At 39.8% G+C, this 69367-nt stretch overlaps 1 protein-coding gene across 1 annotated transcript; it reads right to left on the bottom strand.

Annotated features, from left to right (window-relative positions):
* Positions 1–8689: 8689 nt before the first annotated feature.
* Positions 8690–35688, bottom strand: slc9a1a (solute carrier family 9 member A1a). Its single transcript, XM_053327813.1, has 12 exons — positions 35397–35688; positions 24062–24534; positions 22423–22673; positions 20405–20622; positions 19305–19513; positions 16301–16390; positions 14108–14178; positions 13684–13860; positions 12280–12406; positions 11910–12011; positions 9877–9958; positions 8690–8979 (listed from the first exon to the last, which is right to left on the bottom strand). The coding sequence occupies exons 1-12, from the start codon at positions 35686–35688 to the stop codon at positions 8690–8692; spliced, it is 2382 nt and encodes a 793-aa protein (XP_053183788.1).
* Between the last annotated feature and the right edge of the window lie 33679 nt (positions 35689–69367).

The raw sequence follows: 69367 nt of genomic DNA, 5'->3' as shown, positions 1-69367 counted from the left end.
TATTCTCCAATCTGCAGTTTGAAAATACAACACATGAAAACACAAGTGATTTGAAGACTTATTAGGCAAGGCAAGGCAGTTTTATTTATATAGCGCATTTCATACACAATGGCAACTCAATGTGCTTTACATAAAACAGAAAAACATGTAATTTGAGAAACATTAAAACATACAATTACCCCCCCCCCCCCCCCATAATAAAAACAAAGTACAGAAAAATAGAAAAACATAAATAAAATGTTAGAATAGAGCATCAAATATAAGATTGCAGCATTAAAATAATAAATTAGCTTTAAAATCATTAAAAGGACATAGAGTGCAAATGAAAGATTAAAATGTAAAGTGCTTTAAAAGAGCTCAGTCATAAGCTCAGGAGAAGAGAAATGTTTTTAACCTGGATTTAAAAATGATTTCAGTTCTGCTGGTAGTTTGTTCCAGTTGTGTAAAAGCTGCTTTATCATGTTTAGTTTGAACTCTGGGCTCAACTATCTGACCTGAGTCAGTAGATCTCAGAGCTCTACTGGGTTTATATTCTACTAACATGTCATTCATGTATTCTGGACCTAAACCATTCAGTGATTTGTAGACCAGTAGCAGAACTTTAAAATCTATTCTATAGCTGACTGGGAGCCAGTGTAAAGACTTGAGAACTGGAGTAGTGTGTGTTATTAGGCACTTTCCATTTGATATATGCAGATGAGTCCTATAACACAGTACAGTGCAATAAGTTATGAACCAGAAAATCTACTCTGAAGTCAGTCTGACACACATCATTATGATTATTTCACTCTTTCTTCTTCATCTTTAACACATGAGACTAACTCTTCTCTGACAAACACAACTTGTTTGCTTGTAGTGTTGGTGATCCAGGAATTTAAGCTCATTTCACTGTTTACTTACTGTTAATTTCTCTGGATGTGTATCAGCTTAATGCTTAAAAATGCAAATATAAAGCCAACAGCAATTCTAGTAATTGGAGTTTCAAATTAGACTCTCTTTAGATGTAAAATTAATTTGGCCACCCAGAGGGTCTGCTAGAAAATGATAGAATACAAACAACTGCCAACAATTAAAATGAGTGATTATAAATGGAGCATATCCATTCCAAAAATATTACAGTGAATGTGGTTGTCAAGCCAAGCTGGTTAAGGAGCACACAAGTCATTGTGATTTTCCGTTTCACTGAAATAGAACAAACTATCTCCGCCAGAGCAGCCGCAGCTTTCTCTGTGGATATCTCACTTCCTCCATGCCAAGCTGAGTAATGCCATTACATTCTAACAAGGCAGACAGTTCATTCCCAGTTTGTTCGACTCGACAAAGTATCCAATTAGAAAATGTGTCACAGACATATAAATCCACCGTTCCCTAACATTTTGCTTTTGGGACTCATTCTGTAGCGTCTGTTTTCAGAATGCTGAATGGGAGCTCATTTGATTTTTATTGTACTGTGGAGGACTCTCCCTTCTGGACTCAACTTTCTTGATTATGCAGAGAAGTTCTGCTTGTGTTTGAGCTCAGAAGGATTCAGGACACTTCAGCGAGGGAGGATACCTGCTGGTGTGTAGTGGTGCAAAGTAACTAAGTATATTTACTCAAGTACAATTCTAAGGTAAAGTATGTGTTCTCTACTTCAGTATTTCTATTTAATGCTCCTTTTGTATTTTCAATTCACATTTCAGAGAGAAAAATTGTGCTTAGATAAAGATCCCCAAGATCCCCAAGAACACGGCTATGATCACTATGGAAACTGGACTATATTTATCTTCACTTTTCAGCCTCATTATATTTGTTTGGGAGCTATTTTACATACAAAATATGTGGTGAACAATAAAATACTATGCATTGTAAGAGACCCAGCAGGATGTCAAGTCACTAAATTTAGCTCTACAGTATCTCAAGCAGCTACTCTGAAATCCAACTTACACATCAATGCATCAACAATGAATCCAATATGTAAAACTTAAATTGTGTATTATTATTACTAAAGGATTTAACCTCTTAACGCACGCTGTTCCGTCTACGGGACGGGACGGATGTTAGGAGGTAGCCACACGTTCTTCTGAATGTTTTAAACACCAACCCTTAAACATATATATTCATGCCGTACATCGTTGGAAAGCTTAGATTGCCCTGATTCATTCAAGACCACTCACGACTTATATGGTTGCTCACAGCCGTAATAGTATTAGCGGTTAGCTCGGCTAGCCACTTAGCTAAAGTAAGAAAAGCTATAATGCTACATACCTTCAAAGTCTTCCCTTTATCCACAACGATCATCTTATGACTCAGGACTTTCTGTACAGCTCGCCAAGTATCCATTCTTGTGAAATATGAAATCCGTTTCCATAAAACCGGAATACTTTCCTCAATATGTCAACATGTATTTAGTCCAACACGTAACGTAATAACACAAATAACAAACCATATACGGTCCGTTTACGTCATTTCCTGACCTGCACGTCCATCTCAGAGTACACGTGACTAGACGTTTACGACCGCGAGCCTCTCCTGCTTCGACACCACACACAAGCCAATCGGTGCTTAGGATTAGGCAGCACGTGTCTCCAAAACCAATGAGGACATGTGACCAACAACAATGACGGCATGGCTTTGATTGACAGCTGTTCCAGCCTATAGAAATATTCGGTGAAATGAAGTTGATAACCTTTTAGCCAATAGTCAGAGGTTTCCAACGGTGTATGACACTAAGCTATTACGTTTGACTGTCCATAAACAAACTCCAAGCGTAACCGGCGTGCGCCCTGTGCGTAAAAGAGTTGAACCATATATCATTACGCACTCAGCATTTTGGTACACGGTTGGTTCTTCTTCGACTTGACATATGACTTATAACAAAATAAACAGATAGATAGATAGATAGATATGGCCAAACAAAAAAATATGGTTATATGTAATAATAATAATAATAATAATAATAATAATGACAATAATAATATGGTGTCAGCTTTCAGTAGAGACCAAGATTTTGATTGTAGGCAAAGGGGTTGTAAAGTTATAGGTGTTTGATTGCGGTTATACAGCTTTGGTAACCAAGTGTCCATTTGGAGTCTCCAAAAAGGACCTAAGGAAAACGCATGGACATACCTGTTGAAAAATAACTCTGAAAAATTCATCTTTTGGTCTTTTGACTGCATGAAGCCAAGACCTGTGGCTGTGGCCTCATTGTGTCTATATCCTGCTGAGAGGTCCCTGAATGTCTGTACACATGTCATTGTAAAGGCAAACCTATGGGCGAGTGAACAAACCCATCATTGTAACCTCTGCCACTCTTTGTCAGTAAGTCACAGAATCACACAGACACTTTTACAAGAATCCTGAGAGTGTTTCCTTTCCAATGATACCAGACACATCTCTGAGTCTCAAACTATGTGGGATCTGTGCTGCTCTCAACTTGGGCATGTCGTTTAGGCTAACAGCATAAAAAACAGGGGCGTGTGTTAAGTGGTTAAATATATCTTCCACCACTGACATATAAACTTGAATATAATCCTCAGAATTTAAAAATGTGTGACGCGTGTAAAGTCTCTTGTATTCATAGTAAGTTGTTTTTTTCCTGTAAAACAAAACATAAATAACTCCAAAATCACAAGACACAGACACAGCATTGCTATAAAGTAAATCTTTAATTTTGGTATATAGTTTCTGACGTAGTTTTCATTTCTGATTGTTAGTTTGACTGATCAATACAGGAATGAAATGCTGAAAGCTAAAAGATTAATCAACAAGAAAGTGCACACCTGTTATCTCTCAGATTCTGATTTGTACATTATTATCCTACATTTCTAATACATCTTTTTCTAAACAGTTTCTTCAATATATCTCCATTTATACAAAATAAAAAAACACCTCAATTATTGCAAAATTTAAATTTGCAAACTGCAAATAATTGACGACACATAAATCCAACAAGTACATAATGATAAACAAAAAAAATATATGATTACAAGGGAAACAATTCACTCTATGGTCAGGTCACAGCATGGCCTTCACTGGGATATAAAAGCCCAGTTTGTCTGCTTTACGACACATACTACAAACACTAAACTCTGTTTTTAAGGCCCATCATAAAGTACATTCCTTTTCCCGATGGCGTGTCACCTGATAGCCATGCACAACGGTGTACACTTCATTAAAGCAACTTATTGCTCTCTTTAACACAGGTGTTTTGAGATAAAGGTACTGCTTTTGTTAAAGTGCTTGGTGTGGTGTAAAATGGTGAGAGTACAGGAGGAGCCGGATTAGAAAAATTGGTCCATGATGAGGTAAACGAAGGAGAAAAACAGTCTTTGGGTGGCGGAGTGATGACATTACAGGGTCATTATGTTGATGACGACGTATATGTGTGCATCATAACGGTGACTATCGCCTTTATAATTGATAGTACATGTCAAAGGTTAATCTATAACGTTATACTTGCGCTGCCAGGCTGGTCAAATGTTACAGTACTTGAAAACCTCAGTGTTTTTGCATGTTTTACCTCGTAGTCAGTTTAGTGCTCGCAGCTTTCAAAGCATACTGAAGGAGTTTTTTTTTTTTTTGATGTCTTTCCCATCTTTCTATTATTGCATGGTATACAGCAGTTGATGGGAAAAATCTGCAATGCAATTACCATACAACAAAAACATAGCAGGCATAAAAGCTGAGCCGATGCTTACAGTGATGGATTACTTATCTGAAGCGAGTTCAAAGTCTTTACGAGATTTTATTACGCTGTAAAGAATGAAAGTAAAGGAATCATTCCCTGGATACACAGGGACAACACCTAAAACATGCAAAAACCCCAGAATAGCTTTAAGGTAAAGTCACTTGTCAGCATGCATAGCTGATTGTGCCTGATGCATTCACCTTAGCTGCAAGGTGGACCAATCTTTACTTTAGGAGCACTGAATTTGAGCACAAAACTGTACTGCTTATATATAGTTCAAAAATATTTCCTATAGTTGTAAATCCAGCCTGTTTCTGCTATGAGGAGTAAGAGCCTGAACTCCACTATTTAAAGTTTGAATGACAAATGCCTTTGGAGTGCTGTTACAGGTAAACATGAGATGGAAAAAAAAAAAACCCACAGTGAAGAAATTCTGTAAAGCACACAAAGTGATACAAAGCACATGAATCCAGATAAAGTATTTCACAATAAAAGCAAAGGGGGACTTAAAGTAGATATCCCTGTGAAGTCTTTGTACAATAAATCAGTCAAATAAGTAAAGCACATGAAGTGTTTTTAAAGCCAAGAACAAAAACCACAAAGCTCAAGTGGATGCTGGTGAGGCAACAGTTGACATTGTAGTTCAGCACATTCAATAAAAGATTAACACAATTCACCGCTGTAGAAAAAACATCCAACAAGCGTTCATGTGAAGGTTGTAAAACGAGCAAAAAAAAAAAAAAAGAAAAAAAAAGTCACAAGCAGATTGTAAAAGTAAAAGGCCAGTGTGCGTTAAGTCAAAACAAAAGGCAAGAAATGATGTAATGTATGACATTATAATATGTGAATACAATAAAACAGGTTCTTCTATAGGCTGTATGGCTTCAGATAAACATTGCCTGCACCAAACATTTCCCTCCGAGGAGTGTGAGAATGTTTGTCTCCTCAAAAAAAGATGCATTTGGTATGAAAATAGTGTTTTTCTTTTTTCTTTTTGAGAAATAAATAGTCTTTGGAATAATGTGGATGTGAAAGTATGCAGGGATGTGATGTCTGCTGTTTTTAAAGTTGTTGTTTTGAATCTAAATAGTACATCTTGATTATACCCCTGTGTAAAGTTAACTCATTTATCCATCTGATATGAAAATACAATGTCCGTGCTGAGTATGCATATTCTCCACTCTGCAGTCACACAGTCACAAGTGGGAGACTGTTTAAAAATGCATTACTTCCTCTGGCCTCCCTGACTCGTACTTTAAATGTACCCACAGTGCAGTCGAGGGTTAAGAGAACTACCTTTAAATTGGAGCCAAATCATAGAGCATTTTGGTGGGTGGAGATGTAGCAAAAGCCCCGACAGCATTCACCGTTATCATGTCCCCCCCTCTCGCTGCAGTTTATCCACCATTTTTTTAGAACCTCATAAAGGTAATGCTCCACATAAATATCACTGTCCTTGAAGAGACGATAAAAGCACGATTTGAAGATGGGGTGGGGGGGGGGGAGGTATCGAGTGTCATCTGGCCTATCAATCAGGGTTTTTAAAACAACCCTCCTCTCTTTGACCCCATCCTTGTTGACATTTTCAGCACAGTCGCTCCTTCCGACTCTGTCACATGCGCTGACATTTAGAAGAGTAAATTCAATTTGGTGGAGACAGGGAAATGAGATACTTCAAGGATTGACCCTCCCCCGTCTCCCCCCCCCCCTCCCCGCAACAATTATCCCTTTAGAAATTGGGAAGCAGGAAAAATACACGAGTACATGCACACACAGAGACATAATAATATCCTATTGCCCTCGCTGTATTAACCATAGCGAGCAGTTTACAGATGTTTACGAGTAGAAAGAAAACAACAAACAAGCAATTCAGGTTCTTCTGCTGTTCCCCCCCCACCCACCCCTCAGCTGTAATGTGAGCTTTGTGCATGAAAGGCAATAGGAAGGTTTCAGTGATCCCTAACATTTAGAGAACAACCACAAATCTGGAACAGTGACTCACTCAGCCTACTTAATACAAGAGAAGGACTCAAAACCAAATATTTCATTTCATAGCAGGTCCTTGCGATGACCTGTAAGGAGAAACTTCTCTTTTTACAGTGAGGTCAGGTGAAAGGAAATACTCATGTGTTACTAATTGTATGTGGCACTTGTTTTGAATGTGGGAGAGACTACATCACAACGGCATGGCGCATGTTTCTATGACTCTCGGGATTAAAGTGGATGTGAATCAGTCCATCGTCAACTTGTACATGATTTGTCAAATATCCAATTCACTGAGCAGTTGTGTAAAAAAAAGACATGCAAAGTATTTTACCGTGCCTATCATACATACTGTGCAACCATATTATACAGTACAGCAGAGAATGACTTATAGTATCAATGAAACACTAGACTACATTTTGCGTGCCTGCTGATACGTTTCACTCTCTGTCAATCTCTGTCGGTAGTTTATTTTAATGCCCGCGTTTCATGTTAGCTTAAACGTCAGCAGTGTTTTGCATGTTTATAAGATTATAAGATTTCAGTTTTTAAAGGGTATTAATAAATACAGGATATTATAATTCATTTACATATTTTACACCATACTGCATAGAATTACTTTTTTTTTTTCTTTTTTTTTGCCATGACATGCCTACACTTGGTTTAAGAAGTGTGGATGAACTCTCGTATAAAGTGTCCCTTAATATGCTGAGTAATAGTGATGCAGGGCACAAATCTGTCTCATAAAGGCCTGTCTAAAAAAATAAAAAAAATAAAAAAACAACAACCTATAGAATGAAAAAAGTTATGTGTGAGATTATTGGATGTGATATAGTAAATTCAGCTCATGTGGGTCAATACGTTTAAAAGAAAATGTCAAATGGGCACCTGTTCATCACACCATTATTAAGACAGAAATCTACATAACAACTTAAGATTTAAAGGGTGTTCTAATTTGAGGTAAAACAAATAAACATCTAAACAGAAACGCAACTTGACAACACGTGATATAACTTTAGAAGACTTGGATGGGGAATCAAACTCGATCACTGACATCAAAAAACATCTGTGCTGCATCATCAGCTCGTCTCTCAGTTCTCCCAGCTGCTCAACTTCGCTCCACATTTGTGCGTCTGTGACTGTGGAAACTTCGTACGATAGTGAGGAATTCCACATAATGCCTCCCGCAACCCATAGGACGAGTTCACAGGTCTGAAAGTGTGAAATTAAATAACTGTGGTAACTTTTTACACAGTGACTAAATGCATCCAGCTTCAACCTACATCCCACAAACACTGGAACGAACCAACCGACATCTGATGACAAACAGATGTTAGTACCCCTGAAATGAAAATGTGGCGGAGATAAAAATTCACAGAGTGAAGAGATCTGACATAAAATAAGGCAAAAATATTTCCAACGAGCTACGCTACTCTATATCCAGCAACTTCAAGTCACAGAATGAAAATGTGTACGTTCTTAATATGAGCTACTGGCTTAAAACGAACTAACAATCAAAGTGCTACGTCTGAAAGTGAAAACTGGATTGAAGTAGTTGATTTCATTTAGGACTACAGACCCAGCATACCTCAGAGTAGCTGTGAGGACAGAAAAAAGTTGTAAAAACATGAACAAACAAAGTCAACAACTATGCAACAACAACTAATCATTAAAAAAAGAAAAAAAAACAGTCTGACACTCAAGTAAGAATGACACTGTCTGACAGTCCGAACTTTTGGTAATGCATAGTTCTCTCATAAAAGTCTCAAACTATTAAACATAAGCTCCACTCCCTCCGATAGCAGTCCTCTCTAAAAAAATAAAGAGCAATGACAATAATAAACTAAAGGCTCTTTCTTTTTCTTCTCAGGCAATTTCCTTAAGCTTTTTGTTTCTGGTTCCGACAACATCAGCAGTTTTTGGCTTGTTTGGTTTCTTCGACCAAATGGATAATTGGGAGCAGAGCAGTGAAGCAGCCCTCTCCTTCGAACCAGTGAAGGTGGGTGTGCAGCCTGACCCCTCCACATCCATGCTATATTACGGCAGGAAGGGTTCATCCTCATCCTCGTCCGCACTGGGACCAGGGTCACTCAGGCACCTCATCAGCTTCTGCTTCTCTTTGTCTCCGTTTGTTTCCCCTGGTTTATTAGACCCACTTTGCCCGGGAGGTTTCATCATCAGACCACCGTCTTCCTCACGCTGCTGCTGGCCGGCTCGTCTGAATTCATCCATCATGTTGACAGAATCTGGAGACTGAGGAGAGGCCAGGTCTACCTGTATGGTTGGCACGCTGTCTGATGATGGCTTCATGCTGTAGGCTTGAGGATCTACAAGCGGAACAGAATCAGTGTGAAATCAGGGAATACACTTTCATTTTTAGAGAGGGATGTCATGTCCTATTTAAAAGGAGAGTAGTCATTCCATCAGTGCACAAACATATAATGAACAAGGAGAGGTTAACAAATACAATCACTGCGCAAACTCAACAACAGCAGGTTTCAAGACCTTTTAAAACATTTTAAACAACAATAGAAAAAATGAAATAAAAGTCACAATGATCGTAATGCTGCAACACATGCTGGGATAATCCATCTTTTAGGCCAGAATGAACTGAAAATCTGAAGCTGAAACTCCCACATATAACATGCTGCTCTGTAATCTTCAACAACAAAAAGACAGCAGGACTTCTGTTCTTTGGCTACGATAAATCCTCTGACTCAGGCCTCGTCAATCATGTCGTGAGTCGCCCTCATTAGTAATGAATAATTAATGAATGTAAACAAGCAATGTAACTGAAGCATGCATGTTAGGATCGTTGTGGAGGTCACTTGGGTTATTACAACTCAAAAGGAAATCTTCTCTACACTCACTACATACCTGGACAGATTTTATCCCCTTTCTGCTGTTGAGCAGGTTTGAAATCAGTATCTTTGCCTAAAATGAAACCACACACTGGTTTACATGCTGCCTGGCTGGCACGTGCAAACATATTTCCAAGAATGAGGAAATATCTGACTGGAACATTGCTGCAGCTGAGAACAGTAGCAGTGTTTATTGTTTTGTGAATGCTGCCTTGAACCTAACAAAATACAATGGGTGATGGCTGTGAGTCCATCAGTGGCATTGTATATTTCTCCTATTGTTTCAACGTGGTGTCTTACAGTAAAATGGTGGCAGCTATCGAGTGTTTCGTATTTGGCTGTGGTTCAGATGGATGAGTTTACCTGAGGCCAGTCTGGCTCTACACATGGTTGGGGAGTCAGGAGAAGAAGCAGGCACCGTCAGGTAGTTATTCATTTCTTTTATCTGGAGAAAACACACACAGGGATATTGTATGTTAATAATATGATTTAGCCTTCTGCATGTAATCAAAATGTGTCTGGAAACATTCCTAATCATTAATGTACAAAGGGTAGAAGAAAAGTCACAAGAAATACATTCTCTGTCACATTTAACGGGTTGGGAAGTGCGGCAGCCGAAGTAAAATAGTTCGGTGACTCACTATTAATCAATATCTTAGAGAAACTTCATTAAAATTATGTGTTGGTTTCTAAGAAATCCTCTTGAGTCCACAGTAGCTTCTAGCACATTCGATTTACCCAAATCAAGAGTCTATTTTCATTATGTAATTACAGGCTGATGAAATGGAAGTTGGTGGTAGAGGCACTCAACTGTGCAAATAAATCAGGCCCCATTTGCGTTGAGAAATTTAATTTAAGAGACTGAAGGTGGACTCTAATTAAAACACAAATCATAGTTTTGGCTGAATCATTTAACTGTTGGTGGCCCAGTATGAAATAAAGGCTGCTCTGTGTATATCTGTGTTTTTTCCTACAGTAAAGGCCCGTCCACACTGAGAATGATAACTGTAACTGTTGTGAGCGTCCACTCTGAGAACGATAACGTCCTGTAAACAGCAGCGTCCAGTATGCACTGCACGCTCCAGCTTTGTCTGCAGCTAATTATTGATGAACCGTTACTGCTGTAGTATGTTGTACAGGGAAATACAAAGAGTTTAGGGTGGGTGCTGATTCAGAGTATTGTTCAGACACTAGTTGCTGTGATGTTTCAGTATTTACAGACTAAACTGACCCACAGAAGATGTTGAAGCTTGATGTGTAAAAGTGCACCACTGCAGCCGTGACACACAGTTTGAGCACAGATCCACTTAAAAAGATACGTTAACTTTTTTGTTTTTTTACATTATAATTGCAGCATTTTTGTCCTATCTAGACCTATCTAAATAAATCACCTCTATCATCCTGCTCCAATTTACAGTGCATCAGTCTGTGGTGAGACTACAGAGAGGACCAAAGCCGCATTAAAATACATAAATAAGGAATTTGATTGACAGTCAGCGTTTTTATCGTTCATCAAATCGCTCTGAAAGTGATTCCAACGATATCGTTCTCCTCTATCATTATAGTTGTGGTGTGGACTCCACCACACACTCAAATTAGAACGGCATTTAAAACTATACATTTATAGTTATCGTTACAGATGGCCATTAACACTGACTAGTTGCTGTAATATAGCCTCTGTAGCAGAATGCACTACGCTATGCCACATGAAGTGTGTTACAGAGTATTACTAACTTAGCGTTGAATAACTCATACTGTTGATATATTTTTTTGAGAACTTCGCCTGGTTCAGTGTCTCTCCTCTGCTGTGCTGTGTGCACACGGAGGGCTCAGCCCCAGTCTCACAGAAAGCAGAGGAGAGAAGCCCGACCAGGAATGACAGCAGGACACAGTAAGAACTATGTGTGTTTATGTTATTTATCTAAATTATGTGCTATTTCAGCTAGTGTGAGAGTCTCTACTGTGTGTTTTGCTGGCATTAATAGTTGCACTACTCTCCTCTGCCCTCTGTGGTCCAGCGAGGGCAGCACTGAAAAGACACAGAACCAGGGGAAGTGACTCAAGTTCTCAACAACAACACTCGTTATGTTACTGCAAGTACAATAAAAGCTTTGAGAGTAAAAAGCCATCAAGAGTAATTTATTAAGGCCATACCCGCAAAGGATGGACAAAGACAAAGGAGGAGCTACTTCTGTCGTATGGACGTGGTTTGGGTATGACGAGTCTGACCAGAAATTATTTATTCATTGAATTTACAGAAAATTTGCTGTATTATGATATGCATCATTATCTGGATATGACATGACCTATAAGGGGATATGAAACAGCCTTTTTGTGAGCAGGTGTCATTGACATTCAACAAAGCAGCTGGCTCAGACTGAGACTGATAAGCCTACCTTCTTCTCCAATTCAATCATCTTTTGCTTCTTGATAAGGAAGTCACCAAATCCATCCTCGTATGGATCAGCCACCAGAGTGTGTCTGTTGTAGGAGCGCAGCTGAGAAAGGAGAGAAAGTTTAAGAAGTCAATTTAGTAGTTAATAAATTAAAGTTTAGGTGTAAAAATCTTTTGATACAGATTGGTTTGGTTGTAGAGATGCATTTAGACTATGACAACCTCACTGTACATGGCTCAGTTAATGAAGTTAATGAATGAGTGGATGTATTAGTGCTACTTGTGAGCTAGTGCCAATCAATCTGATCTCATGAATGAACAGTGATATGCTTTAAATGTGATACATTAACATGTTAATAAAGCAGTGTTACCCTCTGTCGTGTCCTCTGAAGGTTACTCCGCAGGATCTTCCTGATCTCTTCTTCTCTGCCTTTAGGCAGCTGGGGTAGAACCCTTTCTGCAACCTTGGCCACAGGGGGCTTCTTGGGCTGGATGTTTCTGGAAAACACACAGGAACAAATAATCAGAGTTTGTGTACTGCAGATGAGTGGAAACATCCGAGATACGGTATGCATAGTGTAAATATCAGAAGTCTGTCATGGGCTTTTATGAAAACATGGTTAATATATTATGATTAAAGCGATACTGGATTTTTGGGGCCAAGGCAGATACCGATATGGAGGGGGGAAATGGGGAATCCCGATATACACAATCACACATTTTTTGCAATGATCCCTCAAATGTGGTTACATGTGTGACAGAGATCTGTAATGGAGGCATTTAACAGTAAACTTTATTGGATAAATTGACATGCACTGAAACTACTTAAATAAGTGATATACTAATAACAAACTAATTTTTAAAACTGGAAAAAAATCAATGTACGAATATATTAAACTTTATTAAACTAAAAATATACATAAAATATTACCTCTAGAACTTTTTTTTTTATATATATATATATCTGTGATAGGCCAATATTGGCTGATAATATCCACTAACCAATATATTGGTTGGGCTCTAATTATCATGACAATCAAACTGAATTCTGTTCATATTTCCTCTTGGTATCCAGCGATCAGGTGACTGAAAGAAAGTGTGTAATAGCACGGGGCTCCAAGAGACATTATTTTATTATTATTATTCAACAGCCAACTGATTTAGTACAGAGACCAGCTTGCTAACTGTAAAATGGTGCTACTATCTTCTTCTCTCTGGCACTGCTACATGAATTTGTTTGACAGGTCTGGCCTTGGATTGAGAGAGGTAGAGTGAAAAGATAAGATGTCATTTCTATTGTAAGCAAAGTAATTCTGAACATAGAGGATTCCCACAAGTGTATCCAACTGTCTGAAGCTTTTACTTAAATTTAGTGAAAAATGACTACACTGTATATAGAGACTGACTAAGGCTTGATTTATTAATCCATAACTACTTCATTAGTGTAAAATTAATGAGGCACAGCTGCTCTTAATGAAAGCACCATGAGAGAATGGGTGACCTCCAAAAACACTTTCATATCTCTGGATGGAATTCATAATGTTCAAATTAATAAGAAAACAAGCCTCGCTAAGTCTTTATAGCCATCTCTGTATTGTTCATCTTTAATATCACAGTTTAGGTAACATACTGTGTTACTGTTTTGGACTGTTGGCCTAAATATCTCCTTAATATCTAGAATCTGGAAACAATATGGCCTGCATTTAGTGAACACAAGACATTTTAAAACTTATATTTAGTCAGTTTTAGGCATTTTTTCAATGCTCAATACTTACTGCATGGAAACTGTGGAGGGCACACTAGAAGGCAGCTTGACCCCACCTCCACTCTCCACCAGTTCAATAGCCTGTTTCATCTCCATCTTATGGTAGAAAGCGATGAGCTGAGGCTCCTTGGAGCGCTCGCCTGCTATCAGGCATTTCTTCACATACTTCTTATTGAAGCGGTTCAATCTGGGAGGTGGAAAAGAGTGAAAGGTCAGAGAAAAGTAAGACAATGATGATTTTGACAATGGATCCATAAAATAAATAATTCACTTTGTACAAATTTAAAATATTTGCAGGTCCCAGTTGCTCTGAGTCAATGTACTTTCTAAATGACTTCAGGCTGTGGTAACTTGTGATGAACATTTGTCATACAACAATTTCTGATCCTCAGACAACTATACATTAAAACATTAGATCACTGTGAAATCCATACTTGTCCTTCCAGTGGTGATGTCCATAGTGTCCACAGATGTCCTCAATTCCAGTCAGTAGGTGGTCGAGGAACTAAGGATGAAAAGGGACACAGTTTTCTTACCATAGTACAGTTTGCTGATTAAGGGAACTTAGCATTGAATGAAGGAAGATGATACTACACTATAAATCTATATCCTTTCTTGCATCAGTGTCCTGTGGAAGTTTTTCCTCCTCAAGTTATTTAAACGAGTTAAGCCGAGGCCCTCACTGACCTTCAACCAATACAGCATGTACACATTGCATGTATTCAACTTGGAGGCAAAATGTTTACATGTGTTTAAATGTTTTTCGGGGTGTGTAAATGGTAATTTATGATCAATAATGGTACAGGCACTCAGGTAAAATACATTACTCAGCTCCATATTGTACCTTTTGCTTCACCACTCATTCCTCACAGTAAAAACACTGTCCCAGGTAACACTTTCAGCATTTTTATTGAGCAACAACAGATGAGCTTTAAAATGGAATGCATGAGATAAGACGACCACCAGCAGCAGCAGCCACGTGATTGATTGGTCAGTGTTTTTTGACTGTGGCAGCACGCCCGCTTACACACGACACAAACGGCGTAAGGTACAGATGTCTGACAAACAGTGTTGCTATGGGAACAAGTCATTAAGCAGAGCCACAGAATTTACTTCTACTTTGTCAGAAGTGACCGATTATATAAAAATATATTATATAAAAAACTGCCCTGCCCTACGGGGGCGGGGGTGAAAAATTCTCCCTTTTAATAGTTTCTCCAGAGTGTTAGTAGCTCAGTAGTGAAACAAACAATCAATACAGAATGATATATTCTCTACTGGTCCGACTGATCCTGCATCATACATGTGTCCTTATTTTCATACAGATTCTGGGCTTTGACCTGGTATGTCGGTTTGACATTTGAATAATGGCACAGGTGCACATACTGCTGTATATGTGCAAAAAAAACTTGGCTCTTTTATTTTACACACTATTTTTTATCTCAGTCCTCTATAAAATTGTGTAAAGCCTCTCATTATGCAGAGAACAAATATATGATGAATCCTTGATTTCTGAACGAAATGTAAAGTACTGCATAAAGATATCACCAACTTCATGACACCACTGTCATATCTTGATAGTGCTGTATCATCTAAATTACATTGTGATTACAAACGGAGCAAGTAAACATGCTGAAAGATGCTGGAAAGGATGTGCAGCATCTTTTTAACAGTTGGGGTAGGTAGGCCACCTTGCCAAAATAAATAAACACATGAGATGAGAGGACTGGGTAGCAAACAGTCCCTTTGGATTTATAGTCACACTGAAGCCCAGTGCATCTGTTCCCTCAGCTCTGTTAACTCTAATCACTGGTGTTTTACAGTAGCGGAGAAGCCATTAGGAAGCCTGCTCTTATAGCCATGAGCGCTGGTGACTCACCACAAAGCCCCAGAGAGGGCTCTGTATGTGTGTTTACTGTATGTGTGCTTATCTAAGCTGTGTTAATAACTTAAAAGCACTCGAGAATTGTGGACCATGGTGGTCAATCATGGATGTGTTTGGGTACCAAACAGTGGATCCAAGATATTTGTGTTTGTGAGAGTTATATTTAAATTGCTTGTAAACAACATACTGTTATTAAATGGGAAAACAACACTGTTCTTTCTGAGTTGTTTCATAATGATCAAAATCCGTGGATTAACACTCACTATGCAAATCCAGTACACTGTTCAGTATGTGATGAAGTACCACCACACAGCCAGTAGGTGGAAGCAACTATCAAAACTTGATGGTAAACTGAATGAGGCTCCTCTCTGGAGGAGGATGTCACATATCCACAACAACATATGATACCATATTAAAATGAAATGATTTACATGACTGCACAAATAGTCATATTTGCATAGCTGATAATACGAGGTGAAGATACAAGGCTTAGATAGTGGCTTAATAAGGCATCTTAATGAAAGATAACGTGGATTGATTTTTCAGTATTTTCTACATGTACCTTATTCATTTCCATTTTATATAGAAGACATGTTGTGATTAAAACATTTCATACCATTCAGACATTTCATTCATCACCTGCACACCAAGAGGCTCTGTGTCATAAATATGTATACACACTCAAAAATCATCAACTTTGGATGGTGAAACCTAAGGATGTGTGAAGGTTAAAAGGTTGTACCTGGGTGTGAATCTCCTCATTAATCGAGCGCTTGGCCTCCTGTTTCTTCTTCACTGCCAGCAGCTCAACCAGAGGTTTGATGGTCATGCCCTGCAGGAGGGAAGAGAGAAACAAACTATAATTCACTGTAAACACCTCCTGACCTTGGTAAAGACAGAGTGAATGAGGCTATGCATGGGAGTGAAATGAGAGGACGGCATGTGGAGTACGTTGAATCTGGTATCTGTAATATTTAGACACTGAGTCATGCATTCTCGATTATACTGTGAGTGCTTTAGTTGTACATCACTGTGATCATTTTCTTGAGAAGATTGTGATGATAAATACAACTTAGGAGTGCATACATCAACATAATCAGCTGTTTTAACTCTTAATTCTTTGTTTCTTCCTGTGTACGGTACATGTTGGTGAAGCAGAAGTTAAGGTGTTTCTGTCGTGTTGATAAAGCAAACAGCTCATTCCTCTTTGATGTAGATGGTTTTGTCCAACTGAACTTGTAGCTTTAACACGATTACGAAAAATTCAACATCAGACTGCAGATTTGGTCCAGGAACGCAAAATCCACCATCACTCTGATGTTTTATCATTGTCACATTATAATCAGTAACACTGGTGAAAAGTGACATTGCAGAATTGTAGGTAGAATGGTGTGTGTGTGTGTGTGTGTGTGTGTGTGTGTGTGCGTGTGCGTGTGCGTGTGCGTGTGCGTGTGTATGTGCGTGTGTGTGTGTGTATGCCCATGCCTGTCATCACCTAAAAGGTTGAGCATATCATTCTGCAGCATAAGAAGATTAAACCGGCCATCTGGTTAACTGTAACAGCCTCAAGTGGATGACATAAGATTTTGGCTCTTTAAGAACACCCCGTCCTCTTAGGCATGTGTGCAAAAGAACCAACACTTTTATCAACGCATGCTTACTCCAAATAAAGCACACAAATCATGACATAAGGACACTCAGTGACTGCATTTATCCCTATTCCAATAAGGGATGGAAAAGTAGTATTCTTTGACTCCCACTGAGAGATGGGTATCTACTCTTATTGATACTCCTTATCAACCCACTTCTTTATCGATACTCTTACTGGTCCTTTTATATTTTAATATGTAGCAAACTAAGCTAAAGAGTTAGACTATATACAGACAGGTTTGGTTTTACTTGTTCATGAACATTTGCTATTGGCCTAATAAAGCATATGTATTTATGTAAAACATGCTAGAGGTGGATGGGACAAAGCAGACAAACCAGTTATTGCTTTTCTGCGTGTTTGTTTGTTGAACAGGTGGTTTGATAAAATATATTTTTCTTACAGCACTTACAGTAACCAGCACAGCTGTCGTCAACATGAGTAAAACTCTCTTATCTTTCATTTCACCTGGTTTACTACAGGCTCTCTGCTCTGCATTCGCGCTCTCTCTGTGTGTGTGAGTGAGTGAGTGAGTGAGTGAGTGAGTGAGTGAGTGAGTGAGTGAGTGAGTGAGTGAGTGAGTGAGTGAGTGAGTGAGTGAGTGAGTGAGTGTCTGGGGTCCATCAATAGTCCCTCCCTATGTTGACTGATCGATATGATTTTCTCCATATATCAGCCATATATCAGCCAATAACCCAAATTACTAATATCATGAATCTCTACTTTTACCAACATGTTCATAGGGCATTTTTTGGATTGTCTGCTGTCCATAAAAAACAAAAACAAAACAGACAACCAACCAAGCAGCTTAATATCATAAGTAAGCAACACACAAAAGGAAATGTCATCCACTAAAATATTAATAAAGTTATTTTTAAATGATGCATTATAGAGTCACTTTAGCTATTTACTCTGATCTTCACATCATCTTATTCAGCCCTACTCACTTCCACAAAAGAAAAACAAAAAGTTAATCATTCTCTTACTGGCTCATACTGTAAACACACTCTCAGCTATTTATTCCACACTGCGGGTGAAAGTGGTCTCTACCTTTTACTTTCTTCTGCCTCTGCATCAGACTGCAAGTGCTGAATCAAGCATAAATAAAACATGTTTCTAATCTGGTCTCTGGGAAAATATCTACTATTTTAGTTGCTGCCAATCTGGGCCTGATTCACATCCGGGAATCTTCCTGCAGTTTTATCATAAGAGTGTTTTATCTGACAGGTTTGAGCAGATGCATGACACGGTGCTTAAAATGGATAACACATAATATGTATGCAAACACTGCCTGTGTGTCTGCACGTCTATCTTGCCTTCATGTAATGTTTATGTATGTTATCTTGAAATTGAGTAGGAATGTGTCTCTATATAAAACTGATTTTGTAACTTTACATTTTAAGCATGAATCGGCTCACTCGCCTGTCAGTCAGCTTCAAAGTGACAGCGAAAATTAGAATTTCCTAAAACAGCTGGAGCGGTTTACTTCAAAAGCGTAAAAAAGACCACGAAAATCTGACCAGTTGACAAGCTGACATGACATCAAATAAGTCCTTTTTCTAGGGAAGCAAGAGAACGCAAACTTCTTCCTGAAAATACAAGAATGTTTGTTTGATGTTCAGTCCTCAGCGTGACCACTAATCATAAGATGAACTGAACTGGTCACAAATAAAACGTTTGTTCTGAGCTCGATTGGTTTTGTTAGTGTACCAGTCAACAGTGATGGAAGTGGAAATTCAACCTAGACATACTAAGCAAATACACTACACCAAAAGGGAACTATTTTGCAAACCAATGCAGTTGGTGATGACAAATGCAAATGAGTGGGTGACATACAGAACATGTGAATAAAATCCACAGTCTCTTACCTGTATTTGACCAGAGAACAATTGAAACAATGTCTTATATATGATATGTTTTAACTGCAAGTGAGACTTTAAGTGCAGCAATCTCTTTGCATAATTTAAACAGGGTTTAATTAAATAAACTGAAGCATTAACAGTTGGCATAATAATTTCCCCTCATTCCAATTCCTTCCAAGTTTCTTCCTCCTAGAGTCTATATAAAGCAAGATGGGGTGGTCATGGGGTGGTCATACCTGGACAAAGACAGTGAAGAAGATGACAGTGATGATGGCAGTGAGGAACATCTTTCTCAAGGATGCCCCAAAGTGATTCTCATCCAGCAGGAAGCCCAGGGAGAAGGCGATGGCACCTCGCAGGCCACCATATGCCACTATGAACTGGTCCTTGGTGGTCAGCTTGACAATACGGAACTTGTTGATCACGAATGTCAGACCAACCACGCCTGCAAAGGACAACATGATGAGAAACTGAGGTTGTCTGTCAGTATTATGACTTTGTGTGTAAGACATTTTTATAACCTGTTTATATGGATTGTCAATATGTTTGAAAAACAGCAAACAGGAACATGACAGTCAAATGTGATTTATAGTAAATGTCCTAAAAGCTAAAACTGCCCTAAAAAACATTGAAACTGTCCTTTAACTGACAGGCTGAGAAAAAATGTGAACTCCTCTCCATCACAAGACCTTGAATCATATGATATGTTATTGACTGCCACCATTTAGTCACAGACAACACATTTATGGTTGGAAAGTCATCGCCTCTTGAGGAAAAGAATGGAAAACAAAAGCTGAGAACTTATGACTGCAAGACACAACAAACCTCGTCATTCCTTCACTTTCATCCTCTCTTGCCGGTGACACTAATAACTCTTAAGATGACAAATCGTCAACAGAAGTACTTGTGACAGTCTGAGGTCTACATGGAAATTCTCGCTGGCACTTCCTCTCACACATCGACAGTTGTGTGATGAAACGTTAAGGCAACATCTATTCTTGTCAGTGCTTCCAGTTCCCTTTTTGGGAATAGTGTTTTACCATTTTGTACAGATTACAAGTGCAAAGTGTGCAATAATACATTTTTCTCCTTTTAAAAGAAATACTGAGAAATTGACCTGCATTTGTTGTTTCATTACCTTAATGTCAAATCTGTTCAAAGACACTTCAAGCATAAATCTGAGGTCACTTCTGCCTTCTGCAAATATGACAAATAACACTTCCTGTTGTATACTATCCTCTTCCTGTGTTCCTTTTACATTACTTCAGGCTTCAGTGTGCCAGTATTACATCTATTTCTTGGAAAGGTTTTTGAAAATCACTGAACTAAATCTGACCTATGACTCGTGCCACCAGACAAAGAATGATGGTGACCGTGACGAAGGTCCAGTTCCAATTGTGTTCACCACCGACCGTGGCCACGCCCAGGAAGATGAAAATGAGGGTCTCACTGACGCTGCTCCACATTTTCAGGAAGTACTTGATGGTGGTGTGGGACTTGTGTGATATGTTGGCCTCCACATACGGTCGCATCACCGCCCCACATGCGATTAACCTGGAGGGAGAAGAGGCAAATGTTTGCTTAGTTAAAAGACGAATGCAGGGATAAAATATACAGAACCAGTAAAAAATGTGGACAAGCTCCCATTCCCTTAAAAGAGGTTGTGTGTCCAAACTTTTGATTCACACTGAAGATTTACAGAAGTATATTTTCTCTCATTTGCAAATACTTGTGATGTTTATTATACATAACATTCTTAAATATAAAACTAAAAAAGGTAGCTGACGTAGCATTATTCTACACATTTTAAGGGCTCGAGTTGTCAGTCAAGTCCTCCAGTTACCCATCTTGAGTTCCACGCTGATAATGGAAAAACATGACACCAGCGATGTCCCCATGCTGTCTGGTGACCAGTTCTATTCCCTTGTACTGGCATGCAATGTTTCTATGTCAAACATAGGGGCCAGAAATGAATTCTATCTAAATTCCAGCTGCAGCAGCTGCTCAACATTCAACCCCATTCCACCTCTATGTCAATATTGGCTTTACTTTCAAGGCTTTATGGAAATGATGAAAGAACTTCATACCAGACAGCTATTTCAGTCCCTATTTATAAACAGATAACATGAAAAAACACCTTCACAAATCCTGGTTTTGATGCCAGGTTCAAGACGAGAGAGCCTTGAAAACAAATCGTCCTTGAGGCTAAACATCCATTGGCCCTGACACACAGGAGAGACTCAGTATATCATCACCTGCTGTCTGCACTGTCAATAACTCCTAGCACCTTAAACAGAAAATGGGTTGGAGGAGCTGGTGACAAACGACACCTCAGAAATTGATGGGAAGCCCATAAATTCAGGCCCGGTTTGGGTGACATTAGAGCAGAATAATAAATTATACCACTGGTTAGATGGCGTGTATTATATGATACAATGTACAGTTGAGTTACTGTCCAAGGGGGAATAGCTGGAATGGACTTCCTCTGGCAGTGGAGAGGCCACTGAGGGAGGAGCCATACCCTTGTAACCATGTGATACTAGAGGGACGTCCCTGAAGCTGGTGACATATGAGAGCAGACATGACTCACTAGATACTCAGTTTGTATATACTGAACCTGTATGAAACAGGAAGGCATCACAGCTCCCAGTTTTTGTCTCCTTTCTTTTCTTATCTTATGTTTCTATATTAGTAGATAACTTCTTTGTATGAATTCTCAGTCTGAAGGGAGGGTTGGTGTGGCTGGGGTTGAGAGGTTAATATGATGTGGTCTGGGCTGTACTGTATTTGTTTGACTCTTTTTTTCTTATCATGTCTATTTGTGTTTGAAAAATACTTTAAAATGTTCTCCAAAAACCTACTAGAAATTCTAGCACTAACAATACTACAATTACATGATACATTTTTCTGTAACATGCTCCAACATGCCTGTATATGTATGAATACAGCGTAAATAAAGAATACAGCTACAACTAAGTTACTGACTATTCTTGTAGAAAAATTTTAGCTTATTAATTAAGCTTCACCAAGCTGTTATCATATGTTATGATGACTACTGCTTTACACATAGGGCTCATTATTTTTGTTTTTTAGTAAAGCAAAGATATAAATAATCCCGAATTAATCAGTTTTCAGGACATAAAAAGGCGGAATATCAAAAGACCCCTCACACACACAAAAAAAAATCAATTTTTTTTTTTTAGCTTTTCTTTAAAAAAGAATATTGAACTGATTTAACTACTCTGAAAATGGGTGAAAATAAGTGTTGTTTTTTAAAGGATGCACCCATTGGAATAAGTAACACATTGTTGGCAGCTATGATATATATAAAATACCAGAACCCCTCAAACTTACGCCATGATGCCTGAGAGGTGGAACATCTCAGCTGATAGGTACGCCATGTAGCTGTACACAAAGACAAAAAGTGGCTCGATGACACGCGTGTGGGAGGTGAAGCGTGAGGTGAAGGCGGCCAGGATCCCATACATAGCTCCAACTAGAATGCCACCCACTGCAACCACGAGGAAGGAGAGGATACCAAGGAAGCAGTCCATGACTGTCACTGTGCCAGCACCTGAGAACTCCACAAATATGTGGTATAGCACCTGGGGGAGGGGAGAGGTGATAAAAAACAAAAAGGAGATTTAAAAAAGAAGTAGAGGAGAGTGTGAAAAGATTGGAAATAAAGAGACAGGATATTGATCAGGATGCATGAAATGTGCAAAGTTTACCACAAATTAGAACTAAGTTTCTAATGTCTTGAGAAAGTATACGAGTATACATATACCAGCACTATGAGGCTGTAGTAATTATTTGACTGTGTTCAAGGGAATAAATAGATCATGAGGTTTATTAGAAACAGATTTAACCTCTGGAGTGGATACACATTGCACAAGAAAACAGGGTAAATGTCACAAAGCAAGTCATGTACTTTGAGTTTTTCTGAATTTATACTGTTCAATGTTTTGCCAGGGCCCTGTTTTTTAAAAGTAGGTTTTGTAGTTGATAATGGATTGGTTATTTTAAAAACACAATTTAAGCAGCAAAATCACATACTTTTAAGGTTCAACATTAACAAAGACATCCTTTTTTGAAAAAGCTAAGTCACATCCTATGACAATTTGTTGGGAGAGAATACAGCAGGAAATTTTTATTTATCTCAAGTTGACAAAAAGATACTAAAGTTCAGTAGCAGGCCTTTCTAAGTATCTCACTATGGCAATATATAGACTCCTGCGATGGCAGACGGGCTAATGATACAGATTGTCTGCCAAGCACTCCTAGACTGATGAGCTTTGGCTCTCGAAAGAGCTTGTACTCAAAACTGCCCATGCCAGTAATGATGCAGTGTCATCCAGCCTGAAGGAGTATGCACTGAAGCCAAACTTCATACACATTGATTATACTATATGTCCTGGAGACAAAAGATCTTGGGGAATGGAAACGCAGAATATTTGATGGATATATGGGAGACTATTTATAGAAATATTTAACACAGTAATCAGTTACACAATTGTTGTGCTAGCTGATGTCAAAAACACAAATTCAATTTAACTGAACCTGACGTCTTCTGCAGCTATGGGGGAAGCATTGTCGGTAACTTTATACTGTAGATGGTGCTGTTTGGGGACAGGCCAGCTAACAGATGGCGTACTGTGAGCAGCTAAGCTTTATTGTGTGGCGACATGCTAGTTATTATTTCACTGACTGTGTGTTGATTACGTCTTACTAAGAACAGAATTAAATTATGCATCCTGATATGATAAAACCCAGAATCACAGATTTCTGAGCTAAATATCAAAGTTTTAATTTGTGTCAACAAGAAGCCTTCTGGGTGAAAGGTTTACTGCTAGCTAGTTGTGACTGATGATTGCAAGCTTGATAGAGAACTGTGCATTCAGAGTTTGTAATCTACCAGCCTCCCTAGTAGGGGCATTAGTCAAAGTTTTTATTCAACTACAAAAATTTCCAATTTCCTGTTTTGATAACTCACAACAGTGACAGCGTCGTTGAGCAGGGACTCGCCAAAAACCAGGATGTGCAACAGTTCATTGATATGGATCTCCTCAAACACAGCCAGCACAGCAACAGGATCCACAGCTGAGATGATGGAGCCAAAAAGCAGGCAAGGCAGGAGCTCTAGGTTGTGGAGGTCAGATGGATTGCTTGTGTTGATCTGACACACAGCATACAGCAGGCCCCCGATAAAGAAGGCGTTCCACAAGGTCCCCACGACAGCAAACATTAGGATAGTGCCCATATTCTCCATGAAGGGACGGATGGGCAGGAAGTAGCCAGCATCCAGGATGATGGGTGGCAGCAGGCAGAGGAAGAACAATTGGGAGTCCAATACTGGGGGGACCTTTTCCCCAGCTAGAGTGATGAGCCCCCCCACCAGCAGACCCACCACAATCAACAGGCAGCTCTCTGGCACAATGCCGGACAGACGAGGGATCAGGTGGAACCCTGGGAAGAAAAATAACGAGGGAGAGATTCAGCTGAAAATTCACAGCAGGATTAATTACCTCAGGCCTAAACAGTATTTAGTGTCTGTGTGTGTTTCTGCCTGATTGATAAACAAGTCAACGTGTGTGTAGGTAAGATTAAATGGAAATATTCTCATCAACACTGCAAAACCAAGCTGAACATGACATAACAAGACCAATCAGCTGTGACATACCACACCTGTGTGAGTACAAGCACCACACAGGCACCAAATTCTAACTTCTGCTTTAGACCGAGCAGACACTCTGACGGTGAAGAGCTCTCTCGAGATAAAACGTGCCTCTGTATGTAAACTGTGTATGCATGCAGCTTATTTTTTAACTCAGTAGTAATTTCAACATCAAAATCAGTATTTTGAGCAGTCAATGTAAAGTGAAAACATTTCTGTGCAGGCTGTGTAGACATGTCAGAGCTTGCTTGCATTCATTTTGTTATTTGGGCTTCTACTTGTCTGTGACACAGCAAGCTATTAAAGATATTCTCAGTAGTGTATGTGTTTAACATATGGAGAAAGTGGCATTTCCAGTTCTGAAGCTGGGCATTGGCTTAACAACATGAAAAGTGTGATGTTCGCTGTGTAGTCACTCGTGTGATAAATAACACCCTCGCTTTCTGAATGCTTAAAGAAAAACATGTAAGACGTGCAAAGCGTTTATCGTATGCAGATCTCACATGACACTTCCACAAGTCGAGGCTGCAATTTATCTACATTTGCCATGACTTCACATCCAGGAGACTTGAAGTGGAGCCAATGAAAGGGAAGGAATAATCTTTTAACTTCCATTTCTCTTCTTCATTTACATGTTAATCCAATTTTTTTAAGGAGTTCTGCATAATTGAACCTTACAGTTATCTGCAATCACTTGGGGGCTGCGTGTCTCACATATCACAGCACAAGTCCCCAGAGACTGTTAATGTTAATAATACCTTTACAAGCAGTACAAGCAGTAAGACCCACTGCCTGACAAGACAACTAATCTTTGAAATTCCTTTACAAGGGGCTCCTTAACAAAATACAACACAGCTAAAACATTTAATAAAAAATTGTCAAAACTAATAAATAATAACATCATAAAGACAAACAGAATACATTAAAAAAAGACAAAATATAACAAACATAAAAATACAGACAAGACAACAAAACAAGAAATAAACAACAGTAAAGCCTACAAACACAAAATAATAAACAGTCAGGAAAAATGATCATTCAGTATTAGGGCTGGGTATTGTCAATGATTTCCTGAATCGATTCAATTCCGATTTACAGGGTTCCGAATCGATTCGATTTTCTATTCAATTCAATATCGATGCAATTTTATGTTCCCAGAGTTTCTGTTTTGTAAGTCAGACAATATTTTTAACACACAATCATGTGTGGACACCAAATTCTTGAAGAGTAAAGTTAAATCATGAGTCTGATCCAACACTGGGATCTAGCATGATAGCATCTATGTGTATTTACCCTTAAGACCAGTTTAAGTATTTTAAATCATGTCACTTTGAATTATGTTGTCATCATGTAACCGATGATTTTCAAAAAATGCACATAAAAAATCGATTCACAGAATTTTGAATCGATATCGAATTTTTAAATAGAAAATCGATATTAATTGATGGATCGATTTTTTGGACACACCCCTATTCAGTATATAGTATAAGTGTAAGTGTAAATGTAATAAGTGGGAAAAAATGAATACAATAAAATTGGAAAGGTGTTATAATGGATATGTACATTTAATATGAGAATGAGATGACAGGCATGTTTAAACAGTGTGAAAGATGAAAGGAGCGAATATTAACCCGCTAAATTATTCCAGTCAACTAATGAAAGCCATTTGACTTTTAAAGGACAACTTTCTGACTGTGTTGGTATGGACCCCCCACCTCCAAACACCATCATTCCTGAGCTGCTGACATGCAACTAGATGAGCCTACACACACATACACACACACACACACAGTGAACTGACAGGACAACTGCCGCCTTTGCACAATAGTAACCGAGACGGGATGAAGACATCAAAGAGGAAGCGGCGTGCGGCCCATAGTGTGAAGTCTTGCTCTGGCTATATTTACTATACACTACAGAAGCACTGGGACATGACACTTTCCAGCTGGCACGGGACCAGCTGATGGCACGGTGGATTAACAATGACACACACACAGAGAGACACACACAGAATATGAACCAGGTAAGGCTACAGGCTCATATGTGGGCTAAACAGTCTTATAGGGGCGGATATTATGATGGTTTGCAATACATAACATAGTGAAAACACAATCTGGCAAGCACTGCAAATAATTACGCCACTTCAAAAAATTGAATTTGATAACATTTCAATGTTTAATCGAGTTCTTTGCAAACACAATGACTGATGATGGAGGAAGCTCACATGTGGGAAGATTCACTGACTCTCTGAATGACACACGGCCTGTGTGAGTGTGTGTGTGTGTGTGTGTGTGTGTGTGTGTGTGTGTGTGTGTGTGTGTGTGTGAGACAGAAACAGAAGGATTAGTGTGGTAATTGAGCAATGTCAACAAGGTACTCTGAGCTACAGATATGTCATCCCCATAATTTTAGACTCAAATGGTGACTCCGACACAACTTTAACCTATGAGGCTGTAAGTGTGTGTGTGTGTGTGTGTGTGTGTGTGTGTGTGTGTGTGTGTGTGTGAGTTAGTGCTGGGCAATATGGGCAGAATCAAATATCACAATATTTTTGACCGAGTAGAAATGACTATCGGTGCTTTCACAAAATATTTACGCAATGAGATTTTTGATAAATACTCATCAGTAATGTGGATATAATGACTAAGTGGATAAAGACAGATCATATAACAGTCTGTTAAGCTCAGAAAATTACATTTTTACTGTAATGCAGCCTTTAAAAGCAGGAAAACACTTATTACATATCAACCACTGCTTTTATTTATTCTATTTAGTTCTTATTTATTTTCATTTAAGTGCAGTACCCTCCACATTATGCTATTATAGCTGCATGTCACCTTTTTATTATACTATATCTTTAGCTGCATGTGTGTCTTGTTTTTATCTAGTAGTCATGTTTTTTTTATTTGTCTTTGAAGCACAAAAGGAGTGGCACCTGTTATCTCATTATAAGTCAAATAAAATTACAATAAAGCTTTCTATTCTATTCTCAACAACAAGCACCGCACCGTAGCTACACACCTGGAACAGGCCTGAGCTGTTCACCTGCCTGCCCCGGCCTGTTCCAGTTTGCTTATATGCAAAATGAAGATAGTGGAGCATCAAATTAATATCCATTCATTAGCACATCACGCAGTTTGTTATGTAATCAGGCCTCACACACATGTTTCCAGTTAACAAATATGATGTAATTCTTGTTTACTTGCTCTTCACTTGCTTCTGTAAACAAGTAAATTCTTTAATTGTAATGAAAGAGACACGAGCTTGAATTAAATTTGACCTTTCATTTAACATCACAGTGATACAAAGTGTATGTGAACGTTTAGCATCAGAAAGTCTGTTTGGGAATATAAGACACCTGGGACAGAGGGGGGGAGGGATGTTTATACTTGGACAGTTTGAGGACAACACTATTAGTGTTTTAGCATAACAAGCTCAACAATTGGATGACTGTGGAGTATACAGCTGCGTCCAACTGTCGCTCTGAGGCTGGATAGTGAGCGAGCCCAGAGAGTCTAAAAAGACTTTCAAAAATGAGATGTTAGACGACTCTTTTCTTTTCAATGAACTTTTAGAAGAAAACAGGCACTGTCTAAAACTCCCCAGAGGCTTGCTAGGTGCAGGTGGGTTAACAACGATACTCAGTGATGACTGCCTGAAAAACAGATATTGAGTCCGCCTGGAGGCTTACAGTAAGCCGTGAGCAGGATGTAAATACTACAGCTGGTTCTGAGGCCATCTAAAGCACAAAGGCTATTCATAAGATATCATCAATCTGTTTAATGTCAAGCTAAACAAACATCTCTCCCCTCTGAAGACAGTGTTGCATAATTAAAATGATGTGGCTAGGTGTGTCCCAGCTGAACAGAAGATAGTAACAGGTCTTCCTTAGAAATGATACTAATGATAATTGTTTACATTTAAATAGGAATAATTGACCTCACCTCATGTTGTTGCTAAACACCTAAATGTATTTAGCCTTCCCTTATACAGGACAAGCTTGTTCTGCCTGTTGTAAGCTGAAAGGGGGCAGCAGACATTAGTGCATTAAACAAAGGTCTGCTAATAGACAACAATTACTTGTACAAGTCAAACCTTGCTGGAATGTGTGTGCTACATTTCTAAGAAAACGTACTGCATAATGCATATGTATGTTAAGAAGCTCTATGATTGCACTGCTATACTCAGGAATAAGTTGAAGTCACTGCTGGAAGAAATCACCCAGTGAGACAGGAACTGCATGCAATTTATAAACAATGTCTGAGAAGTAACAGCCGAGTCATTAACTCTGTCAAACGATCATGTTATAATAGCCTACAGCAGGCGAAGGGAAATGATAATGGAAACCTCTTAAAAACTTTACTTAAGGAACTCGACTAGGACACACATGTTTATTTTTAGAAGTGCCCACACAGAATACTTTGAGTGGCATACAAGGTTTTATAAATTCAAACACCCGAACACTTAGACGTGGGAGTGCCCTAACAACACAAACCTCATTAACTAATAGCCACTGAGCAGCTCAGGTTTTATCTCACTATAGAGCCTGGTCACGTCCTGGTCACACAGTTTTTTTTATTTTTTTTTACTACTCCTGATAGACCTTCCCAAACTTCAAAGCTGCGCTACAAAGAAACTAATACAACTGAATCCAGAGGCTAGCAAAGGACACCAACTGTCGGTATCATTAGAAGACAAGGAGTCTTATGATCCCTTGTGGAAAATGTTTTTCCGAGTGACATTAAGTAATAAATCTGAGCCAGGATACATTTGGCTCACAGCCTTTCACACCCTCAATCACAGACCATAAATAGGGCACAATAAACTTGTTATTTGAAGCTCAATAAAACAATAAAACAATAAGGCAGGCATGCAAAGACTGTAAGAAAAAGTAATACTTCTGTTAGGGTTATCTTGTTAAGGGTTATAGGACAAAGGTGGAGCTGGGCAATTATTCAATAGTATTTCTTATCAACACTCCTTGTAAGCATGGTGGCATGACATACTTCACATTCAACTGAAATATTAGTTAATCTGTGACACAATTATATCTTAGATGTTTGAGAGTATGCCTATAAACTCTGCCAATAAAGTAATTTACACAAAACCTCCGTAAAAAGATGAGCAATTTAGTGCTCATGGAAAGTGCAAAGGGGTAATGATTGGATGCACTAAACCTATTACTGTTGTTGGAGCCTCAAGCAGTGGCACACTGGGTGTTGGATCCAAGAATGAGACACTAAATGACCCATTATCATTCATGGGTAACCAGGAGGGACATATGAAAACTGACAAGCTGACCAACCGGGTGGAGAAAGAGACAAAAGGGCATTTCACTACCAATACTTGTCGGTCTAAATGTTAAAACCCTTAAAATATCCAGGACATAGGACAAAAGATTCAGCAGAGGAGGCTAAGTGGTGGACATCAACACACTCTTAAATCTCTCCTGCATGACTCCAATTATGGCCTCTACTGCTCATCGACTGAAGGGCCGCACCGCAGGAGATAAGATAGTGAAAAGGGGGTTCAGCAAACTTCAAAGAATAACTTGAGTCACACAACAAGCAGTGATGTGAAGACGTGTGTATGAACTATGAAGGAGATAAAAGCTAAGTGTACTCTGGTAAGGAACATTTGAAAAGAACATGGAGGATCTTTATGTCAGATTCTTGAACTATGAGATCAGGTGGTCCATGGTGGCTGCTTGACAGTAATGGCTGGCGCTCTATCTTTGCCCAACTCCCCCCTGAGAGTCTTTATGAAGTGACATTATTGAAAACCAACGAAGGGTAACCGCTCTTTCACTTCTGCATGTGTACCCTGTGTCAGCACAGCCTGGCACCGGCTACACATTATCACTTCTAAGGCGAGGAACCTGTCGTGTTGCCAGGTGACTGACTATACACTGCTGGAGGCCGAGTCTGCTGATCGAGCGAGCACAAAAGAGAGAAAACATTTGGACATTTTGTCTCTTTGTTAAACCAGGTGATGCGTGATACATTCATTTAGTACTTTTCCTAGAAATCTAATGTTAAATAGCTGACTAGCTTCTAAATACCAGTGACACTGTGGTGCTCAAAAGAAGCCCATTTCTTTTAAAATGATGCAGGCTTCATTCTAGTGTTGTGCAAATGATACGTTTTTGTGGGTCATTGTTTGATTATTTGACGCAGACTATTGTTCTCCTCACATTGCTTAGCTGCACAGGGGTAGTACTGGTTTAAATTATTAATAATGGCATGGTCCTGGTATATTTCAGTATGATCCATGCCATCATATCTGCAGAATAAAAACATTTCTGGCTTACAACGGCGACTTCACGCAAGTTTATGTTTCTAAGCTATGGCAAGGTTTGACGTTACCATCACAAGGCCTCGACTATTTGATCCTTGCTTTAGTTCAAACACATCCTCCACTAGAACTACTGAGTGGAGTACAACTCACTGACGGTATCAAATGTCTGTTACGAGCAACACTGTACATTAGTCTTCTGGTGGCCTGAGTGTGTTTTAAATAGACACAAAGAAAGATTTGCTTTTAAAAAGAAAAAGGAAGTATATAACAGTAAGCATAGAGGCACCACCACCTTTGATATGTTGTGAAAACAAAGTCTTAGATAACACAGAGTAAAATCCATTATTAATCTCCCATAAAGTCAAACAGAAAAACAATCACCAAAACACTAAAATGTCCCCGGCTTGTGAAACCTACAGAGATGATTATTGTGAGACACTGTGATGCAGACGCTGAATGATGACGCATCAAATCAATCAATATTCATTATCCTTTTAGGGGCTGCTCACTTGAATGCCTTGGATATCGACTAGGTATGGAGTAGTCTTATTAAATGTGACACAAGACATTTTTATGATTAGGGACATATCGAACCCTAACTGAATGTTCTTTGTTGATACAACTACTAGGGGGCTAAGGCATAACCTAAATAACACTTGAGATGACCATATAGTTTGTCAAATATTGACTCAATATTTGACAAGGTGTGGTTTTAAATGGTGTACCTGGAATCTTTCCCAAATCAGTACTATAAAGAAAGATGATATCAAGACAATATCAAGGTTCATATTGCTCATAGGTTTGAACTCAATGACTTTGAACTCCATGACATTAATGTATCCATTAAACTTACTCATAGAGTCATATGTCTGGTCAAAGTTTTCTCAGGTCACACACCAAGGCTGTCTTTGAAAGAAATGAGTACAATAACGTTAAGTCAGCAGGAGGTACAGTGAGACACAATTTCCATTCAAGAATGATTATACACGTGGTTTGTGGGTCAACCAAGTTACACTGATAACGTCTCCCTCCTTATCATCAGTTGTTTACTTTAGATAAACTGATGTATTCAGGAATGGGCAGGACTCCTAGGGAACCATTTACTCTGCAAGCAATCAGGCTAAACAAATGCAGAATTCCTGAACCAGTTTTAATCAAGACATAATGGATTGAAGAAAAGCAAATCCTCTTTGCAGTCCATCAATCAAACTACAGCCTGTCAGAACCAGATTTAAGATGGCTGAGTCGTGTCTGGTAAATTAGAAGGCACAAAATACTGCACTGCATTGCAGTTCCTCCAGTGCCATAATCAGAAAACAAACAGGATCTGCAAAAAAATCCACAATCCTTCAGTTTTGACTGTCTTGGTAAGGCCAAGTGACGGCAATGTTTAATACTGACTGATGAGCACGACGGCTGCTGAAGCTGCAAGTCTGGACTGCTGTTGCATACTGTGTGTACCCTTTCTGACTACATCATATTGACCAAGGACACTTTTGTGCATGCAGTCAGTAAGAATTGCATTTCCTCTTATGTCACCATATTTCCGGCTATCTGAATAGCCACCAAAACACAAAACCCTTTTACCAAGCAAACATCAAACAAACAAACAAAACATATATCTTATACTTTCATTGAGGTACTAATGCTAACTCTATGCTTGAATAACTTGCTTTTAGGTAAATGTAGTTTAAGTAATCCATATACAACAGAACTGTTGCATAAGGATGATTGTTGGAACCTAATGTTTTGTTTTATGAAGTGATTTTATATATTTGTATTCTTAAATCAATAAACTAAATAACGAGTAAATACAGCACAGTAGTCATAACTTTGTACTTAACCAGAGTTTATGAGTACCAATATATTAAGAAGTTGATAACATCCAGTTTCATTCTTTATTTGCATTGTCAAAGCAGACACAGTAATAAAACTGCAGCACTATAATGGCTGGGTATTGTTTGAACAATTACGATATCAGTAGCTAATACCGATACCAACAGAGTACTCTGTTCATTTCTTTTATCTACTTTCTATACACATGATGTGAATGGATGCAGTCAGGTGTGCAAAATGCCTCCATCTCTGTATTTGTGCAATCACTGTATGACTTAGTAATTACAAGAAAATTAGAAATTGACATTCATTCATTTTTCTTCACTCCTACATGCATAAATCAAGGTTCCTGTTGCAGTCCAGTCTCTACTACAACACAAACTACAGAGATTATCTGTACTAACAGTGTATGCAGGTTTCAAGGAGTGTCACACTGAGGCAACAAGGCAACACACACCTTCACTTCAAATTGTTTGGCCAGGTGAGAATTATAAATGGAAGTTGAGAGACTGAACTGGACTTGTCGGACACGTTACAAAGAGCTTTTCTGAAGGGGGGGGGGCAGTTTCAGAGCCATCATAATAATTATCAAAAGATGCGTCCCTACTCCCACTCATGAATTACAAGTGAACATAATCAAGTCTGCCCTCACCGCAAGTTCAATCTCAACTCAGTGCCTGTTACATATCTGATAAAGTTATAAAAGTATTACAACCTTTACATTTTATTATGCCTATTTAATGGCAGCAACGGCCAGCCAAGTCTTGCAATATGTTACATATTACAGTCACAAAACAAATGTAGAACGCGGTCTTTTAGATAATAGGTTGTTAACATTTATCTTTCCTGATTGTAGCTAAAGATCATATCAAAACACACCCTGCCTCCAAACACAAGGCTTCAAAACTGGGCCACTTTTTAGGGATTATAAAGGCACACAGTGTCAATTGGATTTTGAGACAGGTTAATAAAGAATAGTTATCTTTGTGTCTACTTAATAGAAGCCAAAATAGAAGATGTCTATTTTAACATTTAGGTAGATTTCTTGGGTTTTTATATGAAAAACTTTAGCACTGGGTAAAATCAATTCAGGAAAAGTACTCCTGTGAAAAATAAGGAGACCACCAAGGACAGACATGGTTTTTAAAAGAGATAAATGGACTATGAATGTGCTTTTAGGCTTGTAAGACATTAGGTCTGTGAATGTGATTCAGACACCAGGAAAAGGCTGAGCAGTGAAACAGCCACATCGAATTACCCACATCCCATTTTCAGCCACCCCGTGATAATCAGAGGCTTAAGGTCACAACTGTCTACTGCTGCTGTCAGCCCACACTCTCATCCAGCCTTGCTTCTGCTTCATACACTTTCATCTTTCAGTCAACTCACTCTCTCTCTATCTCTCTTTATCCTCATCTCTCATTTTCAGTCCATGTCCTTGAGCTGTGTCCTACAAGTGTGAACCACCAGAGTCAGGTGGTCCCTCACTGCCTGTCCTCTCCCCAGAGACACTGGGCTTTTCGCCCAGACAGTGAGGCAGTATCCTCCCTGACTGCAGGCTGGTGCTCAGTCAGGCCCCTGATGTCACAGGCAACTGACAAGCTGCTGGCTCTCAGAAAAAGATAGCAGCGGACAATGCAGTGTTCTGTGGAAAGCACAGTGCGAGGATGGATAAATGATAGATGGAAAGCCAGGAGAGCATACAGAAGGAGAGAGAACAGTGAGGGTGGATTGGGGAGAACCAACAAAGAGTGAGGAAGCACTTAAAATCACAGTTCCCCTTAATTTTTCTTGTCACTTTTTTAAAATATCCTTTATGATGATGTTACAAAGGCTTTATCTCTTGGCAGTGTGGCAGGAGGTACCCTGTGCTGACAGCTGGCCAGATAGTTTCTGCTGCATCGAGCTGCTTAGTCATCACTGTGGCAAAGGAGTAAGTAGAGCTCAAGTATAAAAAAGACCATCTCTACATCAAGCTGACAGATCTAATGAGTAATCTGCACAACCAGCATAAGCCTATAGATTTATAGCCTCCGAGCAACAGACCAAATTGAGCTATTCTGGTCTAACTGGTTCTGTCAGCATACCAGTGGCATCTTTAATTGGTGTGTAGAATACAAGGCAGCAGGGGGTGGCGCTGGGATCAGATTATCCTCTAACTTGAAAATGATAGGTTTAATCTAGCCTTTTCTCTCACTGAGAGCCCACCAAGAGCCATGTGCACACAAGTGTTGTTAAAGGCTTGTAATCTGAGACATGTTTTAACAAAGCTATCTCTGTTGCAATCATCAGTGTCTCTATTCTTCTACTGCATCTCAGCTACTCTTCTCTTCAACATGTGATTTTAATTCAAAGAGCAAGCTGATAAGAGGTTGTGTGTATATGGAGAACTGGCAGCAAACATAGCCTTAACTTACCTGTAGACCAGGGTTACCTAAGCCTCACCTTAAGCTAGCATTTCCTGGAAAGGCTGAACCCAAAATACCAAAGAGACACATTCACATTCACATGACTTACTCACCTAACTTCATTAAAGACGCTAGCAGCACCCATAGCGAAATCTCGAAGGGGGTCTGTATGTGGTGGTAGTCGAGGATGAGCACAGGGAAAGCCTTTTTGGTGAAGTTTTGCTTTTCCGCCTTCACTTTGTGGTTGTTTGAGTCCTCATGTTGGCTGACATCCGGAGAGCTGGCAGCTCCGAGAGGAAGCACGGAGCCCTCCAAAAACACCAACACCATCAGCAGGAGTAAACCTCTCTCCGGTAAAGTCTTGCCAAAGCCGGCGGGCCTGTGTGAACCTGTCCTCGAAGGCATGTCGATAAACGGAAGGGGAAAAAAAGCCTATGTAAAGAAATTAATTTGTGGTCAAAAAATAAAAATAAATAAATAAATAAAGTGGAAGAAAGATAGTTAAAGTTCAAGGAAGTTGAGTTTCAATTAGAACCGTTTAATATACAACTGATTTTAACGGTCCGGCTAGCTTAAAACGAGCATAAAGTCCTTTTTTTCGTTCTGGTTATTTATAATAATAATAATACTATTTTAATATATCCAGCCTGACTTTAGTGTTTCTTCTAGCCAGGTAAACAGTCACACCGGTAGAGGCCGTGGGAAGAAAGCAGGAAACGCCAGATGCTTGACAAGAGTTTCTTTTTCACAACAGCGCAGTCAGACAGTATTTACCATATCTGTCTTTTTGTTTCTTGTTAGGTTTTTTTTTTTTTTTTACAAGTTTGTGCGTTACTGACTATCAATGCCTTCGTCGGTGAAAGCTGTCATTGTTGATGCTGGAGGCAAGCGAGAAACAGCGGCATCCCCACCACCTCTTTTCTTCCCTTCCGACTGCCCAAGAAAGTCGTCCGTGAGGCGGCGATGGTGCTGCTCAGATACTGACCTTGAAGAGAAGCCACCCAGCCGCCACATCGCTTTTTTATTTACCCTGTAAAATCTATGAAATTCAACTTTCAGATATTTGTCGTCGTTGTATGCGACATTTTCACCACCGTTCTTTCCCTGGAGGATATAGGACCTCGGCGAGGGTCAGCTCAGAGAGACAGAGAGACAGAGAGAGAGGAGGCTTGAGGGGTAGACTTGGGATGTAGTACTCCACCCCGGGTTTCTGAGGCTTGTCCAGAGGTTGTCAACCCAAGAGGCGACTGGTCTTGACTGCAGTGGTGTTTAGCTTCATACAACCTTCAAAACGCACACCCTTTCGCGGAGGTTTGGTGGATGGGAGGAGGAGGAGTACAGTGGGAGGGGAGGGGGACGGTCGACTATAGTGACACCTATAGGAATGGAGGTTTAAGGTGTCTCAATGGGGGAAATATAATACCACTCATGACTGCTGCCTCTGAAACAAATGTCTCATTCGCACATCTACCCCTAGAATGGGATATATTGTGTCTTGTGGTGTTAATTTACCTAATCTGAGACAGCATTCATTCCATTTGGATGATATTAGCCTACATAGAGGGCAATTTTAGGATAGTTTTGTAGAGCGGTGCTTTTTGCTCAGAGAGTGAGAGCAGAGTACTCATGCTTCAGGTTTGACTGTTGTCACTTTAAATCACCATATCACCCAGTTGATTGTTACCACTGATGTGACTGCTCTGCTAAAAGCATTAACTGTATGTTGGCTGGCAGCCAGTTTCATAAGGGAAGCTATAGGCTATATCAAGCCCGTAGCTAGCCCTGATCACATGGGTTTCATGAAAGTTGCCTTAATCTTAGATGACTGAGATTACACCCGAGAAGTCGTCTTCATGATATGAATACTTATTAAGCATCATGTGACCTGGCATTACCAGCAATGATAATCACAGTGGGTGATAGAGGACTGGGGATGCATACGTTAGAAGAATTGACTTTATCTGGAATAGGGAACTGGCTGTATTTGTCCTCTAACAGTACTAATACGACTCTAATAGGACATTATATTTGCTCAAGAGATGCAGGGGCAGTTTCGGCTGCAGACTAGAGCCTCTAGAGTAGGTAGACTCCCATGTTTTGCTTAGTGACACCTAAGTAGAGCACACCACATGCTTTGATGATAGATTGAGCTTTCTTGTTCAAAACAGTTTCTTATGTTCAAAAACAGTTACACTAATTATGACACTGTTTGTTTTTTGTACTTGGTTTGTACCTGTAGGAGCAAGCCATGGAAAGTACTTCATTGCAAGTTCAAAATATGACTCAACATATTAGTGGATTTCCAAGCACTTACCTTCAAAATTGAGCAACATATAATTCCCCTTATGCAAAAATCATTGACTTAAAGCAGGCTTGTTGTTTTAAAAAAGGTTAGCTTGTGTTCAATTCATATCGCAGGTTTATCAAACTAATGATATTTCTGTTTTAAAAGGTGACCCTGAAGTAGCACAGTGACAGTGGCAACCCAAAGTGATGAAATATACGTCTTTGCACAATTTGTTACATCAATTGGTTAAAATCCAACATCTCCTGGTTGAGTAGTTGTTGTGAATTACAGTAAGTAAAATATAAGTAATGGATGGTGGGAAGAGGTGTTGAGAAGAGTCCTCAACAATTAGGCCACCACTAAGACATGTGTTGAGGTGCAGACACATATGTTGATTATAGTTTTGTGCTCAAATACTGGACTTCTAATTGTTCTGAGGCAAACCTGGCAAGCAAAAAAGGATTAGATAATGTCTAGTCTGCCAGAATGATCGAGGGGGAGCTGCATTAATAAGATATGGTCAGAGATGATAACAGTGTATTGCACAACACACACACACTTAAACACTGTCGCAGTCAGGGCCCAGGCGACAAACTGTCTGTGACGTTGACACTTCTGTCTCTCTCTATGTCTTTATCACTCTTTATGACTGGAAGGTGTTCTATCTTTTACACTCCTTTGTTGCCATTTGGCTTCACAGTTTCCGCCACAATAAGATAGCATTGTGATCAGATGAATCACAGTACAGGGGGATTTCTCAATTTCCCTGTACTCTGGCCACTACTAACCCCGGGGGTGGGTTTGGACATCTTTCGTCATCTGATTAAGTGCTGTGTCCCAATTCCATATGATGTCCTATAGTATATACATAGGGATCTTTATAGTACATTGCCTTTGCCATAAGTAAATAAGACATATACAAACAGAAAACACCAACAGACATCAATCAAACTACAAATGTATAATGCCACTGCAAATTCACCCTCACAAATATAAAGTATAATGTCTCTTTAATGGTTTGATGCTTATTTTCAGGCTCCCACTGTCTTTTGACACCGTCTCTCTGTCCTTTGCAATTAATTTTAGTTGGCCTTTTTCAGGGAGGACAGTTTGACATGTCACAGTGGGAAAAGCACAGGCATTAGTAATAAAAATAATGATGGCTGGATTTTATTCGGCTGCTTCGGTTGCAATGTGCTGGTATTGTGCGTGCTGGCTGGTTGTCACATTTGATGAGTCAAAACAAGAAAAAACACACCACAATGTCTTGTACAAGCAAGAAATGACAATACCTGCATTGCGAGTCAAACTGAAATTTCACAATTCTACTGACAGCTGAATCTACCAAAAAGACAATGAAATGTGCTCTTCTTTTATTTTCTGAGCCCTTCCTGGAGCTGCTTCACCACCATCTACTATTACTTTTCATTTTGTCCAGTACTTTCTCCAGTGCTGCAATTTTCTTCGTGCCTTGCATTGAGAATAACACCCTCAAAAATAAAAATGGCTTTCTGGTCTGCATACCAACTGTTTTGATTATACATAATTTGACACTTTTACAGCCTGAAAAAAAATCACATGGCCACCAACACACAGCACAGCCACCATCATGTCTCACTGTGACAACTTGAATAGAACAGAGACATTGTTAATGTCATTATGAACACACAAGCTTTACCTACCATGACAACTCAAAACATCTGCTGCTAAATAGGACTATTTTATTCAGTTGTGAGCAGTTCATAGATTTCCTTTGTGCTATGTGGTTTTGAACAATAGTCTATACATCAATCTCTTCCCTTCAGTGAGGAGCTTTGTTGAGAAAAGGTGTTGTTCTGGTTCCTGTGTACTCAGTCCAAAGGACACATTCATATACAGTTTCTGTTTGGGCAGGCTAGGTTAGCCATTTAGCTGATTCAAGTCAATAAGGTGAGGGGTGCAGCATACCTCATACAAATCCCTTCATATCTGCAGAATCAGAAGCAGGTTGGATTTTTTTAAGGAGAGCTTCAATATTTTTTACTTGTTAAGTATGCAGAACAGAACAACAATTTCAGAGTTGCGTCCTCTGTGATTTCAGTCTATTTATAAATAGGTTATACTTATCACTCTTGCACATTAACTCGGCAACAGAACATGTACGCCATACTGAGCATGACTTTACCAACCAAAATTTGCAGTCTGTAAAGGATGATTAAATGAACCCTCACAGGATACAAAATAAGTAGTAAGCTAGTAAATCCATGTTGGAACACATACATGCATAACCTAGATCTAACCTCTCAGCTCTGTTGTGGGGAGGCTGTGATGCCAAAAGCTTTGCTGCAAGAAACCCAGATTTCTACAACATGATTCCAAACGTCATCAAACCCTTGGAGAAAATAATAGGAGGCATGGTGCTGTGGTTAGTGGATATGAGGGAAATTACTTAGGAGAACAGAGCTAAACACATGCCTGGCCTATCACATTCATGCAGAGACTACTTATAGCAAATAGAGTATGTGCTTCAAGGCAACATGAACCTGTTGTCAAGGTCAGTCTGAACCCTGCAGCTGAAGCCAGAAATTCAGATTTGATCAAAGATAAATTGTACTCTACCAAAATAAATCCCCAGCCTGAGGAAAAAAAGATCAGCGTGGTTCATCCAACATTGGACAAAAACAATTTTATTGAACTCCAGTGACTGAGCCTGCCATCCAAGGCTTATTTGCTTTTGCTTTTCAGAGACTTTCTTTCATATTCCTGAAGCTAAAGAAAGTACAGTCTCAATGATAGAAGTCCATTTTCTCCTCTGAACGGTGCAATTACACAATTTCAGATCATAAAACTCTACCAGCTCACCCTGACCCCAAAACGGTTTATATGTCTACTTTGAAGTTTCTATTTTCTGTGTTTATCTGCGTGGAGTTAGTCACTTGTCTTCTCCCACAAACCGCACAGCGAGGAGCAAAACAAGTCAATTATTGCCAGGCAGCATTTGGATCTACAGAGGAAATCTGGCTGTAATTTTTTTTTCTATTGTTACTGGATTGGACAGGACAATTGACAAGCTTTGACTTGTTTCTCCTGTTTGTTTTTCTTTCTGATTGTTTCATGGTGAAAAAACAGATTATAATTAAAACCGTGTCAAGTGAACACACCCACACAAACAAGTAAAACTGTCCAAATGGGATTTCACATCCATCTTTACATACACCTGCTGGTTAGCAACAATATGATCAAATTAATGAACAAAATTTAGTAAACAGTTTAACAGAAAACTGCTTGGCTCAGTCCTGTGCTGACAAACCGTCTGCATCACTGATGGCTTCCTGGCTTAACGGCACCAACATGGCTTTTCATTAGAGGATAGCCACAGGATCCGGTGCTGTCACCTCTTGGATTTGTGACAATGACCCAGCAGGAATCTGGTATGAGACTTGGAAAAACAAATGGTGGCACGATGCCTCCTGGTATAAGCTCTGTATATGATGACAAGCTCTGACAGCACGTCTGTCAGCAGAGACAGGAGCAAAATATTTTGATGGTTTAATTGCACTAAGAGCACCCTGTTGGGCAGAGGTGGCTATTTGAGGATTCGCTGGGCTAACAGCTACTCCTGACATATAACAGAAGCATCTGGATAATGTCCAACTCTCTCTCTCTCTCTCTCTCTCCCTTTTCACTCCCTCTCTCTGTCTTTCTCTCTCTCTCTCTCTCTCTCTCTCTCTCTCTGTCTGTAGTCTGACTCCCATTCTCAGTATGGTCATTTGCTAGAAACCTCTGCACCCTGATTTAATCTCAGCCATTGCAAATATCACTACCCTAACTAATGCCAGATCACATAATGCTGTGTGTATGTGTATAACAGCTCTTCCAGCTGATGTCCTTAGGGTATCATTTCCATCATCTTAGATTAAGGCCAAGGCATATTTTCATAATTATGGCCATGTGGTCATGGCACAGTAAGGGTCAGGCAATGATCCACATAATGTCTCTGGTGTAATTTGGTGGCTCCTCTGAATCGACAGGACCAGTGTACCATAAATGTTTTCAGCTTTACTGCAGCTGACAGCATAAACTGCAGCCAGTCGTTGCTAAATGACCAAGAATTATCATGATGTGGCGCACGGAGAAACATCACACACAGCAGGAGGCCCTTCCTACCATTGCAAAATGAATGTGTGAGTGTGTGGAGAAGCCTACTACTGTCTTGTTTCGCCAGCAGTAACAGCAAGTGAAAGCCTGGAGAGATTTAAAATAGAGGAGAGAAGTCCATTAAGGGATGCTGGACGTAAACAGTCTGAGATCTGTGGAGATACACAGCAAAATTGGTTCATCTAGTCAGTCATTTAGTCACATAACAGCCTTCTAACGAGACAAAATCTGCCATCTGAACAAGATTATCTAAAATGTTTCAGGCATTTCCTACACATGACATACACCTCTTTAGGTTCTGTTCTGTTCAGTTCTGGGCTCAAGACCTACTTCAGTGATGGAGAAATACATCATGAAATTAAGAAAGATACTGTTAGGAAATAGAGAAATCTACATAAACCGCTAAACAAAAATAAGGAAGTTACATAATCTCTGGGAGTATTTTGTTGTAGATTAACTTCCTCTTCACTGCAGCTTCAGACTAATGAATTAAATAACAATCTTCCCTCCCTCACTTCCCCTCCTTCTTTTTTGTGTCCTACCAGTGACCCCTATGTGAATGAAAAATATATTCCAGCAGACATATTTACCTCAAAAAAACCTGACTCACCGAAATTGTCTTCTGATGATACAGCACCACCCCCCATAGTCGACCAGATGTCATTGTTTTGGGCATTGAGAAAAATCTGCACATTCAGCTTTATACCTTAAGGTGGCGCCATCATTCCAGTCATGTGAAGCTGCACAGCATGCAGGTCAAACTCTGCCCAGTGTGCTCACATATCCTGTAGGGATAATTGACAGTAAGGTTATCTGAAACTGGAGTAATTCTTATAGTATTTTGATAAAATGTCATTTGGCAGCCATTTGACATCAGGAAAGACTTTAGCAAATGATATTGCCAAAAATGTAGGTAAAACTAACTAGCACATCTGTCAGCAGCAATTATGGACACCAAAACTGAATTCTGTACATCATTATCTGAAATAGTTTTCATTTTCTGTCACAGTGGTAAAAAGTATCAACTTCATTTCAGTGAGGGAAGATTGGCTGAAATCCTTGAGCAAAGATGCACTTAATATCTGCGTGGTGTAAATCAGTTACAGGTGGGAGCCATGTGGCCTTATTGAAAATGAAACATTGCGTGTTGTTTTCCTCACACTCACACACTGTTTTAATAAAAGTCTTTCTGTGCACCAGAGCCAGACTTTCCTCTGTTCTCTCAGGTCAAGGTTTCCAAGGTGTTCCTCTCTTTGTGTTCCAGGTAGACCTTTTGGCTCCGGGGCGAACCATAACTCTTACCTCATTACCACGAAAGGTGCGCTCGCTCAGCAATTCAGCCCAGGTCACATCTGGCACCACCCAAAATATATGAGGGGGAAAGGAGCCCACTTTGAACTTCAAAGCAGGCGGTAAAATTTGCTTGGAGGTATTCCACTGTATACACACACATGACATTATGTCCAACTTAGATTGAGCATTTGAGAGATGAGGCATCTCGCAAGTTGCCATCTTGTGAGCAGCATATCAGAATACATCATCATGTATTCATCATATTGGGTTTATTATTTATTATTATATAGCATATTTTAAACATATAACAACATTCATTTTTTTTAAAAATCTTGAAATTATAGTTTAAAATAACAAAAACATCAAAAACAAAGGAAAATACACATAAAAAGGAGAAAGAAAACAAAAAGAAAGAAGAGTGAGAAAAACATTTTATAACCTAAAACAAGAAAATTCTACCATAATTCATTTTTGTTTGTGTCATATGACCCTTACCTTTTGGTTAACATCAGTCACAATCAGTGATGTTTATAATTTAGTTGTGTCACTCAATAGCTTATCAGATTGAGTTTTTTTACTTAACCTGTACAGGGTCCTATTAATTCCAGCGTGATGTATTGCTCGTGAACATCTGCTGGAGTTATGACTTCATCCACAAGGCCGAGGATGAGAGGGAGACAGTGAATGGCTTACCTCAGGCTGCTCTAGCCAAGGCCAGTTGAGATATGAGCTGTATATCACTACCCCTACAGGGCAAGAAGGAGAAGTTATGTACACCGTGTCAGAAAGAGAAGAGGAGAGCATCAACGCTGACTATCTTTTATCCAAATACACTCACATTGAGCTTTATCTGCTGCTCTCTTCATACTCCACAGATCCACACTCCACCCACAAACACACACATTACGCCACTCAAAAAGTTGTTGGTGTTTAACTATGTACTGACTCAACCTTTGCTCTCACAATCTCTGAGTGTGAACACAAATCATCCTTTCGGCTAGGTGCAGCCAGTCAGTAGATGTTCCAGCCTGTACCTTGACATGGCGGCTCTGTAATTCACCACCACAGTTTTCATGTATAATTTACCACCGCAAGAAATTCCTCTTTCATGTATTATTAAACTGAATAACCCATCATTTGAACTCACTGTTTTCACTTTGCGATTACGTCCACACTGTGGTGACTGTTCAGAGCATCTGTAAATAATGAAAATTGTGATATGGGCAGTCATCAGATAATAAAATGTAGGAAATCTCAATTCAGAAAAACAGGAGAATGAATTAAGCAACTTTCAGTTACTTTGTTGTTGCCAAAATATCGATTCTCTTCAGATTACAAATCGTTCTGGGATGGTGAGAGAGGATGACAGGGAACATGAGCAGAGAGGGGGTTAAGACATTCAGCAAAGCTCTCCAACTGTAATTGAACCAGGGATGTTGTGGTTAGGCCTATGTGGTTTCTGACTTAACCATTAAGTTACCAGAGTGCCCCATTAGATCAAAATACTTAGCAAATACCAGAAAAACTAATGACATTCCCATTAACCTCAACTGTACTTTGTGTTCAGTGATGATTAGCAAATGTTAGCATGCTAAAATGCTAAGCTAAGATGGTGCACATGATAAGTATAGTTGTAGAATATGGTCTTGCAGAATAAGGCATCAATAAGTACTTTATAAAGGCTAATGAAGAGTCATTATGCTACTAATATGCATGCTAATGTAATGTTGAATATGTGCACCTTAATATAAAGTGTTACCCAATAACATGTTAGCATTGTCATTGTGACCATATTAGCATGCTGATATTAGTATTTAGCTCAAAGCATCGCTGTGTTTATTTGTACTGTGCAGCCTCACAGAGCCACTCAATTGGCTGTGGCTTGTTTTACAGTAGAAAGCACAGCTACTAAACAATATTATTACCAGGCAATTAATGCAACTCCACCTTTATCAAACACTGGCTTGTGATGGAGTAGTAGATTTTGATGCTAATTACAGACTATGATGCAGAACACCTTTAAAGATTATATTGTGATAATGTAAACTCTGAGTCTGCAGGAGAAAGTGTCCTTTGACTGCTGTCACATTATAACATTGAACAGCAGTTTTATGCCTTGGTTTCATTCACTGTGTTCCCTTTTACTTTGTCCTGCCCAAAATGAGATGCTTTCTGATGGAGAGGAAGCTGTAATTTCCATAGTGATGAGCATTTTTCTGACTGAAACAGACACAAACTGTCTCTACATACATTTTTTCCTTTAAACACGGTTAGTCTTAAGTATACTGTCATTTGTTTTTGCTGTGCTAAAAATGTCACCGTGCTCTGTCACCCTCTTTAATCAGTCCATCAGTTCTCAGTTTTAGTCACATAACTGCTCCCACTATGTCAGCACCGGGTGACAAGTCAATCCCAGAGTTCACTGCCACTGTGCCCTGCAGTGAAACCACATGATAGAAACTCAGTGACCATCGAATCTATAAAAGGAGCAGCCTGTTGCAGAGAAAGAACCACTGAACTCCATCTTCACTCCATTTTTGGTGCAGGAATGACAAATATATAGGTCCTCATAAAATATGCAAGCCACTATTTTTGGGAGACAGCACGCTTATAATAAGGGCAGCTATGGGACCTATTGGGGCATGCCTATAACTGGTTTATAGACTCAGTAGTACAACGTGATGACTTGTTTTATGAGTGACAGAGAATGTAAAATAGTGTAACCCTGCCTGTGAACATATATAGTTCAAGGACACAAGCAGGAAGAGTGGGCCTACACAGCACAGGATAGGCCACATCCTTCCTGGCGTTCACTGTATGTTTGTCCACCATACTGTACATCGGAATTATGCTTCCTGAGTGGTCATTCTGTGGGAGTAGCCACACAGCATTAATGAATACTGTTCACTTATTTCAGACGAGGCACTTGTGAAGAGGAGCTGCTATGCTCGAACAAGTGTGGGCAATATGCAGCAATTCTAATTTAAATTCAGTCAGGGTGATTTCATTGTAAAGTAGCAGCTTAACATGTGTTTTAGCTCTCCTAAAACACTGATGATCGAATCATCCCTTTATGTTTCTTTGTCATGTAATGAAAGTGAGGGGGAGACCTGAGGGGAGATGTCAAGTCATCAGTTTGTCATCTGAATCTGATCAACCCATAAATTCATCTTGACTCAAATACAAATGAGATTCAAGTATGACCAAAAGCCAATTGTGGAGAAGATAGTCAGATATTTTAATTAAGTGAGAGTAGCGAAACCACAATGATAAAATACAACATAGACCTTTTTAAAACATATTCACTTGCTCAGGCTGTTACAAATTAAAATGTTCAGTTTTGAAAGTGTTTGTGTGTGTGTTTGCATGTGTGTCGGTTTATAAAGTGCACACTCTCTTATGTGAGTTTGAAAGCATGCATGTGTGTTCGCCCATGTTCCTGCATGTATGTTAGCCCCCGCTGCCCTCGAGCATTACAGAAAATGTCAAGAGGCAGTGGAGGCAACGGCTGCGTGGGGAGCATGACTCAGTGTGGACGGTGATGAGACAGGACAGCTTTTACAGCGGCAGGGCACACTGCAGCATCAGACACAGGCTGGATTTGAATATTGCATTAAAGCACTGGCGCTGTCTCCCCGTTACCTCGAGGCTCTGTAGAGCTCTGGCACAACTCTAGCCCCTCATTCTGGGGAGAAGCACCACAGAGCTTCAGCCTCAGTTGACTGGTTAACTCTGGAGCTGATGGACTTGGACTAGGCTCTTCCTCATTGTATTGTTCTTTCCCATAGTTGAGTGTGAGCCACAGTTTGCTGACGTGTGCCTGTCTGTGTAAATGTGATGACATGTTAGGTAGGTGCTACTGTGAGGAGAGGAAAACTGAGCTCCTGTTTCATTCAGCCCTTCTTAGTAGCGGCTGACCACAGAGTTGCATTTTGGACCAAACCCAAAACCACAAAGCCCGGTGTGTATGCAGTTAGAGGAGGGTGGGAGCATACAGGCGTGGGCTGGGCTGAACTCTTCAGGATTGCAGGGTAGGGATAAGGATCTGCATATCAAATTTAGGAAGATTCCTCAGGGGAAAACAAAATAAGTACATAACATTCAGACCCAGAAACAAGTGAATTTGGAGGAAATAAAGACTCAAAGCTAGTTTGTGCAAACATTCAAAATCTTTAACTACATCATAAACCTCATATTTTTGTAAGTAAGCTGCAGAAAATGAGAGTGCATGGTGCAAACACGGTGTTCTGTAGGGTTCACCGCCTCTGAAATTGGAAAGATGCTGAAGGCACATCTGGCAGCTTTACATGATCTAACTCGACAAAAAGGCCACAAAACATGACTGCTTACAACCAGCTTAGCCCAAACAACAGTAGCTTTAACCATTAACCACAACAGGCATTGTAAAGTGTTACATTCACACGTGATAAAGCTTTTTAAAACAACATTGTGTTGAGTGTTCATTTGAGTCACTGCCACTAACAATGCCCACTGGAAAGCCAGACATGTTGCCAACCAGGGTAACAATACAATAGACAAACAGAGCTCTGTAATCAGCCCAGCCCACTGATGAATTTCCAAATGAAGATGTCATCCACTACACAAGTCTGTGTGGAAAAAACGATAATGTTGACAGGAATTCTGTCTGGTGCAAAAATAGAGGAAATGTTTGCCACAAGTTCAGAGAAACACTAGTGTGATTGGAATATTGCCAACTGACTCAATCTAGATGTGGAAAGTAGATGATTAACCGTCCAATCAATGTATTTATTTCCCAGACTGTTCAACGAGAGCTGCTTGGTGTTTATATGTGGCTGTATATGCTATTGTTTAAGTCTGGAAGTTGTTTTAATGAGGAAATGTGAACTAAAAATACTTACTTACACTTTTGGAACTAGAAGTTATGAAAAAGTCTTTGAAAGAGGTCATCCACATGTATTCAATCTCTGCCGCCACAATGCAGGAACCCGTCTTCTGTAATTATTGGTTGACCACATCGTCTGTGTCTCGTACAAGAAGATACACTCACAACAAGGCCTCTCCTGAATAAGCCTTTGTCTTGAACCTCTGGTCTAGAGCAACAACAAAAGAAGATGACAGAAACAAATAACAATTGTACTGTTTTTGGCAAAGGAGAAAAAAGTGAGCGATTGTGGAGTTTCTCCACGTCAGCGATCATAAGGGAAGGGGGAGTGGGACGAAGAAACAAAGAAACATGTCATGGTGCTCGTTTTGGGTAGAACTTGAACCACACTCCCGAATATTGAAGAGAGCAAGGGGCCTGTGTGATGTGGTGTGTGCATGTGTGTGATCTTGGTGGGTGGAGTGGGGGCCTGTGTGTTAATATTATTGTATGTTTGAACACATTTACACATAAATATCACCCAAGTTACAACACAAACCCCTCAATTATACACTTTAATGGGCCTATATATTTGCATTACGTAAAACAGAGACTGAGAAAGACAGAAAGCGTTTGCGTCTGTACTTCATGTCCCTGTAACGAAAGGACCAGCTGGTAGGTTCCATTTCAGAGTCGTGGCCAAGATTAAAGCTTTTTAAGTTATAATTTTTTAATAAAGGGTAATTTGGGGTCAGGTCCTTTGGCAAACAGAACGGCACATTATAAATGCATGCACATTACAGCGCTAACTAAACAGACATATGTAGACAGCTATGTACAGTACATACCAGACTTTGTTGCCACTTTGTCAGTTTAGCTTCCAGGTTAACATAGTTTACTAGCTAAGCCTATAGTCATCCACAGTCAATGCAGCCTTGCTAACTATCTTACAATGGTTTGTGTTAACTTTCTGTCCCTACAGTGTCCTTCCTAGAGAGACATGCCAGTAAGTTAGAGCAGTTTATCTCTGTTACTGTGTCTGACCAGCAATCAACAACATGAAATATGATATAGCATCAGCACAGGCTATCAGCATTAACCAAAAGTGTAATCAGCAGGATAACAATGATGAATGTGTGGTTTTGATGTCTGGACTGTGCACCTGCATGAATATGGTGTACCTGATAATAGGATGGACATGCCACAGCTGTGAATGAGCCAATGGTTGTGAAGCATATTGAAAACAGCTGATGTCAATCAGCCAATGCAACCAGGACTTCAGTACTCTGCCTGAACTAATGATACACTTCATATGCTACGGGCACACAAGATAGCTTTGACCCAGATAGCAAAGCAAAGTTATCAGATAATTCAGTAAAACTACTTCTTGGAAGAGACCACATGTTCATACTAGTTCTTGGCATTGATGCTGAGAAAATGTAAATCTTGACCCACAGAACTGAGGGACAACCGCTAAGTTTTCCAGTGTCATCCTCGGGTCACTGCGTAAGTAACTTGATCTGCGTACACTGAATGTAATAAGACCCTCAGTCTATCATCACCTCTGTCTAATGCAAAATTATTGATGAGTTATTTCATGGTGTAAAGAGGAAGAGCAGGCTAAGTTTGTCAAAATCAACTTCCAATTTGAATATTAACATTGTACACATATGATCAGTTCAACACATTATATACTATATATTTCTATCTTGTAATTTATACATCTTGATTATTTGTTAACTCGGAAAGCTTGTTCTAACAAGCAAAATCATCTGACAAAATGAAAAGTTTTTTGACTCGGACACCGCTATGGCAGAAATAAGACAGAACATATTGTCCACATCTTCCAGCATCTGCAGCTCAATAATTTTATTTTTGTTGTCATGTTTTCCATTAAGAGTAGAATTGTCTTTTTCTTATTTTGCCAACATTTTTGAATTAACGTCCATCATGATTACTAAAATTGTGAATGGACAGAACAGATGGGAGGTCTATATTGACGTTGCATGCAGAAAGACAGATTTTAACACAGAATACAAGATTTTAAAAAAACATACAGATTCTTTCCAGGTTTTAGAAACACAATAAGTTCAAATGTTGAGAGCAGATGTGATGCCTGTCCAGGCAGCCATAAATGTACACATTGAACTTTATAGTATGAAGTTAAATCCAGGTAGGGTAGCCTGACTGTAGCTGGAATCCATCTAAAGCTGGAGTGCATGATGTTGAACATTTGGCCTAGATGTCACTGTTTTTTATAAAGATGTTAAAAAAAGAGAAATGTAATGTGAGCAAATACAGGACTTTTGTCCTTTCATGTAGTCAGACTGAATCAGAAGAGTTATGAGTCATAAGTCCACAGTTTACTGATGCTTGACAGTGCAGCTCACATCGACCCACAGTCTGTCAGTCAGAAGCACCTCATTGTTCAACATTATCATTCCCATTACCGGTAATCTGTGCATGCTGACTCACTCATTAAAGAACATGGTGCAGGTATGCACAGGTGGACAAACACTGAGTCAATCATAGAGGATTAAACATTATGAATACGGAAATATCAAACACATACAAACCCATATTAACACAATGTTGAGTAAAACTCCAGGGACTGAGGGAAGAGGTGGGCCAACACAAACACGCGCATTTCCTTTGCACTCCTCCTCATATCTCCTTTCACTCCTCTCACTCTTTCTATTGCTCTCTCTCTCTCTCCCTCTCTCTCTCTCTCTCTCGCGTGCTTATTCTCTCCTGAATTTTTCCAAGTCCTGCTGACACAGCTGCAAGTCAGTCAGGTTAGGCTCCCACTCTGATGATCCTCATCTGTATGTGGGTGTGTGTTTGTCCAAGTGATAGAAGCTGAAGAGGTAGGGTTTACTGGGGAGAGACGAATTCCTCTCGATAGCGAAAGGCATTCATCTGTCATTTCCTATCATTCAATGGAAAGTTTACTTTCTAAAGTAAACCATTTACATGAACTGTGTTATCTGCGTCTGTGAAGCAAATTTCCATGCATGTTTCCTTACACTACAGTTTCAAAATGACTTCAAACTAATCTTGTATCTTTTCAAGGCAATTTTTTCCACTGATTCATTGGTATTGTTAAGACTCAAGTTATTGTTCTTCAACTAATCAGATTCAGAGAACCAACAAAACAAAACAAACATGACTCCTGCAACTTGAAGGAAGTGAAGTAATAACGGAGCTACCATTCATTTATTTCCCACATTCATGAATCACCATGTAAAATTCTTGTTTTTCACATTTCAAATCCTGATAATTGCAAGAAGTTGTGACCTCTAGCAACATTTTCTCACATCCATGTCTGTGTTTTTATGATTTCTTGGGACTTTTTCAGGTGGGATCAATGTTCTCAGGGCACTCGCAGTAAAACCTGAGGTAAATTTCCACTCACCGTGTCAACAAGTTAGGGATTAAGGTGTCAAGGAGGTAAATAAAAGCTGATACTTGATAGATGTGTGTTTGTGTGTGTGTGTGTGTGTGTGTGTGTGTTCTGGTTTGTGTCACTCACTGAAATGGGGCTGTCTCTTCCTGGGAGCAATGAGACGAAACCAAAGAGGGGCTCTGTTTCCTGTTTATAGCGTCTTCGTTGTTAATGCTTTGTCCCTCGAGACAACACAGAAGCCTCTAGCTGATAAAAGAAGTGGTAGAAAAGTTAAGAATAACAGAGGGACAAACAGATTTGAGGTTACAATGGCGTTTTTTGTCACAGATAATCTGTTTTTAGTTGTATCAGATCAGCTCTATCTGTTAACATGGTGCTAATTGACTTAGTAGAAACTTTAAGTCTAGTCTGCCTGTTATCTTTTCTTTTTACAGCATCACAAATGAATTCAAGATTGATAGGTTAGTGAAATAAGTGTTGTATGTGAGCCAAGCCTATAATAAAAATAAATACATACTTCGTTTTATCCTATGAGGACAAATGTGTAGAGTATTTTCAGTAGCAGCACGTATAAAACCAGAAATAAAGCATTCTGTATACAACAATGGTCAATTAGGGCAACACTCCCACACAAAATGACAGAAGACACTGACCAAAGCAGACATGTGACCTTTAAAAAAACAACCTGTGAGTGGGAGGTCTGAGGCAAAAGGCAGAGATAGAGGTCAAGCTCCATTTGACATTGTTTTGAGGGCATTGAGATCCCAGGTCTCCCACCAAGGCCTAACCTAAACCATTTACTGCCCAAGAACCTCTGAAGGCTGCATGATAGATTAGACATTAGTATGTGCTGCTGGGTACAAAACAGCAAGACATTTTGTAATTAGTTTGGATTTTAGCACACAGAGTCCCAGTGGAGATCAAGCTCATAGCCCTCCCTGATAGTCCTACAGTCAAAACAGTGAAAAATGCCAAATCAGTGGTTCTCAACCTTTCTTGTCTGATGTGCCACACAGCTGATGAGTTGAGCTCAAACACCTCTTCTTTTACACAAACTCTTATATTCAAAACTGCATGTTTTTTAACAATAAGTTAATAATATCAAATTTGTTTTGTTTTTTCATCTAAGATGTATTGATCCTGACATTTTCTGTGTTAAAACTTGGGATCTTTTTTCACTCATTCACAATTACATCACTGGCTGTTACAACTGACTATGGCTGGTGATTTTCAATGTACCTCCTAGCAACTGCAGAAGTTCCCCCTGGAGTACAAGTGTCCCTGATGGGGAATCACTGCACTAGAGGATCTACACAATATGCTACAGAAACACACCACTGGTCAAGCAGCAGGGTGTTTTGTGGACTTATCATCTCTCATTTATGTCAACAACTCGGCACAGGGCAATGGCCCCTGTAATGGTCACATAAAGGGTGTCAGTGTGTCAGACCCTGACGTCAAAAGCAATTGTGTCCAGTTTAATGGAGGCTCCTTGATTTAATGACCATGTGACATTAGGCATGGGAGTACCCTTAGGTTATCCATGGCTGGAGCCAGACTGTGTGTCTGCCAATCTGGCCCTGTTTTTCACACTCATTTTTAGCCCTTAGTTCTCACACTGTGGGTCAGTCTTCTCTGTGCACCCCTCAGGGAAGCTTGGATTGGTCCACAAACTGCTGATTAGGGGGTACTAAAGCTTCCTGCGAGAGCTCTGGTAGATCAAAGAGAAGAGGATGTTGGGCAACTCAATCCAAGGACCCAGGCTAATCAAAGTTAAATTCAGAATAAGCCTCCAAGTTCCACCGTGGGCCAATAGCTTTAGACAATGTGATTCTGATTAAGGCTGATGGCACTGGGAAAATCTATTCTCTTTGAAACTCCACAGGGTTAAAAGCTAAGACCACCTCTGTGACTGACAGCCATGAAACATGGGTGCTCACAGACTGCCAGGATGAGGGTGACATTTGCCAAATAGCAGAATCAAACATATGCCAGCACAATGAGCTCTTGCAAGGTTGCACACAGTGACAGCAAATGCCTTACTGGGACAAATTATGAAAATCTCTGTCTACACACGTTTAAGCTGAACAAGTTAACATGAAACATTTGTCTGGATAGGGGCACATCTCTCAAGAGACTGTAATTTTTTTTCCCTCGGGCCACAAAGTAATTAGTGATAAGCACACATTCTCTCAATGGAATAAATATCATAAAAAGTTGTAAATTCAGATGGTATGTTTGATAAATGGATGTCATATCAAAATCAAGACCTTCCAAATGGAAAAACAGAGCATTAAAGAGTTTCGTATCCATCCCCTTGGCTTTGATCCATGACTTGGGGTTTCATGGTCATTTGGGCACTGGTTGAATTACAACTCAGGTCTTGGCTCAGACGCTGGTTCCCTGTTACTGTCCCCGTCAAAAAGCTCTTTGGCACCTGAGTGAGAAGCCTTTGGCCCATCAGTAAGCTGCTGCACTCTAACCCATTAACTGGAACAACGTTTGGTGAACACATGGCTTTTCCAAACGGTTGCAAGCCCCCATTAATTAAAATCTGAACTGTGTTTAACTTCACCACACGTTTTAAATTATATCATATTGCTTGCTTGCTGTCTTTAATACTAAAACCATTTGGGTATGCAGACTTCTGCTACAAATTATCTGTTAAAGTTTAAATCAACGTCATAAAAGATTTTCTCTTTTTATCCTAATCGGGAACAAACAAGAGAGATGAGCAAAGTGCGCCACGTCAACACGGCTCATGTCCCTACAAGGTATGTCCACTTAGTCTCATGTTTTGGGACAAGTTAGGTGTTGAAAAGCACCACATCCGACCACCCCGCTGTTCAAAAAGCCACACTGCTTCTTAAGGTGAGTGTGAACCCATGCATGTCCCCACAGGCTGGAACTCCTACATGGTAAAAGGTCTGCATCTCCTGTTTAGGGACACTCACAAAGGAAGACCAAACTTCCATGCCTGAGGGGACAATGTGACCTGTCACAAGGCCACTTACCCTGCTCAACACCTCTGCCACAGGACAGGTGATGAGACTTCTGTATTCCTGCAGGGGACATGGATAAATCAAAGAGCTATCGGACCACCGAGAGATAGACAACATCCCCATTTAGCTTACTTCATCTGAGGGTGAATTACAACAGGAAAACCCTTTGGAGCATGACAACGACTCTCTTTAGACTGGGCTTTGTTTAGTTTGTAACTGTGGGATTTAGGCTCAATCTGCAAACCATCTCTCCAAGGTGACCTTAGTGCTTGATGTAGCTCATTAGAGCATACAGGAGCAATACATCACCAGGCAACTGGAATACACGTGGAAACTATTTTGATTTAACCAGGTCCCTCTGCTTTAGGGGTACAGTTGAGGCGGAAGTGGCTTGTTTAGGATGTGGAGCCCTCTATAGTATAACTAATTGGTGGTGTAAATCAATTCATGGAGAATAGGACCATGTTTATGGGTTCGAGCTGTATATTTTGCAGACTGAGATGATTGGAGTGGATTGCGATCCACATCTGCTCTGTGCCAGCTGTTTGGCAGATTCTTTTTGGATCGCAAGGCCAGACACCTTGGCGGACTTTTTGTCTGAGATGAAGATCTTTGAAGTCTGTCTTGCTTCCAGTCCACACTGACTGTCCAAATTCATTCTCCATTAGAGGGCTGACTGTTTTCTATCAACTGGCAAAGTAGGCCTTACACGCTTTTGGGTGTTCTCTCCAAAAGTCTGATTATGTGTGACAAATAAATTACAAAAACACAACTAACAAGGGGAAGTCCCAGTTCTACAGTATGATTAGTTTTGTAGTTACAGTTGTATTGACAGGGAACACAACAATAAGGCATCCATTTACAGTAAGGCTACAACCCAGAGTAGTTTATATATAGTTATTGTCTGTATGTATCAAACAGTTATTGTTGGCTCAATACTCAATACTGCCACCAAAAGCTGTGTAGTCATCCACAGTTAAAACACCAAGTAACCAACATGAACTCAAGCTAGATGGTAAATTCAAACTGATCAGCTGTTGTTTGTGATGGATGAAAGTATAAAAAAAACTTCCACAGCCAACTCTCAAGCTGACAAGAGGTGATTATTTAATACTCTTTTTTGCTTTGGGTGACATATCACTTCTATTCCACAACTTAATAGGGTAATTTAAAATGGTTCTTACAGCACAATGTTTAATTTTCAGCCAACTTTTACAGTGTTCAATATTATTGCAGGTAGCAGAGTTGCCATCTAGACATGACAACCTCTCCAGCCATCCAGCTGAAAGACATTCACCCACACACTGAAAAATTCCCTTCTTTCCAACGTTTGTTTTCACGGAAAGCCTGAATTTGTTGTTTTGGGTTGTTTATGTGGAGACCTATTGGCTGACTGACCTGCGTGTTTCTCATAATGCTATCTCCTTCTTTGGCGAGGCTGACGAGCGTCTGGTCTTGTTTCACCACAGGAAAGCTGTTCCGCCAAAGGCTATGAATCCCTGAGCCAACTGGAAATACCCAGAGTATGTCTCCCTTTGTGATAAGAGATCTCCTTTTCTCCCTTCTGACATAAATATTGATCTTTAATATCTGGAAATATTACACACCCTGCATTCCTGCCATTCTCATCATACAGTACAGTTTGGATTCTCGTCATGTTGTGACGATGTTCCTTAGCAAACAACTGAGCTCTGACCTGTGCAGAGGCATGTCAGCAGATGGCTCCAATCCAAAACACAGGACTTCACACCCCACCAGGAGTCAGCTACAGCGACATCACTCAGAGCATGTTGGAGCTTAAACAAAACAAGATATGATGTACACCCAAACAACTGTGGCTCTGGGTTAACAATTCTGACATGTTCAAGACTTGTCAACATTTTCCTCCCCTTTTTTGTTTCTCTTTCCTTTTTCTTCTCCGAGTAAGATTGTGAACACTAAAACAAAACAATGCAGGGTCATGCTGTTCCTGGTCCAGATGTAAACTCCAAACAAAAGGCGTCGTAACAGACAGGAGGGTGGTGGGGAGAGGGGTAAAGGTCAGCAAAGAGGGCAAAATAAACACACTGGTGCGAGTATGTTTAGGTCAACCGCCAGTTCTGGGCCCTAAGTCCCTACAAGAGGAGAACAGGGGATCACTGTTCAAAGATGTTGTAGTGGATAAAGGCTTCTGGATCCACATGTATTTTGTTCTCAAACGTATGTGTGCTGAGGCCTAAATGATGAGCCTTTGAACAAATGAGAAAATTTGAAAAATGTATATGTATAATTTTGTTGGAGATGTAATGCCATTTGGATTGCGTTTTTTAATACTACAATGATGAAAACATAATTTCATCATTTGTGGTATTTGTAAATTGTTCCGACTGGTGTGGAACGGTAACGGTGGACTAGGAACAGGATATGATTGGCAATAATGGTCAGTCAGGTGTATAATCGATAAAATATGCAGGGTGCAAACTCTGTCAAAGTCCTGTGCTTCAGACACTCAGGCAACAGTTGCATTTCCTGTGAAACATGTTGGTGAAGCTGATTTTGTAGGAGATAAAGAGGGGAAAGTGGCGGCGACAGGAAGATTTAGAAGCAGTTGTTTCCGTACAGTCATCACTGTTAGAAAAGGATAATGTTCAAACGACTAAACACTGAGAGGAAGAAGACTGAGAAAGCTATTTACCAGAAAGGGCAGAGCACCATATCCTTACAAGAAAACTCCTTTGTTACCAAGGTACAATGAAAACAAGAAAGAAAATAATCCTGCCTATTTTACTCCATTCACAATTAAATCCAAGAAGCATTTATCATTCCAAGACAATGGCCTGGGCTACATCAAGTTTGAGCGATACCACAACAGGTAAAGGTGCCCGAGGCCTCTTATTGTTAAACTAAACCTACAGAAAACAAACTGCCACTACATCAATGGGTACCTCAGATGATTACTTCTGTGGCTCCAAATAGCCACCACATGGCTCACAGGGCCGTCATCAGCCACACAGATGCCAGCAAATGGTCCATGATGGGCCTGAGAAGGAAGCTGGCCACAGTATGGCTTCCTCCCTTTGAAGTGTGTGACTGTGTGTGTGCTCCTGTACGGCTATCGTCTCTAACATTGTTGCCAAGTAAAGACTTTATTTAGGGTTGACACATTTCTCACTCACCCCCAGAAGTGTCTGATCATGCAGATAGTTTTGATTTAATATGTTCAGGTTTTGAGATATCTGTCAAGTGTGAGTATTTCTGCTGCTAAAAATTACTAGCAACTTCAGTTTCCAAACAGTGTCCCAGTTTTTCTGGATAATCCACAAACCTGAAAAACACTGTAGTGTTTATTAGGACTGACACTTTAACTCTCAAATAGTACTTTGTGAGAGAAATGAAAGCCTGCCAAAATCTATTGTCTTTCCAAAGACTTCAAACATAGGTTCTCACAAACACAAAAGCACATACACACACACACACACACACACACACACACACACACACACACACACACACACACACACACACACACACACACACACACACACACACCTTCACATATTGAGGGTCCTCACAAAGACATACTTTCAAGTGAGTGCATGTAGTGTATTCATGTGCACATAAAAGGTAATATGAATATTTAAAACACATATAAATAATTACTAAAACATATAATCAGAATGTAACACATTTTAGACTGTGAAAGGTTTTTTTGCATCATGGAAAGACAGAAACTACATGAAAACACCAACATCTCCACTTCTTTGCCTTACTTTTCATGGGTATCAAGTTTCCTCATGTTAGATAATGTGTGCAAACAGAAGCAGCATGGAGGTTTCTTCACTCCAGTCCCTGTGAAAGCTGGTTCAAAGATGGCTTATGGTAGCTGAGGTATTCGAATAAGAAGAAGCATGTAAAATGGATAAAGCTCTGCCTGTCAGTCCCTTAAAATGTGCCATAAGAGATACTTGAAGAGTGTTATTGACTTCTGTTGCTTAATACTATACCACACATCATACTGCTTCTGAGAGCTATTCAGTAGATATTTTAGTTAGCATTATCTGTAAATGTAAATTGAAGAAACTACCCTTAGAAAGGTACTGTATACTGCAAAAGATTTGTCCATTTTAGGACTCGATAATAGACTAAACTTATTATGGAATGAAGTATCAGAAAGCTGAGTCAAGAACAACCGGTTTTGCCTCTCATCCAAAGCTTCAGTTCTGTGAATTCTTAAAAACTGAAGAACTGAAGAAATCTTTTGGATGAGAGTTGAAACATCCTCAAGAATCTACAAGCCCTGGCGCTCTTGACTCAGCACTTTTTAATAAACCATAAGCTAGATGACTGAGAATCTTCACAGACTTATAAAACTGAGATTTCTGTGCAGTGTTTTAAGATATCTGAGGAGTCGGGGGGTGGAGGACATCCACATCCACTTGGTGCCATCCAAAAACAACCTATCTGATTCGTCACAGTTGAAACACTACATATCTTTTTAGAAACTGTGTCTCTCGCCCTCTCAGTACGTGATCTTTCACAGCTTTTAGAAGATTATCGCCTTAAGTTAACAGGGTCCTAAACAGCCGACTGGCACCAGGAATCGTGCTAGGAATTAGCCACCTGCTACACCCAGATCTGTGACCACATACCGGCAGAGAACTCCCAACGCAGGAAGTGTCCTTCTGGGGGCAAAGATGGCGTCAAACAAGGTGGAAGTCGCTCGCCACCTCGCACATAGTGCTCAGCAGGAAGTGTGCCTTTCTATGAGTCGGAGCTGTGAGGGCAGAGGTCAGGGGACGGGATCAGCAGATCAGGTTACAGCACCCAGATGTGGCAAAGGATAGCCATGGCTCCAGTCTGGAGGTGCCCCAAATGTAGCGTGACTGCCTGCCCAGCCTCAGTTATGTAGGAACAGGAACTACTATCCTGAGAAATGCCATTCCTCTACATTATAGAAGTGTATTAATCTTCTTCTTCTTTAACCTACATTTATTCAAGGGTTTGCTGAGTGTGCTTTCTATCTTTAAGCTTCACATTTTCACAGTTTCCAACATTGCAACATTAGTTTAACACTTTTCCTGCAACAACTTTTCTTACAAAGCAGCACCACAACACTGAAGGGCATCACAACATGGGAAAGACAGAGAGTGTGTGTTTGTGTGTGTGTGTGTGTGTGTGTGTGTGTGTGTAATATGCACTATGTATGATGCATGTGAGCCTATTATACATGGCTCTGTTTTGGAGCACGCTTATACAGTATTCTTGGTCAAATATTTCCAGTGGCTCTGGTGTGTGCTATGCTTCCTCACTGGCCTGTCTACCCTGTCAAGAGCGATGAGCTCGGGAATGAGAAACAGGTGTGTGTGAAATGTGTGGATCACTCCTTTATCTCTGTCTCTCTCTCATTCTTCACCCCCCCCCCCCCTCTCCCGACCTCTCTGAGCCGGTCATGTTGAGCCGTATTTTATGAGGGAGGAGGGTGAGCAGAGAAAACACAGGAGGACACGGAGGAAGAACAACAGATAGATCCACTTGTCTGGTGATCAAGTATAAAACTAATTTAATCAGTAATTGCTCACTACTAATCAACAAATCATTTTCATTCACAAGAGGAGTAAAGAAGTAAAACCATGATCAAAATTACACTAGAATACATCATGTGAGTAATTTCAAAAGCTGACAAGAGGCCTGGGACGCTTTCATCAGCTCTATGGATCATAAATAAGGAATATTTTTTGGTGTTATTTTAATCTGACTGCATCACATGTGACACTAACAACATCAAAGTCTACAACATGTGAAGCAGCTCAGATGGGTGATATGTGGTAATCGTGAGGCTTTTACAGCTGATAATGTGTGAAGTGCACTGTTAAGATTAATTAATCAACAACAGGAGAACAATACTGATTAAGATACGGTTAATCAACCAATCACAGGATCATCACAATAGCTAACAAATGGCACAGAGAACTATCTTTAAAGTACTCAGTGGACTTAGCAACAAATTAATGTACAAGTTAATTTGAAAATGAATGAAAATGAATAATGCAAGTAAAGTATTCTGCCCATTTGATGAGATTACAATGTTGGTCAGTCAGTCCACAGCTTTGGTCCAGACTGAAATATCGAACTGTTCATCTAACGTTCATGGTCCCCAGAAGTTGGAGTCAAAACTGGTAATGGTAATATACTGACTTTTTAACTAAAACCACAAGAAGGTCACAATTTTCACTTATCCATTGACATATCTTAACATTTTTTAACAGATGGGTTGGCACAAAATTTGGTTCAGGCATTCATTGTCCCTAGAAAATGAAGCAATGATGTTGGTAATCATTTGAATTTAGCAAGCACCACTATTGGGTCCAAATTTAAATGTATCCACATACATACTTTATAAAAGACTCTATAAGTTAATTAGTTGTTTATAGAGTCGTAGATGCTCCAGGTGTTCTTTTGGGTTTTTTTAAACTGTCCATTGAATAGGTTGTCTTGATTAATTGAGGGATACAGAGAATGAATAAAAACTAAAATGTGCCCTTATTAACCTTCAAAAAAATAAAAACAGTTTGTTCATTAGGTACAAAAAGTCCCCTGGGAATATTAAAATCCCTTTAGGAATATGTTTAAATTGTGAAGGAGTCCTGTAGGAATTATGCAGGACAATTAATTGCAGAGGTTTTGACATGTGCTCTACTACTATCTGTTACTATCTTAACATCTGTTTTAATGTTAAGATACTTTAATGTAGCCATCTGCCACTTGATTATATCAAACTTCTACTTCTAATAGCTACTAGTGACACTATGAAAATCACATTGTAAAGTTTGTAAAGCTAAATGTAATGATGTTATATTTGTCACTGTAGTCCTGTAGTTTACCCTAACCAACCCCCCCTCCCCCTTACACACACACACACACACACCTCACCCTCCACTCGGCTCCCCCGGGCTACGCAGGAGTCGGTTTACACAGCCAGATACCTGCCCACCCCCCACCACTGTGGGGAGGTCGGGACTCCCTCTTTATCGTGCTGCTGCCATGCAGCGGTCCGTCACTATGTGCCAGCAGTCCGCGCAGAGCGCAGAGCGCAGCGCCACGCTGATACAGACCGTCTGTCACAGAGAGGACCTCCACACCTTTACGGGATTTGAAATACAATAAGAGTGGATAAACTGACTGAACAAGGTGAGCAGTGAGCCGACTGTTGTTTTTAATCGTTACGTTACGTGGCGATGTGAGATTGATTGGTGACATTTAATTGGTTAAGTTTTCCGGGAACCGATCAGGGTGGATTGTGTCCAATGAATGATCCTGCGTGTTTATTTTCCTTTACTTCTCCTCGTTGTTTTTTCTTGGTATGGCAGCATTATTTTACTGTATGTACAACAGTAGATAAGTGAAGGATTGGCTTAGAGTAATTGCGCTTTAAGTGGACCTTATGTGAACTGAAATATGATTTTTCTTCTCCTTGGCAAATAACCACTGTACTCCTAAAGACGACTATAATATTGTAATACTGTGTATGTGAGTGTCTGAGGTACTCCTTGATTATTTTAATGTTACTTAATTACAAGTTACATAGAGTAATATCACTATATTAGTATTATTACAAGCAAGTTCATTTCTAAATTGTCCAAATCTCCATTTCAACGACCAGTACACGTGTCAGACCTTTTAAAATTTACTACAGGGTTACTAAAGTTTGTCTTCTTGAGAGTCCTGTCTGAGACCTTTATGGTGTGTTTATGGTAGATACCCTATAAGGGAAATTCTCCTTGGCAGTATTTCTGTGATTGATGTATGGAGCTGGATAATCCCTAAACAACAGACCAGGTTTTTGGATTTACCTAAAACTGTTTTTGAGAAGTTGACAAGCGCAGTAATTCATCATCTGCCATGTAAACCTATATGTGGAACTCTCTGGTTTAACTCACCCTTGAAGTGCAGTCATTAATAGCTTCATGGTATGGAGTGAGTAAGAGACAGAGATGTATAGAAAGAGAGAGAGAGAGAGAGAGAGAGAGAGAGAGAGAGAGAGATGACTGACCACTGTGCTCTGATTAAAGCTGATACAGTTGACCTGGGGCAGCAGGTTTATCCCATCTTAACTCTACTCTACACTAAATATTTACATCTGGATGAAATCAGGGGACCGGCCCAAATGAGGCTCTGGCCTCCAAACGTCTAATCAGAGGGGAAAAGTTTTGTAGTCTTAAATTCAGTTAAGAATCTTCTTACCAATCATTTCATCTTTGACAAATACATGTTAAATGTGTGATACCTGAGAACTTCCAAGAGGACAATTTAAGTAGGGGACCTAAAAGGTAATTATGCAACCCACCCTCTCTGAAACTGAAAAGACTGTAATAACTGTCTCCTCCAAAGAGACAATCACATAGCCTCAGGGTCAACTCCACCTTGACCTGCCTGCCCCTCTCCCACCTCCATCCCCCCTGACTCTATACTGATATTTAAGTTCATGCACCCTCAGTTGGTTTGATTAGTCAGTGTGGGGTCAAGAGCATAAACAATTTAGCAGCCAGACTAAACAGACCACACATGTCTTCTAAACACATTCAGCCAGAGATTCAAAGGTAAGCACGTGTCATTTTGGCCCATGAACAAAGGAGATTTAATTCATGCTTTTTGATGCAGATCATGTTCTGGCACTTATGCTGCTTTACTGTTACTTTCCAGTTCCCTGCATGAGACACGATAGAGGTTAAAGGATAAACTAAAATAAACTACATAACAAAACAATCTCACCACAAGGTCCATTTCAGAGCTGCATTGATCAGTGATTGACAGAAAATTAATCTGCAACTATTTTGATAACTGATTAATTATTTTGAGTCAATATTTAAGGAAAAATCTAAAATAATTGGATTCCAGTTTTTTAAATAAGACTATTTTGGGTGTTTCATCAGTCCTCTATAATAGTAAACTGGTTGTGAACTGTTTGGTTGGGACAAAATAAGACATTTTAGGTTGCATGTTGGCCTTTGGAAAACAATGATGGACCTTTTTCCCAATTTCTGACATTACCTTACATTAAATCAAACAATGAAAAAAACGATAGATGGATTAATCAATAATGAAAATGTAGTTTAATTCGCATCATACAATGCAAGAGTTTGCCCATTTTCTGCACTTTTTAAAGACTTAGATGTTAGCTTAAAGGTGCTATACGTAAGAGTTGGGCACCTGTCAAATTCATACTCTGCACTCCAAACCAACGGGGGGCAGTATATCACCAGAAAGTTGGGGATATTTAAAGCAGACTAAAAGCTAATTATCACTGTAGGATTGTTAATATGCCACTTTATTAAGTTTTAATATATTTTCAGGTGAGAAAGTAACCATATAGATTACCAGAATAAGGTCTGTTTATGAGTTTACTGTCAATGATGTTGTTATTTTTGTGAGGGTTAGGGTTAGGGTTAGGATTAATGGAGCTTTGAGTTGAGAGGATTTTGTCGCAGTACAGTCGGGTAGATGTCTTAAAGCTGAGCTGGTGCTGTTAGCAAATAAACTGCTGTTCCCATTGCAGAATTATGGCGTAAAAGCTGTAAAGTTATGTTAATTTGTAATAACATTTAATATAATTGAAGTCAATAGATATTTTAGCGGGTGATAATTGCAGTCAAATGTTTTACAATAACATATAATGCTTCGAGATCATGTTCTACCTGGTTGCACACCAAGGCCGTGTTAACATTGACACAACACTACCCTGTTGAAATTTGTACATAACCCAAGGAAGGACATAGTGTACACAACGGAAGTATCCAAACTGAGACAGTGTTTTACTGTGATAGCAATATCAATTCAGTGATAATGTTGATCTATCGTTTGCTTGAATAAAGTTAACTCGGAAGAAGTAGCGCTGACCTCTTCTTCACCCTCTCATGTTGGACTGAGGGCAGACTGGACGCTACAATGACTCACTATCGTATTTCGAGGTTCACAGTGTTATTACAAGACAGGATGGGCCAGGGCTAGCTGATTAGCATGCTAACTTAAGTAGATATATCTTCCAAAAAATTGTCAAAACTGTTATTTATTCACATTCTGTTGATAATTTTAGTTCATTTTTGAGTGTTTTAAAGTAAAACTTTTACATGTAGCCCCTTTTAAAAAATAATTGTTTTCCACATAGTTTTGAGTATAATCTTCTTCAAGGCTCTTGAAAATGACTGGAGGTTATCCATGACATATACATCATACGTCATGACTTGTTTTGGGGGTAGATTTGGGCCCACCTCCTCGCTGCCATTCCTTGAGTCATCTTCTGTTTTTGTTAAATTGCACAAATCGGACCTGGCTTGCAGCCCTGCCTGAAGGCTACAATGAGTCACTGAGGCATAGATCATAAACACCTACAGTACAGCCAACATCAATCCTTCATATTGCACAGATTTAGTTGCAGGATACAAACGTCTCCCCAGCTGAATAGCTACCTGCAAAATTACAGTGTGGAGCAGTGGTAAACAGTTGCCCCTTTTTTCTCCTCCGATGCATGCGGCTGTGTACTAATTTTCCAGCTGTAATATGGCTGCATCTGTGTTTGATGCTGATGATCCCCGCAGAGCAGACGAGAATACTTCCTCCCATTACAAAGCGGAGAACCCAGGGGCAGAGGCAGAGCTGCTCGCTTCAGTCTCTGACTGGGGTGTTGACAGGAGCCCTGACATCATTAACATGACTAAATGAAATGTAATTTAGGTCTTTGCCTTCCCGCTTGGCTTATAGCACCAGCAGTGATATTAATGATGGTGGTGCAACACTTAAGCAAGCGTAAGGCAGGTGGCAGACCTGCAGAATCATGTGGGCTTACAGATTTTTGAGGCAGCTTTATTTTAGCAGTCTAAACATAAGAACGGTAGTGTCCTAGCATGATGTAGCACAGGTCAATTCTAATCCTAACCCCAACCCTAACCCCATCCCTAACCCTAAGTATACCAGGATTTCTCTCAAACTTGTATTTTCCAATTTTATCCTTTTTTTGTTTTTACTTTCTATTGTTATTTTGAGGCTCTACAACTGTATAATCTGATGGGTTTGAGCCACATCAGGGCTGACTGTGGAGATGAAGCGGAAGCCACAGGGTATTTCATGGTTTTAGTTCACAATGGGCCACTCATATGTTTCTTATCACTTAAAGTTCAGCAGTACCACAGTCACATTAAAGGCATGGTTCTGCTTTCCTACAGACAGCAGTCTTGAAAACATCACGTTTTAAGAGGGACGGACGTCAAACATTTGTTCTGTTTAATCCCTGTTTTGTTGCATGGTTGCATGTACAGACCCCCAAGTTATGGCGGGAATCTCAAGTTTCTAATTAGAGGGGAAAATATACCCAGTTAATGACATCATCTCCCCCCTGGCACTATGTTAAAGGAGTGTGTATGCGTTACTGAACAGCAGCTGGTTCCAGACATTTGACGTTCACAACAGTGTGAGACTTCAAACACTCACACACAAACCGTCAGACTTATAATTTAGCTTTATTGCTCTTTGTCGCCTCGTTTGGGCCATTGTGTTGTTGGTCTCTGGGAACTTCCACACCGACAGTTTGTTGAAGGAACTGCTGAAAAAACGAAGAACTTCTCAAAAAGTCACAGCTTCTATGTCACATCCAGCACAAAAAAAACATAACCAGGCAGGCACCCTATGATAAAGTAATACCCACTCTTACAAAGGATTGCTGGATAAAACAAGAAGTAAAACCTGCCATCTATATACCCAACTGGTAGTTTCTCTGTTTTGTAAACACTCAAGTGTGGCGTCATTGAAGTGATAATTTGATAAGCAAAGACATATTTTTAAAAATGGATGAGTCGATGTAGCTTTTTGGAGTGAAACCTTTATTTGTTGGCTTGTCGAGAAGATTTACAATGCTGCACTCTCTCAAAAGACATTCGAATACATTTGAGCTCGCTAGCAGAAATCGAAATTTGCACCAAATGTTCATATCTAACTTTGGAAGCACAACTGATAGGATCATGGTCATAATTAGTCTTGTCATTTTCTCAACCCTGAAAGTTTTCTGCTGTTACATCACACTGATCTTCTTAAGCTAATAACTCAATCCATAATTCATTGTGGGCAGCGAAATCATGAAACATGATCTGACAGATCTCCATCTCCCGACAGTCCCCTGTGTGTGGGTGACAGCTGTGAGAGCAGCCCTTCTCCACGTTGCTCTCACATCCCTGTAATTGTTCACAGTCCGACTAGGCGCCTCTGTAGCTCTGCCACATCCAATCACACTCAACAGTGCCGCGTTGTGTCCGCTCAACCATGAGGAAGATGACACAGGCCTGGATACTCCCTTTGACACAGGAGGGGACCATCGATGCAGCTCCACAAAATCTTCCGGCTCTTCCAGATGTTTTCTGATTCTGACAGGAGCGAGGGAGCAGAGGAGGAGAAGAGTGGAGAACGGAGGGGTGTCTTTCTGTGGCACTCGAGGCCTGTTTGTTGGGAAGCAGGTTGGTCGATCGGTAATGAGAGAAGACAGCTGGCAGGTTCAGCGGAGGTTAACAGCTAAGCATAGATGGCAGCGAGGAAAATTCGGAAGGGCTAAGAGGGTTTTTGTTGGAGAGGTTTTGGGTGATTCATTTCTTGTAGTGAGACATTTCATGGAGAAATTAGGTTTGTTTGAAGTTGTGGAAAGATTAGAAAAATCAGTGTCAGATTTTGATTTGTTGCGTCTTACAGTGAAAATTTTAATAGTAAATGACAATTTCTTGTTGTACCTACAGGCCAGTAAAACTTCTCATTAGGTTTATTTTACATTGAAGATTTCAGTATTTGTTTTTTCGTCCTTGCTTTCTCATTGGCTTCAAATGTTCAGGAATTCTGTATTTTTGTGCTTCAGTCAGGATTTATCAATGTTTGCATCAGAATATGATGACAGTTGTTGGCTTGTGTAGTTTGCAAGCGCTGTCAATCAATTCTGACCGAACTGCTACCACACAGTCCTGATGAAGCAGATGAGCTGAGTTTTTGACAGTCAAACTGTAAATAAATAATGACTGTGGATATCTATTCTTTAACTTTGAGTGTAAGCTATTTAATCATGAATATTTAATTTCATAGAGAAATACTAAATATTTGAAACCAAGTTTTAAGGGATTTAAATATTAGCTAGAAAAAAAAATACTCAAAAAATGATTCAGTTGTGTTTCAGGATTTGATGAGGTATCCTACATTTGTTTATCAAATAAGCATATATATTTTTAAACAGCAGGTTTTGTGATGGGAAGATATAGTGGAGCATTTAGTCCATCAGGAGTTTTACTTAATGGACTTCGTCAAACACTATTCAGCTGTGCGGATAGCAAATCAATGTTGGCACATTTAAAGTGGTCGAGAGTGTGTAGTAACACAGTGGGGGGAGGGGGCATTGGATGGAGTTTGACACTACAGTCACAGATGACCCACTGTTTGGGGACACAGCACAGCTGGAGCAGCTTTAAGCCCTAACCAACCCCAAACAGCCTTGTCACAAGTCCTTACAAGTTGGTGCTAACATTTTAATGCTAACATCATCAACGTGTGTTTAGACGATTCTACAAATGTTGTGTGAATTTCCTTTTGGCAGCCGGGTGTTTTTGTGTGACAAGAGGGGGGGACTGTTGCATACATTACAGGAGTTTTGAGCTCTGTTCTCACATGTGACCTCTGCTCTCCAAGTATTTAAGATAACCCAAAGCTCCTTCTGTTACCAGCTTTCATGATATCCTCAATTGTAAGACAAAACCTTAAAGAGATTCTTTGTTTATCCATAACTGAAGAATATATTTTTATTTTTATTTTTTTAAGGTGTTATTCAGCTCAAATGCAGCTATAGAGGTATGATTTTACACCACTAACCATGTTTTGACATTTTAGTCGCTCTTTACAAGTCTAACAGCCACCATCCACTGAAGCGTCTTTCATCACTTTGTTGAAGCAGACATATGCCTGGCAGAGTGAAAAATGTGCCGACTTGGTGAAATAAAACATCTGGCAGCCCGCCAGACAGAGCTGTCTTTCAGAGCATTCAAACCAGCTGAGAGCTTAATGAGGATTCACAGTGTGAGAACAGGCCTTCATAATTTAAGACTCTGGGAGATTGAGGGATGTGCCCAGATTTATGCCTCTCTAGCATACAGTACAAACAGCCTGAGGACAGGCCTCTTTTGGGGTGGTGTCCCTGTTACCCTGAGTTGCACAGTGCATTCCCAGTCCAGGACTGTGCTGCACACACACAGTAGGTTGCTGTGGTTTGTATTGCTGGTCACATAAGCCAGGCTGGCATGTGGAGGGAGCAGCAGTGGTGGTCATAATTTACAAAACAATGCTGTCCAGAGCCGGGATGCCTGCTTGATGTAGACCAGATCTGGTCTACATCTGCTTAGTAAACAAATTCAACTCTCTCATACTTCTGCTTACACCTTATTTTACCACACTTTTCCCTTCTCACACAAACATAAAAACATCACAGTGCAGTCAGAGAACATTTTTGAAACAATCAATTCATGGATAAAACTGAAAAAAACTAGTACAGTCCTTTAGCAAACCCCAGAATAATGCTTTAATGTCTGTAACTCATAATGAGAGTTTCTTTGACCTGTGTTTCTAAAAAAGCAATCGACTCATTGTAGACACATTAAATCAAATTATCTCCCATGAGTCTTGTCTGCATAGCCTGTGTGTTTGGCAGCCTAGAGACTTTGACAGTACATTTTCTGTTTCAATATGAGGATCCAGGTATACATCATCTCCTTGTAAGTGCAAGAGTTCACCCATCAACAGTGAGGTATCGCAGCACACGTTTAACATTCCTGGACTCGGAGACTGGTTCAGGTGTCTCTGTGATGCAGGGCGGATTATTAGGTTGCCTAGCACGGTGCACCTGGGGTTGGGATGTCAAAGTTGAAGCTCAAATTAGATATTACACGATAATACTGACATTTTCATTCTTATTGATGTATAAACATTGAGTCTAGGATACAGTAGTAGGCTTTGAGTCTCAGTTGGGTTTGAAAAATGCGTCTGGAAAAGTAAATAGTGACTCATATAACTTTATAGGTCAGAGTTGTTTAGTTATCAACAGTATGGGCGCTGTTCCCGGGCACTTACAG

This window comes from Scomber japonicus, chromosome 10 (assembly GCF_027409825.1).
Source record: "Scomber japonicus isolate fScoJap1 chromosome 10, fScoJap1.pri, whole genome shotgun sequence".
Lineage (NCBI taxonomy): Eukaryota > Metazoa > Chordata > Actinopteri > Scombriformes > Scombridae > Scomber > Scomber japonicus.
This window is presented reverse-complemented; position numbering and strand designations above follow the sequence as displayed.

What these genes read in the sequence shown, in the direction of transcription:
- slc9a1a (XM_053327813.1), bottom strand. Translation starts at nt 35,688, where the DNA reads ATGCCTTCGAGGACAGGTTCACACAGGCCCGCCGGCTTTGGCAAGACT. An exon ending in AGCGTCTTTAATGAAGTTAG is followed by an intron (nt 24,535 to 35,396) that starts GTGAGTAAGTCA and finishes TTTTCTTCCCAG; the next exon opens with GGTTCCACCTGATCCCTCGT. An exon ending in CCCTCCACAGTTTCCATGCA is followed by an intron (nt 12,407 to 13,683) that starts GTAAGTATTGAG and finishes TGTGTTTTCCAG; the next exon opens with AAACATCCAGCCCAAGAAGC.